Source organism: Physcomitrium patens, chromosome 12 (genome assembly GCF_059467195.1).
Source record: "Physcomitrium patens ecotype Gransden chromosome 12, ASM5946719v1, whole genome shotgun sequence".
NCBI classification, from domain to species: Eukaryota; Viridiplantae; Streptophyta; class Bryopsida; order Funariales; family Funariaceae; genus Physcomitrium; species Physcomitrium patens.
The window spans coordinates 9,860,193-9,932,281 of record NC_143421.1 but is presented as its reverse complement, the minus strand read 5'-3'; the positions used below and the strand labels follow the sequence as shown (position 1 = coordinate 9,932,281).

The 72,089-nt window shown below is 32.0% G+C and overlaps 4 protein-coding genes across 9 annotated transcripts; 1 reads left to right on the top strand and 3 right to left on the bottom strand.

Annotated features, from left to right (window-relative positions):
* Positions 1-24,765: 24,765 nt before the first annotated feature.
* LOC112289908 (glucose-6-phosphate/phosphate translocator 1, chloroplastic) lies at positions 24,766-28,604 on the bottom strand. 3 transcript variants are annotated; one of them, XM_090254855.1, is made up of 7 exons: positions 28,458-28,604; positions 27,951-28,111; positions 26,890-27,630; positions 25,976-26,201; positions 25,616-25,841; positions 25,204-25,417; positions 24,766-25,021 (listed from the first exon to the last, which is right to left on the bottom strand). In XM_090254855.1, the coding sequence occupies exons 3-7, from the start codon at positions 27,475-27,477 to the stop codon at positions 25,010-25,012; spliced, it is 1,266 nt and encodes a 421-aa protein (XP_090110981.1). In that variant the 5' UTR covers positions 27,478-27,630; positions 27,951-28,111; positions 28,458-28,604; the 3' UTR covers positions 24,766-25,009. The 3 variants fall into 3 exon arrangements, with proteins under 3 accessions (XP_090110981.1, XP_090110982.1, XP_024391398.1); XM_090254856.1 differs by lacking the exon at positions 27,951-28,111 and having other exon boundaries at positions 28,131-28,604; XM_024535630.3 differs by lacking the exon at positions 27,951-28,111.
* A 17,070-nt stretch (positions 28,605-45,674) lies between these two features.
* Positions 45,675-52,068, top strand: LOC112290006 (uncharacterized). Of its 2 annotated transcripts, none has more exons than XM_024535857.3 (13): positions 45,675-46,201; positions 46,906-46,995; positions 47,361-47,459; positions 47,626-47,719; positions 47,996-48,081; positions 48,301-48,420; positions 48,609-48,914; positions 49,341-49,637; positions 49,796-49,861; positions 50,123-50,325; positions 50,552-50,606; positions 50,779-50,970; positions 51,172-52,068. In XM_024535857.3, the coding sequence occupies exons 1-13, from the start codon at positions 46,010-46,012 to the stop codon at positions 51,433-51,435; spliced, it is 2,064 nt and encodes a 687-aa protein (XP_024391625.1). In that variant the 5' UTR covers positions 45,675-46,009; the 3' UTR covers positions 51,436-52,068. The 2 variants fall into 2 exon arrangements, with proteins under 2 accessions (XP_024391625.1, XP_024391624.1); XM_024535856.3 differs by having other exon boundaries at positions 45,715-46,201; positions 47,617-47,719.
* A 5,462-nt stretch (positions 52,069-57,530) lies between these two features.
* LOC112289963 (cullin-4) lies at positions 57,531-65,387 on the bottom strand. The gene is made up of 16 exons (XM_024535753.3): positions 64,155-65,387; positions 63,117-63,232; positions 62,499-62,845; positions 62,077-62,257; positions 61,820-61,942; positions 61,185-61,472; positions 60,589-60,714; positions 60,245-60,346; positions 59,979-60,032; positions 59,706-59,812; positions 59,353-59,545; positions 59,062-59,199; positions 58,742-58,822; positions 58,550-58,630; positions 58,298-58,378; positions 57,531-58,156 (listed from the first exon to the last, which is right to left on the bottom strand). The coding sequence occupies exons 1-16, from the start codon at positions 64,483-64,485 to the stop codon at positions 58,043-58,045; spliced, it is 2,463 nt and encodes an 820-aa protein (XP_024391521.1). The 5' UTR covers positions 64,486-65,387; the 3' UTR covers positions 57,531-58,042.
* A 1,028-nt stretch (positions 65,388-66,415) lies between these two features.
* LOC112289962 (linoleate 13S-lipoxygenase 3-1, chloroplastic) lies at positions 66,416-71,592 on the bottom strand. Of its 3 annotated transcripts, none has more exons than XM_073537571.2 (9): positions 71,481-71,592; positions 70,417-70,856; positions 70,006-70,283; positions 69,607-69,847; positions 68,920-69,437; positions 68,618-68,725; positions 68,130-68,434; positions 67,574-67,840; positions 66,416-67,396 (listed from the first exon to the last, which is right to left on the bottom strand). In XM_073537571.2, the coding sequence occupies exons 2-9, from the start codon at positions 70,841-70,843 to the stop codon at positions 66,640-66,642; spliced, it is 2,901 nt and encodes a 966-aa protein (XP_073393672.1). In that variant the 5' UTR covers positions 70,844-70,856; positions 71,481-71,592; the 3' UTR covers positions 66,416-66,639. The 3 variants fall into 3 exon arrangements, with proteins under 3 accessions (XP_073393672.1, XP_024391518.1, XP_024391519.1); XM_024535750.3 differs by having other exon boundaries at positions 71,265-71,528; XM_024535751.3 differs by having other exon boundaries at positions 71,330-71,509.
* Positions 71,593-72,089: the final 497 nt, after the last annotated feature.

Below are 72,089 nucleotides of genomic sequence, written 5' to 3'. Positions count from 1 at the left end.
ATCTACAATAAGTACCATGCAATTAGAATCTTGTACAATACCTAGTAAAGGTCTTATTTTCTTCTCAAAATTCTCACTTTGTTTTATAATAGATGTTAATTTAGGACCTAAATATCACCAAGTCTCTACTTTGCTAGATTCAGAAGTTTCAACATGTGTTTTAGATGAAGAATTTATTAAAAGATATAGCATATTTTTTATAAAAAAATAAATCTATTTACATAAATATATTTATTATATATTATTTTTATTATCTTTTGGAGATGTTATTTATAAAATCTTTTCTATATAAATAGTAATTAATCGTTATAATAACTTTATAATATTTAATATAATTATATCTCTTTTAAATCAAATCATTTTAGATTTATTGAGGCTAATAAAGTATAATCTTCAAATAATTTGGATTTCTTATAGTCTTAACTTTTTTCAAAGTGTAACTAAAAGTTTTTTTTAATCATGTAGAAAGTTATAAGTCTAGTACAACCAAACCTTTATTTATAAATAGACAAGCTTTCTTGCATATTACAAAAAAAAATCATCTTATATTATTTATATCATATTTATTTTAATGGTAGAAATACTTTAAGTTGTATTTTAAGCCAATAGCAAAATTATCAAGATATTTTTGAAAAATAAAAATATGAATATTCTACTAGAGCATCATTTCTATGATTGCTCAATCAATCTTCAAGAAGGAATTCAATTGCTATTTAGACATATCTACAATTTATCACAAAAAAAATTTGGCTAAATTCAAGGAATAAATTAATAAAAATTTAGCCAAAATTTTTATATATCATTCAAAATTTCTAGCAAAATCCTTTTCTTATTTGTGAAGAAAAAAGATAGATTATTATTGATGTGTGTGGATTATTAAAGACTCAATAAGATCACTATGAAGAATAGGTATCCTCTAATTTTAATATCAATGGTTCTTAATTAATTGAATCAAGCTAAAATCTATTTTAAAATAAATCTATAAAGAACATAAAACCTATTATGCATTAAAGAAGGAGATGAATAAATTATAGCATTTTAAACCAAGATAAATATAATGTCATACTTTTTTGCCTCACTAATATCCTAGTTGTTTTTCAATATCTTATAAATGATGTCTTTCAAGAGTTTTTAGATAATTTTTTTATCTATTATTTAAACATCATAATTTATTCTAAGAACACAAAAAAAACATAAACTTTATTTTTGTCATGTATTACAAAAATTTAGAGATGCAAGTCTATATGCCAAAAAAAAAAGTGTGTATTTTATACTACTTAAGTTGACTTCTTAAGATACATCATTTTAAATGATGACCTTATGATGGATTCCAAGAAAGTTCAGACTATCATGAATTGAAAAGTTCCAAAAATATAAGAGATGTGAAATATTTTTTGAAATTTTCTAATTATTATTAGATCTTTATTAAGAATTTTTTTTAAGTTGTAGTTCACTTACACATTTAACCTATAAAAAAAACTTAAGTAGAGTAAAGAAATTGGAGCCTTGTTTGAAGCTTAAAAGATAATTTTTATTTTTGCATCAATTTTAAACTGCATTGATTTTTTCAAGGAATTTTGTATAGAAATAAAAACATTGGACTTTATTTTGTATATAATATTTTTATAAATGAGAGTAGATGACAAATTCCATCTTATTGATTTTCATTCAAGAATTTTTTAAAGAATAGAAATTAACTACAAAATCCATAATGAAGATTTTTTTATAATTATAGATTTATTTCAAGAATGATGCCATTATTTAGAAGATGCTTAAAATCTAGTGATTATTTATACATATTATAAAGGTCTTAAATATTTCATATTAGTACGTATTCTAAATTGTCACCAAGCTTATTGAAACATATATTTATTAAGATTCAAATTTAAGATCATGTTTAGCTAATATATATATATATATATATTTTCTATTTTTTTAGATATTCTTATCTTATACTAAAAAATGAAGATATAGCTTTTATTTAATAATAAACTATTTTTTTTGAAGCCCTATCAATTTTATCTTTGAGTAATAAAATCAATATTGATTATTGATTCAATCTTTTTTAAGTAAGTCCAATCAATTATGTCATTTGATCTTCTTATTCATGATATTAAGAACAATCATTATTAATCTTATGATAATTTTAATTTTAAATTCAATAATAATCTATCATATTTTAAGAGACATTTATATGTTCCGAAAATTAAAGTATAATTACATATTTTTTAACCTCATCACAACTTTCCAACAATAAGATATTTTGAATATAATAAGACTTTAGAGGTAATATCTAAAGATTTTTGGTAGTTTCAAATGTCAAAAGATTTTTTTATTTTTATTTTATTTATAATTATATAATACTTATTTAAGATTAAAAACTCCTTGTCATTGACTTTATCGACTTTTTAGCCATTACTTACATCAATACAACCATGGTCTTTTGTTTCTATGGATTTTATTATATATTTACTAATTTCAAGTTCATACAATCATATATTTGTGATAGTAGCTCATTTTACTAAGATGGCATATTTTGTATCATATATAAAATTAATCATAAATAAATAAAAAATCAAATTTTTTCTTAATAATATTTATTGCTATAATAGATTGTCAAGAGATATTATATCTAATAGAAGGACATAATTTGTATTAAGGTTTTAGAGAACCTTTTTCAATATATTGAAGATGGATATAAAACTAGCTTTTTTTTCTATTCTCAAATTGATTGACAAACATAATAGATGAATCAAGTTTTAGAATAATATTTGAAGTATATCATCAATTACCATTAAGATAATTAGAATTTTTTTCTACTATTGGAATTTATTTTTAATAATATGATATATTTTTTATTTTTATTTTTATTTTTAATTAATTTTAGTTATTATTTTTAACTTGATATTTTTAATTTTTTAAAAGTTAATAATCTTGTGAAAAAATATTTAGAATTTTTTTTATTAGAGCTACATGTAATAATAAAGGCACAATTAAAAGAAGGTCAAGTATGAAAAAAGATCAATGCAAAAACAATCTCAATTCTAAATTGGTAATAAGGTATAGCTACTTTGTTGCAATATTAAGACTATTTTTTTTTGTGACAAGTTGCATTACAATGGACTTGGGCTATATATCATCAATAAATAAATTAATCCAATTCATATTGTCAACACCTATCAAAATCTATAAGAATCCATTTCAATTTTTATGTGTCTCTTTTTGAATCATATAAGATATTAAATATTTCAAAAATAATACAAATGCCATAGCCTTCTATAAAAGTAGATAATAATCAAGAATTTGAGGTAAAAAAAGTCTTAGATTTAAGGCAGTACCAAAATAGGTTGAAATATCTTGTTTATTAGAATTAAAATAATATTAATGAATGTTTATGAGAGCCAACAAAGAATCTTATAAATGCATTAAAAGAGATCAAATCTTTTTATCAATAACATCTATCAAAACCAAGATAAAGAGTCAAAGAATTTTTTACTATAAAAAAAAGGATGTTCAATGAAGATTGTATTTATCTTCTATCTTTTATTGTAATATATTTATATTTGTAGCACTAACAAGATAGAGATTCAACAACTAGAAAATTCAATTCAAGAGCTATCATTTGTTGAGTTACCTAATAAGACATCACAATTGTCACAACCTTTGCAACAATATAATAGAAATAAAGATCCTAAAGAACTTTATATTCTTTTTTAGATAGATGGCAAGATACAATGTATTTGATATTACAACCTTAATAGAGACTCTTAATATTTGGTGATTATATTGAAAGTAGAAATGATTTCTAATGGAATTAAAAATATTTTATTTAAAAAACATTACAAAGACTTCAATGATGATCAAATATCATGGTGGTCTTCCAATCCTTGTATGAAATATTATTAATGGCCGAGAGGACCTATCAACTACCTTCAAAGAAAACAAATATTAGAATATGTAACAAATACAATTTGTTGCATCTTAAACTTCATCAATGTATGATCACGACTTCTTATAGAAATCATTTCTAGAAGAAACAGAGAGAAGATAGGAAAAAATACCAAAGACATACATATTTATTTTAATAATTATCTAAATAATATGAATAAATAAAAATAAAAAGAAATAAATAATATAGATAATATTTGTTAGAAAAGCTTCTTAAATTTTTTTAGATGTGATTTCACCTTTATATATGTCTATAAGTGATTAGTAGGTTGAAAACTTATCTAACAAATTAGCCACATGTCACACATGTTGATAGTTTATAGTAGAAACTAACCATGTGGCATACATCTGAAAAACTTTTCTTATAAGTTAGACATGTATTATGTGAGTTAGACATGTGTTATGTCATTTGGATATGTATTAGATATTCTAAAGGACATTGCCACATAGCTCTTAATTAGATTATATATATATATATATATATATATAGGCAAGAGTGAGGACTTTATCACTCTTGTCAATTCTTTTCTTGCTTCTAGTCCAATTTCAAGAATCTATAGTATACTTTTTTTTTGGCAATATTCATTTCATATATATATATATATATGTAATTTTTAATTTTTTTTAAAAAAAATATCTCAACTATTTATTTATATTTATTAAATTCTTGTTTTTGATACAATGTAATATATACTTTTGTTATTTAAATAAAATTCCATAAGTCTAGTACATCTAAATCTTTGTTAGTAGATGCATGAACATTCATACATTTTTGAAAGAAAGGGTCATCTCTTATTATTTATCCTACATATATTTTCAATAATAAAAGGTCTTCAATCAGCATTTTAAGCTAATATGATGATTATAAAGAAATTTTTGAAAAAAAAATACATATATTCTTTCAAAGTATTGTTTTAATAATTATTTAATTGATCTTAAAAAAAATAATTACACTTTAGATTAATCTATAGCTTTTTGTTAAATAAATAGTATGCATTTTAGAAATATATTGATGTGTACTTCATCAAGAATTTTATACACCATTTAAAAAATTTAATAGGAGCTCTTATTTTATTTGTAAAAAAAAAAATATTGATCATAGTAGATATGTATAGACCTTCAAAGGCTCAACAAGATCATTATTAAGAATATATATCTTCTACCTTTAATATTTAGATTTTTTAATTAATTAAATTAAACAAAGATCTATACAGAAAATAGAGCTATAAAAAGCATATAATTTGATACATATTAAAAAAAGAAATGAATAAAAGACTATATTGTGAATTTTTTAAGATTTATCAATTACTATTGAATCTTTATGAAGAATTTTTTTCAAATTATAATTTCACTTATATGTTTGACTTATAAAGACAAATTTAAGTATAATAAAGAAATTGAAGAATCATTTAAGATTTTTTTTGTTTTTTTTATAATAATTCCAATCTTATATTGTATTTGTTTTTTTAAGGCATTTTATTTAGAATCAAATGCATCCAACTTGCTTTGGGAGCAATATTGTTACAAATGAAAGTAGATAACAAACTCCAATTTATAATTTTTTATTTAAAAAAACCTTTAGAAGCAAAGATCAACCATAAGATTTATAAAAAAAAAACCTCTTGCAATTGTAGATTCATTTTGAGAATAGTGCCATTATCTAGAAGGCGCTATAAGTTTAATAATTAATTTTATAAATCACAAGAACCTCAAGTATTTTATGCCAATACGTATTATAGTTTTTTTTACTAAGGTTAATATTATACTATAACAAAAATATATAGTGAAAGATAAATATAAAAATATAGTCATAAAACATAAATAAAAGATAGGAAGGTAATCAAAATATTTAGTATTAATACTATATTTTATAAAAAAATTCTTTTTATTAATTTTTATGACCATAAATAAGAAAAAAAAAGTAATTAAAAAAATAATATAATAATTTAAAGATAGAAATTGAAAATAGTTGCAATAAAAATTATCTTTAAAATACTAACAAATGATACTTAAAGAGGACCAAATATAAACTTGTATCAAAATAAGACCCTAAAACAAAAAAGTATGTATCTATAGAGATTCCAAAGTCTTTTGCTAATTAGAAAGTAAGATTAAGGAAGAAACTTTAAAAAATTTGTATAAACATTAGATTCAAGTAATTTGGATTAATTTTGAACTTCTGAGAGTTTTTTAAAATCATAGATATTTTTTGTGATTTTAGATTTTGAGAAATTAAAAATAATTATATATTTGTAAAAATTATAATTATTGTAGGAGATGGACAGATAAAATTTTATAAGTTTAAAAATGTACTTATCTTGAATATGTTTTTCAAATTTAATATCAAATAAATAGTGAGATTGAAGTATATTAAAATTTGATAAGATTATGATTTAAGATATTTGATTCTTAGGATCTCTAAGAATTTTATAATTTTAAAAAGTATGTTGTTTGAATTGAAGCAATATTTTATGAATATAAAATAGATTTATTTTTTTTAAAATTATAAATTTAGAGATCATGCAAATAATTAAAAGAATTATTTCTACTAAAAGATCAACATCAAGATTAGAAAGAAAAGAAAAGAAAATGATAATTGACACCAAAACAAATTATGAATTTTTTCTTTTGATTAATAAGTTAAATTTTTTTCAAACTTTGTTTGCTTGAAATATATAAATTATTTTAATTAAAATCAAAAATTATATTAATAGCTATTAAGGTTTTTTAAATGCTATACAATTTAATTAGAATTTTTTATGAATTTATTTAGTGTTTCAATAGGATTTGATAAAGATTTAATAAAATTTTAATTAAGATTTAGTTAAGTTTTACTTAGGTTTTACTGATGGTTTTTTTTTTAATATTTATTTAGAATTCTTTATAATTTCTTCATAATTCTTTATGATTTAAAAATATTTTTTAAAAATTAATTAAGCTTTAATTAAGATTGTTATGATTTCATTGAGATTTATTTAGAATTCTATTAGAATTTTTAGGTTCTTTTTTTGTTATAATTATGAGCTTATCTTCCTCAGCTAAGTGTTTAATACATTTACAAGCAAGATAATATATTATTCAATATTTTTATAACAAATCTTCATTAAGATTTAAATTTGAGATTACTTATTAGCCAATAAAACAACAAAGCTTATTAGATGCCATTTTTAGATGTTTTTATTTTATACCAAAAAAATACATATTTTAAGAAACAACAAATAATTCTTTTGAAGCTAGAGAAATTTCATCTTTGAATAATGAAATTAGCATTTATCGTTGATTCAACTTTTTTTAATGAAGTGCAATCAATTATATCTTTGGATCTTCTTTTTTTATAATATTCAAAATAATATATTTAAATTCCATGATACTTCTAAGTTTGAATTCAAAACAATCTATATTATTTTGATGTATATTTATATGTTCTAAAGATGAAGCACAAGTACATGCTCTTTAAGCTTGTAATAATTTTTTAATTGCATGATATTTTAGATCCAAAAAAACCATAGAATTAATATCAAGAGATTTTGAATAGTTTCAAATAAGTAAAGATAGATAAGACTTTCTACAATTATATAATATTTTTACAAGATCAAAAATTCCATATCATCAACTTTACAGACTTCTTTAGCCATTACTTATAACAAAAAAATTATAGTCTTATGTTTCTATAGATTTTATCATATTTCTTATTAAAAATCTTCCAATCTAAAGTTCTTATGATTCTATAATTGAGATTAAAGATTATTTCATTAAATTAGCTTATTTTATATCATATACAAAAATTATGACAAATTATCAAGGATTAAAGAACTAAAAGATCAATATTAAAGATCTATGATAAAATCAAGGATTAAAGAACTAATAGATCAATATTAAAGATCTATAATAAAGTCAAGGATTAAAGAACTAATAGATCAATATTAAAGAACTAAAAGATTAATAAATTCTTGTTTCACTCAAAAAAACTAAAAACTCATTTTAAGATGGTATAATATTAAACTAGAGTGGCTATTGCTTAAAAAAAAAAGACAAGAAAATCGTGAAATAAGACTAAGAACTAAAAAAACATTGAAAATAATAAAGAAGACTTCACTCTTACATCTATATGTACTATCTAACTAGGAGCTATATAGCAATATTCTATAGAACTTCTAACATATATTTAATTTGTTAGAGAAGTGTTTTAACTTATAAGGCAAGTTTTTTATATGAATACGACATTATTAGCTTGTATAATAAGCTATCTATACATGAAATATATGGCTAATTTTTTAGCCAAGTTTTTAACCTACCAATTAAGTATAAAAATGCATAAAGTCAAATATGCATCTAAGTAGTTTATAAGAAGCTTTGCCATAAGATATTATCAAATCTATCTACTTTTATCTTTTACCTAGTACTTTGTATCTAGATAAATATGTATATCCATGACATTATCTCCTCTATTCTTGCTTCTAAAAACAAATTCTATGAAGAGCAATTATCATATGTTGAGAAAGTTCAAGATGTGACAAATTATGTTTGTCACATACTCTAATCTTTGTTCTCTTTAAAAGTGGTTGATAAGTCCTCTCAGCTATTAATAATATTCTATACAAGAAAAAAAAACACTCTATTATTTAATTTTTTTTAAAGCTTTTTATAACTCTCATCAAATAAAACACTTGAAACATTGTCAAGAGTCATTCCTACCTTCAATAAAATTACCAAATATTCAAAGTCTCTTTCAAAATCATGATATTGAATGCATTGTATCTTATCATCTATTTGAAGAAGAGCATATTATTCTTGAGGATCTTCATCTTTATTACATTATCTTGAAGACTATAACAATTGTAATGTATTGTCCAATAAATTAGCAAATAATAATTCTTAAATTAAGTTTTCTGGTTATTAATTTTTCATCTCTTTATTGCCATAAATACATAGAAATTATAAACAATAATAAAAGATAGAATGTGAACTTTCTTGAATCTTTTTTGTTTTATAATAAAGATTTGATATTCTTCATCTTGATTTCAATATATATGTTCAATAAAAAGTATCAAATTTTTTTGCTACATTTACAAGATTCTTTGCTAGCTCTTATGTGTATTCACTAATATCACATTCATGCCAATGAATAAGATATTTCAATCTATTTTGGTATTACTTTGAGTCTAAGATTTCTTCTATTTTTAAGTTTTAATTATTATCTACTTCTATAAGAAGCAATGGTATTAGTCGTCTTTTCAAGATATTCATTATTTTATATGATTCAAAAAGAGATATGTAGAATATAAGATGGAACTTTATAAACTCCAGTGTTGTATTACGTATCGTCTTATTTCGAAATACATTGGGTATTTGGCTCTAGTAGGTGAGGTTGTATTTTACAAATATCCAAGAATCTTAATATATTTCACTCTTATAAGAAGAATGCAATTTGAATTTCAATTCAAAGTACTTAAATCTAATACAAAATATTCAAAAATACTCTTCTTAATAATTTCAACCATAAATAAACTCAATTTACCTTATTACTTTTATAATTAGGTAATTTTGATTTTTTTGTAAGCCCTAATCCTAATCAGTAAGCTTTAGCAAACTATAGTTCATAATTTAACCAACTACTTAGAAAAAAACTTTGCACACAAATGCCACTATAAATCTCCTATGAATTTAAAAAAATTCACTTCAATTCAACTCATAAATCATAAAAAAACGCCCAAAAACCATATTAATGTTATTTAGCCACAAACTTAAAAGTTGATGCAAATGTTCCGGTAGTGATTTCTCCTTTTTCATTTTTAACTTTAATTCAAAATTAGTATATAGCTTGATCTTTAAGTCTTTTAATATTATGCCAAATTTTACTTTAATATAACTATTAGAACTTTAGATATCAAAGAAATCCTATGCAACCTCAAACTACCAACTTTTGATACATTCTTGTATCAAAACCTAGATATCTCTCAACCACACTATTGGATTTTTATAAAATTTTATGCACACTTAGCAAATCCAATCAACCAAGTATTTTCAAATTTTAAACTATAAATATAACACCGGTCTCATGAATTAGTCGAGAGTATTAGCCCTAGTTGTATTGCATAAATTCCAAGTCACCAAAATAAACCCTGAATTTGAATAAAAATTTTAAAGTCAAATAAAAACCTACAAAAACAAGTCTTGTGTCTTTGAAATAAGTTCTAAGCTAGTTCTTCAATCATAATTGTTGATCTTCAAATGCCTCCCTATTTTGCTCTAAGTAGTCATTTTAATAGTTGGAGGTCTGATTTCGACCCTATCTTATAAAAGGTCGATCCTTTGGTACCAATCTAATCTATTGTAGGAGTTTTCTTAGCCTAATCCTATCCTCAATTATATTCTAGTATCAACCATGCTAATTATTTATCTCTTCTAACCTGATTTTATCAATTTATGGTCTTTCTAAGGCAATAAAAGGATCTCTACAACCTAGAAAGTAAAATCACTAACCAATCTTTAAGCTACTAACTATTAAGACAAGAAAATAAACCAAGAGGCTTTTATAAAAGCCATGTTTAAATATCTTAAATTATTATTGAATCAAGATAATTAAATATTAATTAGAAATTTATTTTTGATTATATTTTTACCATATAGTCATATCATATACATGACATCCAGCCCTCTAAACCTACACTATTGTATTACGTGTTTTGCTTAGGAATGCACTGGGCTTGTACTTGTAGAAGGTGAAATTGTATTTCACAAGTAGCCAAGAAACCCTAATAGGTTTCACCCATACGAGAAGAATATAATCTGAATTTCAATTCAAAAGTGCTAAAAACTTTCTTCTTAGTAGTCTTAACCATACATAAATCCCAATTACCTTGTTACTTTCATATTTAAGTAATTTAGATTTTTCTTGTAAGCCCCAATCCTAATTAGTGAGCTTTAACAAGCTGTAACTTCCAATCCGACCGTCCACTTGATGTAGAATTTTGCATGCAATTGTCAATGTAAGTCTTCTATATGCTCAAGAATTTTTAGACCAATCCAACTTAAATTTGTGAGAAAACCTCCAAAAACTGCACTAATGTTTTTTTGGCTGCCAACTTGAAAAGTGAAGCAAAAATCCCAACAGTGATTTCTACCTTTTCAACCATTAACTTTGTCTAAAAATTAATATGCAACTTGATCTTCAAGTCCTTCAATAACATGCCAATTTTCACCTTAATCCAACTAATAGATCTTCAGATATCATAGAAATTCTACCCAACCTCAAACTGCCACCTTCCAAAACCCTCTTGTGCTAAAAACTAGATATCTCTAAACCACGATGTTAGATTATCACAAAATTTTGTATGCATTTAGCACACCCAATAATACAAATAGTTTCAAATTTTTAACTATAGATGTTACACCAATTGCACAAACTAGCCAAAATTATTAGCCCTAATTATATTATATAAAACCCAAATCACTGATACAAATCCTGATTTTGAATAACAATTTCTAAGTCCTCAAAAATCCTCCAAAAAAAACCCTTATGCCTTTGAAAAGAACTTCTAGCTAGCTCTTAAATTCTATCCTCCGATCTTCAAATGGATCCCTAACTTGCCCTCTGTGGTCGTTTTAGTGACTAGAGGTCTGATTTCGATCCTATCTCACAAATGGTCAATCCTTGGGTATCAATCTAACTTATCCTAAGGATTTTTTAGCCCAATTCTACCCTTAACTTGATCCTAGTATCAACCATACCAACCATTTATCTCTTCTATCTTAATTTTATCAATTTATGGTCTTTCTAAGGTAGTAGAAGAGTCTCTACAACCTAAAAGGTAAAATTACTAACTAACTTTTAACCTTCTAACTATTAAGATAAGAAAATAACCTAAGATACTTTTATAAAAGCCATGTTTAGATACCTCAAATTATAATTGAACTAAGATAATTAACTATTAATTAGAATTTCAATTTTGATTATAATTTCACTATATTTTTTTATTTTATTTTATTATAATTTCACTAATATTTTGATTAACAATTTCACGACAATACATCCTTTGGTATGTATCAAATGAACCATATGTCATAATTGGCATCACACCATCTCTTCATTATTTGCATCAAATCTTTCATTACTATTTTCACTATCTATTTCAAAATAATTATGTTCTTTGAAAATATTAATATCTTTAGCATGATCTTCTACATTGATTCCTCTATCTCGTCTTTTAAAAATCTTTACTCGCTTCTCAGCAATATATATCTTCAATCTTATATCATCTAACTCTTTTAATGAATATGTAGTATTATTATAAATATTACTACTATATATGGTTTAAATTAATGTTTTGAAAACTTTCACAAAGTACTATGTTGGTTATCTAGACTAATTTCATAAACGAGTATCCAATCACGTTTTTCAATTATTCTAGGCCTCAATCGATGTTGCTTATCTAATTAAGTCTTATTTTCTAACCTTACTTTTTATAACCTTTTTAATACTAGTTCTACATATTCTAATCTTTGTTCAAGTTGCCAAATTCTAATAGCTAATAATTCATCCTTTGTCAACCCATCTTCTTATGGTAGCATATTCAAAGTTGGTACATATTCTTCAATTGGTATAATTGATTTTTGACTTGAAATAAGTTCTACCGGCATATATTCCATCACTAAATTATATATTGTTTGATGAATCCATAATGCATAAGGCAGTAGCCGAGGCCACTCTTTCATTCTTCTATTGCAAGCTTTAATCAAGGCTTTTATAATTGATAGATTTTTATATTCACTCTTTGCATTCCCCTTTGGATTATAAACAATAGTCAATAATAATTTAATTACATGTCTCTTAAAGAATTCACAAGCTTCATGTACATCCAATTCTCTACTATCTATAATTATCTTTTTGATATATTTTTAGCAAGAAATAACATCTTCAAGTAAAAACCTACAAATTCTTTTTGTGGACTTTATTTTTAATGCTCTCTTTTTTCTTGGTTTGATAAAACTTCACACGCCAAAATTAAAAATATCATTTGTCATAGTCCCATTGGCATAATAATAAAATCCATAATCCATTTAAAATGAATAGCTAAAAGATATATCAAATATGAATCATCTTGATATCATATATTTGAATATATTTGACAAGTTATACAAGATTCTACAAATGAAGCTACATTTTGATATATATTCTTTCACCACTATCGTTCCTTCAATTTAACAAAAGTAGTCCAAATTCCTCTATGTCCCTCCCATAGACTATCATGAAATTCCTTGAATAGTCTTTATTGATCTTCTTTGGTACCTACTACTTATTGTGGTATTTCAATATTTGATTTTGGCCTCTTCTATAGAAATCCTCTTAATAATACAAACCTATATGTTTTTTTTCCTGATCTGTTTAAATTTTTCAACTGACAATTAATACACTTGGTTAATGTGTTCGAATAATATCCAATATCTAATAACTCTTTTTCATAATTTTCTTCATGAAATGGCTTATCTTCCTTATTCAATTGTACAATCAAATAAAATTTTGCATCCACATTATCAATATCCTTAATCATCTCATCTTTTCTATCATATATTGCTCGAGATAATATATCTGCTACCGGATTGTCTTTCTTTGCAATATGCCTAAATTCTAGATTTAATACTTTGATATAAATAATCTATCTCAACATTGTAATATCTAGTATTGTACAATTAATAATCATTCTAAGTAATATATATATATATATATATATATATATATATATATATATATTTCAATTACTATCATTGTCCCAATCAAATAATCTTTTTCAACTTTTATAGTTGAATCAACTTCTTATAATTTTCTTGTCACATATGAATATGCATGTTAGCAAGTACTTAAAATCTTAATTCTAAATCATACTGCAATTCTATATCCATTTGAATCATCTTGACCTACAATCTATCCAATGGCAATCAAATTAATATCCATTGTATAAATCACTCGTCTATTATACTTATAATTAATGTTTTTCAACATTAGAGGTGATGTCAATAATTTCTTCAATCTTTGCACTGCTTTAATATGCTTTTCTTTCTATTTAAACTAATAGTCTTTATGTAATAATTCATACAATGGATCCAATATAAGAACATAGTAAAAAATCCAAATATGATAAAATACTCATGCACCTAAAATCCTATAAACTTCTATTAAAAAATAGCAATCCTCTTTTATTCTCTCAATTGCATCAATCTGTATTGGATCTGGTTTTCTTCCATAAAATCTACATAAATATCTAACAATTACAACCTCTTGTATTTCAAATATAGATTTTATACCTGATAATGTAAGATGAACTTCATCAAGCTAAGTCAATATTTTTTTACAGTCTTGTATATGATCAGCAACATACTTGCAACATCCATTCTTATCTAAAGTTTCATCCTCGTCTTCTTCTTTACACTCCTTAATAAAAACATCATCTAAAAAAGGCATAGTCTTCTGAAGAATAAAATCCCTCAATACCTTGTTCATTTCATTCATCAAATGCACAACTAAGTTAGTTGTGTTTTGTAAAAGATTATACATTCCAACTAAGTCAAGTAGTGTTCTCATCATTGTCATATCTCCACTCCTTTTGCAAGTTGAAATTGGTTATAGTCCAAATACAAATCACCCATTTAATAAATTGCCCTTCTTACAAATGCTTCACAAAATTCATCAATTATTGGTCCAATTCTTGTATTCCTGATAATTACCACATTCATTGGCTTCATATTTTGAATAAATTATAGTGATCCATTTTTCTAAAGTACTGTAAACCATTGATTAGAATATGGTGAAAAAAAAGGCTCCAAAATCTTCATCTTCATCTTTTCTTTTAATAATTCTACTAAGCTTGGTAAATGTGCTCTTGATATTAGAATTGGCCTTAAATTCCAAGGCACATGTGGTACAATGAAAATAACCATAGATATTGTAATATTTAGATCTACACATCAAATTTTGTAAGATTCAAAGGTAAATGATCTACCTCATTTTGCTAATATCTCTTTGAAGTATTTTTTATTTATTTTTTTTATTTTTTTATTTTTTTTGTAATTAAAAACCATTAGAATCAATCTCCAATTCTTCAAAAGTCTCTTTAGTAAATTTATGCCCAATATTCCTTAGATCCCTTAAGTTCTTTTCCTTTGATGCTTCTTTCATCTATTTTTTAGAATCTTATTATAAAAGTCTAGCAATGAATTTCATCTTCTTATCTATTATCTGATATTTTGTCTCAACCATAATTTATAGTACTTGAAAAGTTTTAATCATATCATAAACTTCTCTTGAATGAATTTTTATAACTTAATCATTGTTATCTAATCCAATAGATGCAATCAATTCTAAATAATCTTGGAGTCTATTTTTTTCAAAAATACGAGTAATCTTTTTATTATCTTTTAATATTCTTGATCTACATAATTATTTTTTAATAGCATACAATCTCTTTCTTCCTTTTCTTTTTAAGTCTTCAATCTTCTTATACATAATATTTTTATTCTAAAAAATGATAATAAATCCTATACCAAAGGTACCTACATTTTACAAGAATACTTCTCATTCTGTACCTCTATAATCTCGCTTTATAGTGGTACTTTCATATAATCCTTGAATTCTTTAATAATCCTTGATAATGGATTTCTCTAAATTTATTTCAATTTTTCTCATGATTTGGAGGCACAGTCAAAAATTGTATTGCCCTCCTTCCATCCTCATTACAAATTTGTGTATAAGTTGAACCATTATCAAGTACCTTTGTTTCCATCTGAGTTGCAATAATATATAGTTGCTCCAAAATAAGAAGATAAGATATTGTATCATAAAGAAAGAAATTTTGCTCCATTGCAATGTCACCAATTCAAATTTTCACATCTAGATAAGCACGATATAACTCACCTTGTGTATTATTAGCTTCTCATATTATCCATCCATGCTCTATATCAATTAGCTATATTTGTTTCATGTAAAGATCCTTAAACATAAGATTTAGTTCTGAACCATGGTCAATTAAAGTAACAACTCATTCATATCTCCAACCTTCACTAATATCTCTGTAGTTGCTTTAGTCCAATATTTCTAAGTATAATGACTTAAAACCTCTTTATTCTTATTACTTTGATCATCAAAATATATTCTTTGATTATGGCTCCTCCTCATATTTACTAATTCTTTGCAACAATTACCAAATTCATCTTCTTCATCCTCATATATGCATGCATCAACATGACTCAATCCAACTTCTTCTATTAATTTCCTCTTTTGTTTAATATTATCAATAATGATATCATGGAATTTTTTCTTGGCAATTTTCAAAATCTCTTTCAATGTAAATTCAACCTTAGCATTGAGCATACATTCCGCATGCACTCTATTTAAATTTGTTGTCGCTTCAATATCACATAGTAGTTTGTAAGTTATTAATTTATCTTTATCTTTCATCTCTTTTACTTTTTCTTCTAATATTATTGAAGTATCCTTTCTATGCAATTCTTATGAAGGTGCTTTACAAGCCTTATCTCCTCAAGTTTGTCTCTTAAAAGAATTTTCTTTTGTTGTATCATCAAAATTTATTCTCCTCTTTTCTTCTATTAAAGCTTCATATTGGCTTTTAGCAATATATGCATGTATTGACAAAGCTTTTACAGGATCCTCTCAACCTGTAGCACCACAAATTGTTGCAGCAATTCTCAATAAAGCTTCTTATAGCATCTTCTCTTTTTTGCATTGTAGAAATGGCAGAAGACCAAAGTCTACTTGATTGAATACTTTCAACAAAAAAAAAAAAAAAAAAAAAAAAATCTATCATTATCTACCTTAGTTCCATAACTTGCACTTTCCATTGCAACAATCCTATATGTTATCAAATACTTCTTAATCAATGCTTTCATATCTCTTTTACCAAAGTTGATTTTGAGAAGTTTACCAGTATTCTTTAATGTAACTTTTCCATCTTTTCAATAAACAATGTCTTATTACACCATCTCATTGAATTCACCTTAATCTTTTTGAGAATAAGAATCATCATCACACCAAATATATCTTTGTACATATCCTTATTTAAAAATAGCCTTTAAATTTATTGTAGAAGTCTTTTCTTCAAGCTTTGCAAGTTTGATTTAAAGATCCCACATCCTACGTATAATCTCCTCAAGTTCTATATCTTTTTTTTTTGGTGTAGCCAATGGAAGTTGGACAATAGGCACAATCAATTGTGTAGTAGGTATTGGAGTCTTTGGTACTTGTACCAAAATATAAATACTATCCTTTTTTCTTTCTCTTTCAGCAAGCAATCCAATAGCATCTTCAATAGTCCTTTACTTTGTTGTCAACCCTTCATCCTCTTCCTTGTCTTTAAGAAGAACCTCTAACTTCCTTTGTAATTCTCCATCAGCAATTCAAAGAAATAATTCAACCTTATTTGATTCTAATGTTATTTTTTTTATTTTTGATAATAAAAAAAATCGCCTTTCAAATTCTCTTAATGATTTTATTGCTTGCAAATTCTTGTTAGGTCATTCAATCCATTCCAAGAATGATTTCTTGGTAATTTGATCAATATCTTTCAAAAAAAATTCATCTTTTAATGTGTGTGAAAATACCTTCTATAAACTTCTAAGTTTCCCTATAATAGATCTTATATACTCTCTTATCTTTGATTCCATAGCAAACTCAAATAATTGAATCATCTCCTTCTCAAAAACACAATTTAATTCTATTTCTTCCACATAATATCTTAAATATTTAAAAATTATCCTTCCTATCAAATTGGTCAACTTTTTAACTACTGCTTGCAATGCTTTACTTACTAAAGCCTCTTTGTAATCATTGCCTTCTTGCTATTGCATAAATAATATAAATAGTTGAAAAAAAATTATAATTTTTGCATCAAAATACATGTTTTGTATACTAGTAGAGAATCCTCTTGAAGTTCCACTTAAAGATCCACTTAAAGCTCCATCCAAAGCTCCATCAAAAATTCCAAATTCAACCTTGCTTTTTTGTACCATCAGTTCCAAACAACCACAAATATAATCCAATTCCTTCTACTTCAAACTTTTACATTAGGTTTACTACTTATGTCATATTATATTTTGTCTTGATTGAAAATACATTGGGCATTTGGTTCTAGAAGGTGAGGTTGTATTTTACAAATATCCAAGAATCTTAATATATTTCACTCTTATAAGAAGAATGCAATTTGAATTTCAATTCAAAGTACTTAAATCTGATACAAAATATTCAAAAACACTCTTTTTAATAATCTCAACCATATATAAACTCCAATTACCTTATTACTTTCATAATTAAGTAATTTTAATTTTTTTATAAGCCGTAATCCTAATCAGCAAGCTTTAGCAAACTATAGTTCATAATTTAATCAACTACTTAGAAAAAAACTTTGCACACAAATTCCACTATAAATCTCCTATGAATTTAAATAAATTCACTTCAATCTAACTCATATATCATAAAAAAACGCCCAAAAACCATATTAATGTTATTTAGCCGCAAACTTAAAAGTTGATGAAAGTATTCTAGCAGTGATTTTTCCTTTTTCATTTTTAACTTTAATTCAAAATTAGTATATAGCTTGATCTTTAAGTCTTCTAATATTATGCCAAATTTTATTTTAATATAACTATTAGAACTTTAGATATCACAGAAATCCTATCCAACCTCAAACTACCAACTTTTGATATATTCTTGTATCAAAACCTAGATATCTTTCAACCATACTATTGGATTTTTATAAAATTTTATGCACACTTAGCAAATCTAATTAACCAAGTATTGTCAAATTTTAAACTATAGATATAACACCAGTCTCATGAATTAGTCGAGAGTATTAGCCCTAGTTGTATTGCATAAATTCCAAGTCACCAATACAAACCTTGAATTTGAACAAAAATTTTAAAGTCAAATAAAAACCTACAAAAACAAGCCTTATGTCTTTGAAATAAGTTCTAAGCTAGTTCTTCAATCCTAATTTTTGATCTTCAAATGCCCTTCTATTTAGGATTTATTTAGGATTTTATTAGAATTTAGGATTTACCTAAGATTTGATTAGGATTTAGGATTTATTTAGGATTTGATTAGAATATAGGATTTATCTAAGATTTTTTTAGTATTTTTCTTAATATTTCATTGGAATTTTATTAGAATTCATTAAAGTTGGTCCAAGATTTAGGATTTTATTAGGATTTTATTAAGATCTGATTTAGAGTTTAATTAAGTTTTATTAAGTTTTTAATTAGAATTTTAATTAGTATTTGACATAAAGTCTGATTAAGATTTATTAAGATTTTAATTAAGATTAAATTAAGATCTATTTATGATTTATTTAGTATTTATTTTAAATTTCTATGTTTAATATTTTTTTAGAATTTTTATTATTCTTTAAAAATTTCTATATTTAATAATTTTAATGATTATTGTTATTTCTTTAAAGGTCTATTTTTATATTTTTTAAATATTTCTTTGTTATTTTTTTTTAAGATTATTTGAGGACTTCTTTGTGATTTTTTTGTAACTTTTTTTTAATTTATTTTAGATTATTTAAATTTTTATTAAGATTATTAAGGATTATTTAAATTTTATTTAAGATTCTATGAGACTTGGTAGGATTTTTATTACATTTTTACTTACCTTCCAAAACTAGGTACTTGGTATATTTTTAAGCAAGAACACACATAATAAGACATTGCACCACTTCAATCATAAAATTGTGGTGAAGAGGTAAAAGAAGAACTCAAATAACATAGTCCAAAATTTTGAGTTCTTTTTAAATAATAGATTATGCATTTTAAATTCGTTCAATGAATTGAACTAGACTTAGCCATAAATTGTTCCATATAATGTACAACAAAGGCTAAATCACACCTAGTATAAGTTGCAAGATATTATAGACTCCTAATGATATGTGTATATGGAATTGATGCCATGAATTTAACATCCCTTCCTATGATGTTGGAACCTTAAGAAAAGTGAATATTGGCATCAAGAGGAGTAGAAATGGTATGTCAATTATTCATAGAAAAATAATTTAATATACTCAATACATATTTGTACGATTGCCATGATTATAAAAGTTTGAATATCTAAGATATATTCAATTTCATTGTTGTTTGTAATAAAAAAAAACAAAAAAAAAAGAATGTTTTAATTGAAACGAGATAAGGTAAATCATTTGACATTACAACTAGATCATTAATATAAAGTCAAAGGTAGATAACAGATATAGATAGGTATTTATAACAAACATTGATATCCAAAATTCATTTTAAAAATCCATTAGTAACTAGAAAGTCATCAAATAGATCATACTATAAAAAAGAGCTTATTTTGATCCATATAAGGATTTAAATAAATAACATATTATATTTTTATGACCAAGTACTACATAGCCTTTAAGTTGAGTGATGTAAATTTTTTCTTTAAGAACAACATTTAAGCAATATGATACTTTTCCAATAATATTTATTGTCATTGTAGATTATTAAATAGATAATGATTATTATATCAAATAGAGGGACTTAATTTGTATTAAGGTTTTGAAAAGTTTTTTTTAGATATTAAAGATGGAAATTGAACTATCTTTGATTAGTTTATCTTTAAATTAATGGACAAATAAAATAGTTAAATCAAGATTTGGTGTAATATTTGAGATATACTATCAATTACTATCAAGATGATTGAATAACTCTTTTGCTATTAGCAAAGTTTGTTTATAATAACATAGTATATTCTTCTACATAACAAACACTTTTTTTTCTTAATTATAATCATCATCTATAACTTCATACTTTTAACTTCTCAAAAGTTGATAATCCTATAGTGCAAGATTTGTTAGATAGTTTATTAGAGGTACAACAATGAAGACATAATTAAAGAAAAACAAAGAATGATAAAAGATCAATATAGACACTTATTACAAGGAATAACTTTAGTTTTACATTGACAATAAAGTATGGTTACTTTGTTGTAATATCAAGACTTGTTTTTATTATGATAAGTTAAATTACCATAAATTTGGACCATTTTTATCTGTAAACAAATCATCGAGTTGCTTATTGATTACATTGACCAAAATTTATGAAGATCCATCTTGTATTTTATATGTTTATTTTTTAAGCCATACAAGATTGTAGATATACTAAAAACAAGACAAATGCTATCTTCTTTTATAGAAGTGGAATATAATTAAGTATTTGAGATTAAAGAAGTCTTACATTTCAAGCAATATCTACTAGATTAAAATATATTATAGATTGAAATAAACATGATATTATTAAATACACATAAAAGTCAATAAAAAATCTTGCAAATACAACAAAAAAAAGGTTGAAATTTTTTTTTATCAATAACATCTATCAAAATCAAGATTATAAGTCAAAAAATTTCTTGCTACATAAAAAATAATATTCAATAAATATTACATTTTACATTTTATTTTTTTTATATAATTTTTGTGTATTTATGGTATATAATTAATTAAAAATTAACAATTAGAAAATTCACCTTAAAAACTATTATTGTTGAGCTACCGAACAAGACATTGAGATTTTCACGACCTTCAAAATAATACAATAGAAATAAAAATCCTTAAAAAAATATTTTCTTTCTCAAATAGATGGTGAAATACATGTTTGATATCATAATCTTAGAAGGGAATCTTAATATTTCATCATATTATTGAAGGTAGGAACCATCTTTAATGGTGTTTCAAATATTTATTTGAAAGAAGTTATAAAGGTCCTAACAATGATTGAATAATAAGGTAGTCTTTTCATCCTAATATGACATACTATCAATGGTTGAAAGAACCTATCAACTACCTATAAAGAGAACAAAAATTTAAACATGTAGCAAATATAATTTATTACATCTTTGACTTTTTCAACATGTGATCATTACTTTTTATAGGACTTTTTTCTAAAAGAGAGAGAAAAAAGAAGGAAAGAGGGAGAAGATGAGAAGGAGAGTAATGGCATATATATACATATTTATCTATATTGAAGGAGTTAGATAGAAATAAATATAAGTGAATTTGATAATATCTTGTGGACAAGCTTTTTAGAGCTTCATAAATGCAGATTTGATTTAATGTGTATTTGTAGATGATTAATAGATTGAAAACTTAGCCAACAAGTTTATTATATATCACATATATTGGTGACTTATGATACAAGTTAGCCATATGGCATACATGTACAAAACTTGTTTTGTAAGTTAAACATATGCCTTGCAAGTTTGACATGTATTTGAGGTCCTATAGAATGTTGACATATAGCTCTTAGTTAGATAGTATATATGGAAGGTAGAGTGAAGTATGCTTTATTCTTATTAATGTATTTTTTTATTTTTAGTCTTATTTTAAGAATTTCCAATATTTTTTCTTTTGTCAATAGCCATTCTAGTCTTAATATTATACCATCTTTGAGTAATAATCTACTCTCTTCTAGTGACATAAGAATGTATTGATCTTTTGGTTTTTTGTGATTTATATCCTTGACAACTAAATATATTAAATGTGATTTCTAATTGTAGAATTTTAACATATTTTTTTATTTTAGATTTAAATTATAGATAGGAAAGAAAATTATCAATTTCTAATAAATTATTATGAATCAATTTGAAATATTAGAGTTTTAATTTTATTATAATTTATGCAAATAATCATGTTTCATTATTAAATAAATAAATATATATATAATGTTTAATATTAAATTGATATAAATAATATATATAATTTAATATATTATATATATATTTTTATTATATATATAATATATATTAAATTAATTTATTATAATTAATAAATTGATATAAATAATATTTTTAATTTTTAATTTTTAATTAAATATGAATTTTTAAAATAAAATAAAAAATAAAAACTTAATTAAGATTGATTTTAGTGAGATAGAATAACTCAAAAAATACTTTAAAGCACCTATAATTATATTATATTATTTTTAATATATTATAGCCAAGAATCTAATCAAATTTCAAATTACCACAACTTAAGTCTAAAATCCTCAGAACACATATATTTTTACCTAGATCTTTATTTAGATTATCATAATATATATAATTTTATAGAAGTAAGGATGTAAGAAAACATATTCATGACTTTGTATATTTTTAATATATAGATAGATAGATAGATAGATAGATAGATAGATAGATAGATAGATAGATATAGAAATATGTATTGAATAAGCTACAAATTTATATATATCTACTATTCTATTTTATTTTGGTATAAAAGTAATTCAATGCTTACCATCTAATTTCTTAAATCTTATTACTTTACTTTTAGTATTTTATAGATATTAAATTAATATCAATACAAATCTTCATTACTTTTAGTATTTTATAGATATTAAATTAATATCAATACAAATCTTCATTGATAAATAAAGATATTAAAAATTCTTTTATACTAAAAAAATATTCTTTAAAAACATTTGGTGGTATAAAAAGTAATGTGGGAATTCAATAGAAATGCCTTATTAAAAATCTAATTTAAAGATATGTGAAAAAATTAATCTTTAGGACTATGTTTGAAAACTCTAATCATTTTTGACATATGGTAATTTATTTGGTGCTATAAAATAATCTACAAACAATTACAATAAATCATTTAAAATATGCAAAAAGCACCTTATAGTCTTTTTATAAAAGGTAAAGAAAATACATTTAATAGAAATAATAACAGTATATTTTATTTTAATATTTTTATTTTTATTTTTATTGCAATTAATTGCTAAATAAGATATAAGTGCTTCTAATGACGTGACTTTTAATTAAGGATGATTACTTGGAAATTACTTATATCAATAGAGTCATAAAAAAAAAAAAAAAAAAAAAAAAAAAAAATGTAGTAATAGATCCATTTTTAAAAGTAAAAAAATGTAGTAATAGATCCATTAGCTACCCCACACTCAAATCAACTCTCTTTGATATGACATTCATTCCATGTCACTTAAAGAATAAAAAAAAAATCAAAATCAAAATCAAACAGCATCCAGTCATCTGCTAACCAGATTGTTGACATGTGCGACTGAATTGAATAGTAGCGAAGCTAGAGTGTATCTGGTCTGGTTAAGATATAGATGAGTACTGGCTATATATGGACTGACATACTCATGTTAAAATAATGAGAATGTTTAGTCAGTGCTAATTAACGGATTCTTTGTTAGCGACGAAGTGTTTTGAGTATACCTCTTCACATAGAACGAAAAACCTTGAACCAAAAGGCTTTTTGCAAAAGTTGTGAAACTTCCCCCATCACTAAGAGCACCTGAAAGCAGCTAGCTAATGATATTCCTCTCAATTCTCATCTACGACAGCTGGATTGATAGAGCAATACTCGATGTGATCATGATCAGTGAAGAGCACCTCGCACAAGAATATGCTTCTCTCGTAGGATACTTGCCGTGTATGAGCTTAGAGCTAAGCTGGAATGTTAGGTCTATCCTGCCTTGGAACCGAGGGTGGAGAATGTAGTACTCTGAAACGGGTCAGAAAACCGATGTCAATCAAAGAAATAAACAACCAAACAGCGGTTCCTTCACAGAAATGCTCAAGGTTGTAGGTAATGCCACACCAAATCCACAAAGACGTCGGTATGCAGAACCTATTACTAAGCCTTGCAGAACTGTGGGCAGGGAGGTTGCTGGGCGCGGTCCACACAAAACAGTGCTTCCGTGTCAAATGTGAATGGACTGGCTGCGACCAGCCTCTGTAGACAGCAGATTCGTTGTTATTCTAACATTGAAATCCTCGAACCGCTTATCCAACAGTGGTGTTACAAGACTGGGTTGTTTGCCCTGCGAATTATTCATCAATGTGCAGATTTGTGGAACACGTGAATAACCTCATAACCACATCCTTGTGCAGCCACACTCGATCCCAGCTTGCACAACTTCTTAAATAAAGTTATCGCAAGCAGATTCTCATGTCCGACATCTCTCCTACACTTCTGACACAAGCCTAATCAATCACAGTACAGGTTTGCGCAATCCGGGCCTCGCAGAGCTCCAACACTTATTGCTTGGCCTGCACAAAATCATGGAACACATTGCTTAGAAAACCGCCTGCAACGCTTATCTGTTCGTAGACACGTCACACAACAATAACCTACCTTCTCACTTTCAAACAATGACATCCTCACATACGTCAGATTTCTAGCAACCATTCCACTCATTTCTCCCAAACACCAAATGTCGCTAAGAAAGTACCTGCGAGTACAAAAATGTTCCGAGGATGGCAATGGCAGCACCAACGGCGTTCACTGGTCGCACTTGTGTGTGGAAAATGATGATGGACGACACAATCACCGTCACACGCTTCATGGTGTTGCCAATGCTGAAGGTCAGTGGCGAAATCTCGTTCAGCGACATGTATGACACCTGGTTGTACAAGTGGTAGAATACACTCTGCGCCACCACCCACCTACACACAACCATCACCAAACGGATTGGTTAAAACCTGACCCTCATGCTCCACTCTCATTATCCTCAACGCATTCTCTACTCGACCGAAAACTTCACCACCTGGGGAAAGCTCATGCACAAGCTCACATACTAAAAACCGCACCAACAATACAGTTTACGTTCTAGTAGTAACAGGAAAACTAATAGATGCAGCTACCAGAAAATCTGTGGCCCAACAGTCGCATTCGCAACATCCCATCCCGCCATCCAAGCCTTCGGGCCTTCCACGGCAACTGCGAAAGGCGTCAACAGCACAAGCGACATCATGCTCAGGCATGCGTAGTAGTTCATCCCACCAACACTCTTGCCCGTTGTCATTCCCTTTTTCGAGAAGATGTTGCGGAACACAAACGCAATATTCGAAACCATGGCCCCCACAAATCCTGCCACACCAACCCCGTCAGACGATTCACACTTTACCACTTACTTCATGAAAATCATATAAGACATTCATACCAATTCCATCCACCAAAAACAACTGGTCTCTTTGACCGACGCAAGTCAAACTGAACAGCACCTGTCATGTTGAAGTTCAGTTCTGTAGCAGCAGCCAAACCACAACCGCCAACAATGGGCAGCAAAGACAAGTATACAGGCAACGGAAAGTTCTCCCCCAGGAACAATCTCTGGATCACCACGCTGAACGCGGGTTCTGCGCTCTTGATGATGTGCGTGAAGGATACTGCGACCTTGGACATACTCACAGTCGCTGCCACGTGTCCAATCGTGTGCGCCAATGCCACCTTCCATTGTGCATTTCATAAAAACGTTAGAATACATCCCAGTGTACAAAGATAAGCAGTGCTGCCAGTGTTACCAACACCAATCCCACATTGCAAATACAGGCAGGTACTCCTGTTCACCCTGGCCAACAGCCCTCCGAAGCCGCAACCGGTAAAAGCTAAGGATGGAAAAGCACCGTATAGCTTAGAAGGAAGAAATGCTGCTTATCCACGTCCCTCTTTCGAGCCACTCGTACTCAGACCGCAGGAGAAACTGAACCCTCTGCATGTAATTGTCCTATGATTACTCCAGAACCAACGTACAATGCATGATCCTAATCGCACCGAAATATCGCGGATACTTTGGGATCCTTGTTGACAGGTGGGGAACGCAGCATGGATCTCAGTCTAGAAATGATTCCAAGGTACTGAGATTCCGGGCATCTATAAAAAATCCCATACTGCATCATATTCAGCAGTGCTCACGGAGAAACAGCCATCCCCATAGCAACAGGGTTTGCAGGATTAAGATTTACGCGAACTCCTGATGATAACAACAACACTAGACTCCGGTGCCAATGAGGGTCGCTACTACGTTTTCACATTTCTATTTGTACTTCAACGATGAAAACCGTCATTCCAAGTCAAACAATTTCACCCACTGACCCGTGCGCAGTATTCAGGACATAATCCGAGGGCAGTGGCGTACCGGAAAAAGTCCCTTCCAGAACTCCGCGTCTACGTCTGGTGCCGGCACGATCCGCAGGGCCCATGAAATCAGCATGATCGCTGAACCCGCGGCAAGGGACAGCGTGGATGTCAACCACGGGAACGGATACGCGTTCAGCACCTTCTTGTTGTAGATGTTGAACACCACATTCAATGCCCACCAAGTCGCGAAGTAGATACCAATTTTCACTCTCCCCATTGCGGGCTTCGGAACCTCCACATCGCCAGCCTTGACTGATCCTTCCGGGTATGCATCAGAGGCACTGGCATCCGCAGCTTGTGCACAGATTTTGTGAACTGGGGCCCTCCTCACGGCTGGACCAATTTTCACACAGGAGCTCAACCCAAGCAACTCACCAGCCAGGAACGGATTGAAGCTCAGCTTGTTGCAGGTCAGCGTTATCTTCAGCGAGGTGCTGTTTGACACAGCATGCAGCCTGGAAGCCTGGGAGCGTGGGAGTCCATATTGGGCTCGAGCGATCGTTGGGCTGGAGGGGTTGCTCTGACAAGACACGTGCTCGATGGCAGAGGAAGTCACGCCTGGAAGAGTACGCATCATCATCATCATGGTGTCTGAGCCACCCAGCTGCGAGCAATGTCTCACAGCGGATGGGTTCGAAGTGAAACCTCTACAAGTCGAAACAAAGGCGTATTGTCAGGATGATGGACGATGCTGTAGGTCACGCCAATTCCTCTGTTCGTTTTCGACGCTACACAGGATCTGCAGATACATCGCAGAAACACAGCAGCTTAGAGGTACTTTTACAATCTCTAGTAAGCAAGTCACGAACTCGGCGTGCATTGAAAATGCTAAAGATTCTGTCATAAAACACCTGATCAAGCCTGCTCTTAACTTTCGCACACACGAAGCAAACTCATTTAGAACCTCAACCTGTCACTAGTATACAAACGTACAAAATTTGCAGTGCACAGGAATCGATGCATCACTAATTGATGACTTTGGCCAACATTTGCTCCTCTGTACTGCTTTTGATGCCCTCGTGCAAGAGCAACGATCGATTTTAACAACTTTCAACCTACTGTTTCCAAGGTCGAATCGTCGTGATCACCACAGATAGAAACTTGGGTTCTAGACACCACAGCTTTGACCTCCCTCTCTTCACATGGATCCACCAAGGTTGCGTACCACACCCAAGAACAAGCGCAGAGATCGCAATACTACGACGAGCACGCCGGAAATTCTAACCAAGACAAACGTACCAACATGTGGGATCAATTTTGCATCCCTCCCGTTACCAACGCAACATCCATGCCCTCCAGATCGACACCCCCATCATTTCCACCTCATTCAAATCCCTCCCATCCGCTTCAGCACCTCACGATGAAAGTGACAGTCAACTACGCATTGCGGCACAAGCACCACTCTACCATCTCCGCTTCACAACTCACATTCTCTTTAAAGACCCACCCCCTCTCTCTCCGAATCCAATAACACTGAACCAGCCCAGGCCATTGTCTCACAAGGGGGAAGAAGAAAAAAATAAAAATAAACTAATTGCAACAACGGCAGGAATACGCGACGCTCACCTCGCAAAGCACCAAGCCACCGAAGACTATCTCTCCCTCGATGCAAGCTCCAAGTTACTCCACTACAACCCTCGCGATCTCGTCCTCCTCGCTCAGGAAGTGCGACAATGAGGAAATCGATGAGAAGCGGACGCCGAAGGGACAACAACAACAAAACAATGGGTCAGAATCGTGCAACAGAGGGATTGTTGGGATTTCGCGGGCGGACGGGCGGGTGTGTTCTGGGAAAGGGCAACCCGGTCCCTTCGGCCGCCCGTCCGCGGCTGCCCGTGCCGACCGCAGGGTCGCGCAGTAGCAGCCGTCGATCGAACGGCGATGAGGACGGATAGGAGCGAAAAAAAAACGGGAACACGACGACGACGACGACGACGATAGCCGCAGTCGCGTCAGTCGAAGCGTCGAGCAGATGCCGAAATTCTTTCCTGCCCGGAGAGAGACCACGGTGTGAAACTCATGACCTCGTTGGTTTTCTGTCGCCTGCCCGTGGTCACGACAGCGTCCACGTGTGCGCACCATGTTATATATATAAATATATGTAAATTATTGTGGCCTTTCTTTTGCATTGCATTGCTCCATTTCCCTTGATAAATTAGTCCGCTGGGCTAATATAAGCAATGCCGAATGTGGAGATGTGCACAGCCCCGGCTCCAGTTGTCTCCTCCTCCTCTTCCTCCTCTTCTCTGTCGTTTCCGGTTCCCATCCTTCTGTCTCTCTCTCGCGCACTTTTGCAATTACAACACAGTGTGGGCCACACCACCACTACCACCGTTGCCTCCACTACGGTCCTTCGGTTGGCTTCGGTTGCAAAGGAAATCATCCCCAATCGCTCATTTCAGTGCTTGTGGAGAGTAGTAGTTAGGGCAAGAACCTCGAACCCTCTGGAACAACGTATGATTCCTTCTCACCACACGGCCATCCCTCTTGGCAGGGTCATGACTTGAATATTGCCCGTGAAAAGTGTGAGTTGGATGAATAAATTGATTTACGGATGAAATGAATGGGTGGATGGATGGACTGTAGCATTTTTAGGCATCTAACAATCTTTTGCTACATCTCCACACATACATGAGAGTGAGTCTGCATTTCAACGACAATCCTCAAGAATTGTGCCTATTTTAAAAAGGGGTTCTCCGTGATAGTATCTACAAGCATAAAGTATCAAAGCATAGCATGTTTTTTTTATATCCTAAGTTGACATGGTTTATCGATGGATGAGAAGAACTACTTGTTAAATGGTGAACTGTTTGTTTTTAGGGCCCACTTGGAAATACCATCGTGAAGAATACAACTATTTTGTTAATATCATATGGTGATATCAAGCGCCACAACTGGAAAAAGAAAAAAGGAAAAAAGGGGAACAAGTGTGGATTCTTACTTCTTATTGTAATTGTGGACTACAATCTACATTTAATCTTGAATTATTGGAGACTAGATTGCTGACTACTGGTTCAAAATTTTGCAAAGGAAGATTCATTTGGGGAAGATGGAGGAGAACTTTCCTTACATGAACAATGTTTATGATATAATTTCAACACTGGCTAATTTAAACACTAGTCAAATAAAATATCTCTTTCCATGCTCTAACATAGAAGCTGTTCTTGTCAATATTATTCTAATAAAAAGAACATAGTTTCGGACTTTTCAACTACCTCTGTGATTTAACCTCATGTATTACTTAAGCTTAAATATTGATACAGTAGATTTTTTATATTATTATTATTATTATTATTATTATTTTCAATCTGATTATTTCCTACATACATGTAAAAGTGGTAATATAATATAGTATGAGAGATTTACATCAAGTTGGTAATACAAATGTTAGTCTTTGAGGAGGGCACTTTTGTTCATCTTATTATTTTTATTATTTTTGCTACATAAAAAAACAAAGACTGCAGCATTATAATTACAATGAAAATACCTCTAAAAAAGAATAAAAAGTAGTGTGAAATGCCTCCATATTAGGAGTTAAATGGAAATAAAAACCATTGTCACATGTAGAATGAAGTCAATATTATAATTTTATCACATGAAGAACATTCACCACTTTAACAATATATAAATAAATATAAATATATATATATATATATATATATTAAAAAAATAAAACATTCATTTTATGTATAATTTGAATAATATATAAATAAATATATATATATATATATATATATTAAAAAAATAAAAAATTCATTTTATGTATAATTTGAAGTGCTTTGTAACCACCATTCATTATTATTTAGAGATATTTTACATAAAATTACTGATACATCATTCATCTTTCTACAGATTCAAATTTTGAATGCAAATTGATTAAATATTTATTTGAAAATAATACAGCCATTTATACTTACAGCTTAAAACTTATAATACTTACAATGATTTTAGAAAAATTAAAAAATATTTTTTTTAAGTTTTGAAATATTTCTTTTGTCATTAATTTGGCAAATTTTAAGAATTCATACTAATAAAGCCCTATGTACGGATATATTACATGACATAGTTAACTTATAAATTTATTCTGAATAAAGTTGTAGGTTTGTAGAAGATATAAAAAATGTTATTTTTCACATTAATAATGTTGAGAACATTAAATGTAGCTAGCACTCTCCATAATACTTACTGTAGTTGCAGTAATTATTGTAGCTATAGTGTTTAGAATGTAGTAGGAAGAAACTATTTATCTTTTCTCATTTTTTTTTGTATAAAAGTGAGATAAACACATCAATATTTAATTTTTTTAGAAGTTCTCTCTTTCCTTCTATATATTCTCTTGTGTGTGTATATAAATATATATATATATATATATATATAGTGTGTATATTTTATATATGAATGTATATGTACATTTTGTATATATTTTGTGTATGTATGCACACTACTTCTAGTTACTCTTATGTCTCTCTAAAACATTCTCAACATGTTAATAATACAACCATTCTTGTGCACTACTCTTGGTTCTTAAAAACTTATGTATACCTTGCAATTTGCCTTTTCCTCATCTTTTTTTTTCTACATTGCATTGCCTTGCTTATCTATTGCTTATTCTATTGTTCCTATTGCTATTGCTCCTCCTTGCCTTCACAATCCTACTCCTAAATTACCACTAAATATCATACCGTGCTATCTATAGTTATAGTCACTATTACTATTGTTGTCTGCTGTCATGATATAATATGACTATATAGTGAAATTATAATCAAAATTGAAATTCTAATTAATATCTAATTATCTTAGTTCAATTATAATTTGAAGTATCTAAACATGGCTTTAATAAAAGCCTCTTAGGTTACTTTCTTACCTTAATAGTTAGTAGGTTGAAGGTTAGTTAGTAATTTTACCTTCTAGGTTATAGAGACTGGGTCGAAATCAGACCTTTGGCCACTAAAACAACAATCTAAGACAAAATAGGAATTCATTCGAAGATCAGAGGTTAGGTTTTGAGAGCTAGCTTGAAGTTCTTTCTAGAAGCATAAGAATGGTTTTTAGAAGATTTTTGAGAACTTAGAAATTATTCTTCAAAGTTGGGATTTGTATTGGTGATTTGGATTTTATATAATATAATTAGGGCTAGCAATTTTTGCTAGTTCGTGCAATTGGTGTAACATCTACAATTAAAATTTTGATTTATTTGAATTATTAGATTTTTTAAGTATATACAATTCTTTTTAATAATCTAACTACGTGGTTTAGAGATATTCAATTTTTAGCACAAGAAAGTTTTAGAAGTTTGCAGTTTGAGGTTGGATAGGGTTTCTGTGATATCTGGAGATCTACTAGTTGGATCAAGGTGAAATTTGGCATGGTCTTGAAGGACTTGAAGATCAAGCTGCACACCAATTTTGAGTCAAAGTTAACAACTGGAAAGGGAGAAATCTCTGCTAGGATTTTTGCTTCACTTTTCAAGTTAGTAGCCGAGTGACATCACTGCAATTTTTGGAGGTTTTTTCACAATTTGTAAGTTAGATTGGGCTAAAAATTCTTGTGCATGTAGAAGACTTATATTGACAATTGCATGTAAAATTTTACATCAAGTAGATGGTCAAATTGGATGTTACAGCTTGTTAAAGCTCATTGATTAGGATTGGAACTTATAAGAAAAATCTAAATGGCTTAAATATGAAAGTAACAAGGTAATTGAGATTTTTGTATAGTTAAGACTACTAAGAAGAGTGTTTTTAGCACTTTTGAATTGAAATTCAGATTATATTCTTCTTGTATGGATGAAACCTATTAGGGTTTCTTGAATACTTGTGAAATACATCCTCACCTTCCACATCTAGGTGCTCGGTGCATTCTTGAGCAAGATAGCATATAATACGACAGCGTCATCCACCATTTGTTGTTTGTTGTTTGTAGTCGCCATCAGTGTTGCCATTCACTATCCATTATTTGTTAATGTTGCTGTAATCTATCTCAAATCCTTATTTTTGTGAAAAAAAAAAATTCAAAATTTTAATATTTTTGATTTCAAATTCAACTTTAATATTTTATTTGACTTTTATATTTCAAGGTATATTTTATTCAACCTTTTTTATTTTATCTTATATTTTCTTTACAAATTTATTTTTAATGAGTGCTTCAACATCCTTAATTGGCTCTACTTTTCCAACTATCAATATTGCCTCTCAACATTTTCAAGTTCTTCTATTTCTACTATTGGTTGTTGATGGAAATAATTATCTACTATGGGCAAAAATGTCAAAAGTAAATTTATTTATAAAACAACTTTTAGAAGCAATTATGTTTGAAGAATCTCCTAATGTAAGTACTTCTATTTTTCTTGCTATCCATTGGAAAGCACTTCTTATCTTTCATCATCACCTTGTACCTATATTGTAATATGAATATTTAGAAATAAAAGATCCAATCAAGCTTCGGAAGAATCTTAAATCTAGATTTAATCATCAAATTTATTTTTTATTTTTTTTATTTTTTTATTTTTTTTGAATATGAATCATAATTAAATAAATTTATGTCTTTTAGATTTTAAAAATTTAAATGATTTCAACAATGAAATATATCATATTGTCTCACAACTATGGTTGTATAGACAAAACATCTTTGAAGAAGAAATGATTAAAAAAACTCTATCTATATTTCTTCTTGCATTTGCTGTACAAAAATATTGGAACATGAAATTTCTAAATCATCCTCATTTCATGTCGTATCTACTTCTTAGGAAAAAATAAAATGAGCTACTTTTGTATAATGCCAAAGCTCATCTTGTTGGAACCATGGTTCTAAAATCTCATGCACTTAATATCTCAAAGTCTAAGAAAAAATTATACAAACATAGGAAAGGTGTTTATAAGTACCAAGGTAGTCTTGGTCGTGACTATTTCTACCCACATGGAAAGAATAAATATTCTACTACTAATTAAAGTGGAAAAAAAATCAAAGATATATTCTTTCTATAAATTTGGCATAATTGGACATTTAGCACATGCGTGCCATACTTCAAAATACATTGTTAAAATGTTCCAAGAAAATAAGAAAATTTAAGCTAAGGTTCATGAAGTTCATACTATGGATGTATCTATGGACTCAATTAGTATTATATGAATGACAAAACTTCTAATAATGAGTCAAATAATGTGCTCATTGTTTTTGCAATAACACATATTATCCTATAAGATAGACAGTTTTTTATTCAAAAATCTTCAACTTGGCAAATTCAAAATTTGATGATTATGATTGGAGCAAATGCGTTTTGTTTCTAAGAAAGAATAACAATGATAAAATTGCATGTGGACTCCATCATAAAATATAAACATGCAATATTTATACCCTCAATACCTTGGACCTTGATCAATTACCAAGATGTACATGCAATATTTATACCCTCAATACCTTGGACCTTGATCAACTACCAAGATGTACATGCAAATGGTTATCACCTTTCAATTGCCATTCTAGATAGGCGGAAGATTTTGGCTCTTACACAAAATCATATAATTGTTAAAAAAGCCTTTGTTGCAATATTTGTGGTCCTATTAATCTAATATCTAGATTATTTTATTATTTTTTGATCATTGTTGATGCATCAAGCAAACAATCACATATTTCATTATTATTAGTTAAAAATATAGTCTTTACAAATCTTATATCTATACTTATTTTTTTTCAAGTACATTTTCTTGATTATTCTATCAAAACATTGTGTATGAATAATGCAAAAGAATTTGCATCAAAGTCTTTTGAAGACTATTGTATTGCAACAAGGATTGAGTTGACATATTGTATTCCATGTAAATATGCTCAAAATGGACTTATAGAGTTATTTATAAGGTATATACAACTCATTAGTGAACTACTCCTTCTTCAAGCAAATTTACTTGCATCTATGTGGGATCATATAGTTTTACATGCTGCAACATTAATATGCTTCTATCTTTCTTTCTTTGAAATTATTATACCACAAGAGCTCATTTTAGGTCATGTTTCTAATGTATTTTATTTATGAGTGTTTGGTTGCCGTGCTTGGTTTTCAATATCAAAACTTCAACAACATACCATTAGAGTTCATCAATGAGAGGGCATATATGTTGGTTTTGATTCATCAAGCATTATTTGTATTTTTGATCCATCAAGTGGCACATTATTACGGGCTCGCTTTTAAAATTGTTATTTTAAAAAATATATATTTTCATCTCTTCAAAAAAAAATATTTAATTAATCAAGAAATATAATATTTGTATTTAAAGCATCAAAAATATTTATAATGAATCTTGATCCTAGAAGATCTTTGATTAAAACTAAAGTTGCTAAGATTTTATAGCTAAAATGGATTGCAGATAAAATATCTAATGGCTTCAATAATGTGCTTTGGATCACAAGAATTTCCAATAATGAGGCTTAGAATGTATCTATTTAGATTACAATACTACTAACTAATATATCTCAGATTTTTACATCAAAAACTAAAAAGACTTGTGGACTAGATAAGCAATTATATAAGAAGAAGGCCATAACATGCGCTAATTCAAATATTATTTTGTAAAAATTCCTACTAAACCTACGAGACTACCAAGTAATGATAATATATCCATATTAATTATATCTTCACTTCATGTAATAGAAAATCTTAATATTATTAGAAATAAAACAAAATTGAGTACAAAATTATCTTTTTTATATTGTACTATAAATAATATTTGGGATAGACCATCTATTACAACAGATGAATCATTTGTAGAAATGATTGCAAAAGCTTTTTTTTACAAGGAACAAGGTCTTGAACCTCAAACCATTGAAGAAGCAATGCATTACTCTCATTGGTTAAAATAGAAAAATGTCATTGAGGAGGAATATGCTTCTTTGCATAAGAAAAAAAGTCTTTAGTTCAATTGTGGACACTCTTACATCTTACCTTTTATAGTATAAGATGGTTTTAATATCATGATATTAAAATATACAAGGCCTTGTATGATCTAAAATAATCATAATATATGTGGTATCAACATCTTCAAGATTATTTAATTACAAATAAGTTTGTAAGTGATCCATTAATCCCTTGTTTATTTATCAAACAAAATAGAACTGATTTTGTGATCATTGTTGTATATGTTAATAATCTTAATCTAATAGATACTAGATCTGCATGTGTTGCAGCTATTAATCTATTTATCCTTGAATTTAAGATAAAAATGTTAAGAAAAACAAATTTTTGCATTAGTCTTCAAATTAAGCATTTCACAGATGGTAGCATTTTTTTCTATCAACTAATATATATTAGGCGATTTTTGCAAAGATTCAATATGATTGATGCTTATCTATTGTCAATACCAATGGTTGGACATGGTTGTGATAATAACAATCCATACCCTCTATGCAAGGAAGATGAAGAAGTATTAAGAGATCACTATTCATACTTTACAATGGTAGGAATGCTTTTATATTTAGGTTCATCTATAAGACCAGTTATTACATTTGCAATTAGTGTTTTTATAAGACACAAAGCACATCCAATACTACTATATTAAAATGGCATCAAATAATTATTATATTATATAAAAAGTACTAAAGACTTAAAAATATATTATATACAATCTACAAATCCAAAATTAGTTGCATATTATAATGCAAGATATAAATTTGATATTATAACAACTAAATCTCAAATAGATTATGTATTTTTAAGACATAGAATTGCAATATTACAAAAATCAATGAAACAAATTATAACTACAACTTCATTCAACCATGAAAGAATTATTGTTCTACATGAAGCATTTTAGGAATGTATTTGATTTTGATCAATTGACAAATTCTTTTAGAAAATTTGTAGACTTTCATATGATGATTTTCTAATTATTTTGTATAAAGATAATAGTACTTCTTTTATATAGATACAAGTTGGTTTCATTAAAGGCAAAAAGACAAAGTATATTGATCCAAAATATTTTAGTTATATCCATGACTTGGTTATTAATCAAGTACTTAAGATCAAAAAAATTGAATCTACAAATAATCTTACTCATCTTCTCATCAAAATTCTCTCTTTGTACAACCATTGCCAACTTACTTATGGCATTGGCCTATAGTAACTTCTTCTTAGACAAGAAAGTTAATAAATTCTTTAAATAATTAAAAAAAAAATGATGTTATATTCTTTTTTCTTCATCTATGGTTTTTTTCCTTGAACACAATAAGGTTTTCTCAGATAAGATTTTAATGAGGCGACAGTTATTGATCTTGCAAGTTTATACAAAAATATAGATTATAATTCTATGTAAATTTTATATTATATAAATATTATGATGAGGAAAGAAAAGTCTTGAGAGCATTAAATTTAGCTAGAAATCTCTATAATATTCATTTTAATTGCAAATAATATTATAGATATAGTGTTTAGAATATAGTGGACAGAAATTATTTATCTTCTTTTCTTTTCTTTATATACAAGTAAGACAATCACATCAATATATAATTTTTTTAGAAGTTCTATCTCCTACTATATACTCTCTTATATATGTGTGTATATTTTGTATGTATGTATACATTACTTTTAGTCTATCTTATATCTTTCTAAAATATTTTCAACAAATAAGAATTCTATTATGCATTCTAAGATTGAATAAGTGAAATTATGAATTTATTTTATAATAGTGATAATGGCTTTGATAATACATATATTTGTACATAAAGCTCAATGCTATACTTTGGTTGTTGATGGTATTTTGAGCCAAGCTTGAATTTTAGCAATTATTTATTATTGAATTACTTAAGATTGATTTGAAGCCAATTAATAATTTTTTCTATTTATTTATTGAAAATAAACAAAGAATGGATTAAACGAAGAGATTTATATTATATCTTCTAAAGATTTTAGATTTTATTTTCATATTTTTATTACAAAATTTTAACCAAGAAAGTTCAAAGGTGGTAGATACAATTTATGGTATTATACATATTTATTATTGATATTGATAACTGATAAATTAGAAGCATATTTTAATATGATATTAGATTATAAAATATCTTAATTATACGATAATATTATTTTTAAAAATTAAAAATATTAAAAATATTATATTCAAAATTTTAATAGTTCCTATTTAATCACAAAAAATCTTTGGCTTTTTTTTATTTTAGAAGTTAAATTTTTGAACATTAATTTCTATATTTTAATATTTTTATAAAAAATTCTTGAAGATTAAATTAAATTAGATATTTAAATAATTATAGTTTATATTATTTATAATAAATAATAATATATATTTCTATTTTTAAATTTTATAATAAATAATTTATCTAAATCTTTTTATGATAGAAATTTTTTAAAAATTTATAAATATAATTATAACATATAATATAGATTAGAAGATTGAATGGTTCTTATTTTTAAAAGTTATAAGTAAAAAAATAAATAAAACTTGATTAATTTTTATTTTTAAATTTATTAAAAATAATATATATATAAGTATCTAGATTAAATATAATAATTTTATTATATTATTATGAATAAAAAATTTAAATATAAAACTTACATCAATAATTCAAATTCAAGTCACAATACTTAGAAATTATAGAATCACAACCAAAAAATTAAAAAATAGTAACAACATCTATATATTAAGATCGCTCAAGGAGACAAGTGGTGGCTCTTATTCATTGCATGTATCCCTCTTGATTTTCATCAAAAAACTTAACATTATTTGAACTTTAAAAAAAAAAAAAAATCTTGACCAAAATTTGAGCAGAGTTCATAAAGTATTTTCAAGGAGTTCACAAGACTCAATTTTTTTCTACAATTTTGTGACTAAATGCACTCAAGTAGAATTCACAAAAAATATATATATATATATATATATATATATTCTCTCTAGTTCTATGATTGAATGCAATTGAAGGTGAAGTTCAATAATTTAGAAAAAAAAACAAGCAATCAAATACTAGCAAAGCAAGGTACAAGCTGTAAGAGGTAATAGAATTTTCCAAGTGTACATGTAACCTTGATCTTTGATTGTATCAATGGAAGAAAAATGGCAATAAGGCATGGCTTAATACATAAGTTGTTATATGCTGCATTGTTTCTAAATTAATGGTGTTGAAAATTGGTTGAGTATGTTAGATAATTACTTATTTTTTATATTACATTTGAATGCATGGTAAAGAAAATATGCTAATAAGTAATGTTTGGAGTGAGGTGGATGTTGAATATGAGTGTGGAGATTGTTTGTTGCAACTATTAACCATATATTCTCCCATATGATTAGGCTAAAAATACTATCTTGAGTCATACAAAATCTCATTTTAGAACTATTTTGATTCAAATCAAACTTTGATACAAACATAGAGGATTGAATTATCTATCACTAATTCATTTCATCACACTTTAAATGATACTTTAATAGCTTGAAACCATAGTCTACTTAGAAGTAATGGATATGAATTTTTGCTAGAATGCATGTAAATAACATAAAAAATGAGGAAATAGTCTTCTCTATCTATTATCATCCTATAGCCACTAATCTTATCTAAAGAGGTATCTTGACTTTGATTAGCCATATTACTTACATAAGAAGAAGGGCCAATTATACTAAGGCCCATTTCTCTATTATTTTTATGAGCATTATAACTAACCAACCACCTCTATCTATGATCATATAGGAAATGATCTTATCAACTATTAAAACTTCTAGTTTAATTGCCTTGACTTCTTGTACTCTTTGAATTATTCTTACATGGACTTAGATTTTTTTTTTAGATCTTTGATATCTTTTAATAGATATGTCTGTTTTAAAAATTCTTCTCATTTTTGGAGATACTTCTAATAATTGAGCAATAATTATATCTGACTTGATTTTTTTCAAGTCTTCCTATAAATCATAAGACTCCTTTTGATCATCTCTTTTTAAAAATATTGCAATATTATATTTTGGTTTTGGAATTCTAGGACCTTCCTACTCTTTTATGGAAAGAAATTCTTCTACAAAGATTTTTTCTTTTATTCTCTTTATTTTTACAATGGTAGTGGATTTTAAATCATAGAGTACTTTTTTATTTGATTAATTATACTCTTATTTATACTTTTAGAAAAGTCAAGAATATGAAAAATCTAATCTATTCAATGGTTATATTTTTTAATTACAATAAACCTAAAATGATTGGATTAGAAGGAGATCTAATGATATTAAATATCATATAGCTATTATGACCATTGATTATTACTTCTACAAGAAGGATTTCATGAGTAACATCTCCAAAAGACAATGGATGACCATTTATGACTTCTATGTGAATAGGATTTTTCCTTACTAAAAATATGTTAAGTCTTTTAGCAAATTCTTTATCTAAGAAACAAGATGAGACTTCTGAATTTAATAAGATAGAGGCTTTGTAATCTATAGGTCCTAAAATAATATTTAATATTAATCAAGGAGAAGGTTTCGAGGAAAAAATAGGACTTTCATTAGGTATTGTATAAGGTTCCAGCCACACAATTCTTATTATAGTTAAACAAACTTATTTTTTGATATATTATCTTCTTTGATATTTGTACTTTTAATTTTATAATTATGTTTTCTTTTTGGATAATATTAAGAAGTGTCCTTAGGTTCTCTACAATACAATGTCAAAGACAAGAACTCGATCAAAAAAGTAATTCAGACAAGTGAGCCTTCACTCAAAGAAAGATAACAAAATATAAATTAATAAGTATGTATATTGAAAGAGAAACTGGAATGGCTATTGCCAAAAGATAAGAAAACTAGAGACCCTTGAAACTAGACTGGAAGCAAGAAAGGATTTGTGAAGAGTGAAAAAAGCTTCACTCTTGTCTCTATATATACTATCTAACTAGGGGCTACGTGGCAACGTTCTATAGGACCTCCAATAAGTATTGACTTTGTAGGACACATGCCTTGACTTATAAGGTAAGTTTTTCTACGTGTGGGCTACATTGTAGTTTCGTCTTCAAGCTAACAACATGTGTGACACATGGCCAACTTATTGACTACATTTCTAATCCAAAAAGTCAATTAAAGACACCTATAAAGTCAAAGCAACGTCTATAAAGCTTCTAGAAAGCTTCTATATCAAATATTATAAAGTTAACTTACTTTTATTTACTTTTACTTACTTCTATCTATTTATATATACAATTACTAGTTTACATGAGTATGTCCATGATATATAAGGATAAACCTTTCAAATAATGATGAATCTTTTTTTTCTCAATAAGAAATTTAAAACCTACCGCATTAATTTACATATCTTCTACTTTTGAATCTATGTATTGAGAAAACGTCGGTATTATCATTAAATTATAGTATTATTGAGGTGTACTTCTGTAACTCTCAAATCGATATTCAAAAAATCAATTATCATACCTTATAACAAAGTCAATTGCTTGACCCAATGTTTGAGAATTAGGTAAGTTGAGTATCAATTTTTTACTTCATATTATAATTTATATAAAAATTGACTAATATGTGTAATATTATCCTACTTGATATCAATTGTAAGTTATTAAAATTGTGAAGCATATAACAATACTGATTGATTTTCTTATTGCAAAATATAGATCTTATTGGTTCTAACATAAATTGCATCATGTTCTTTATACATAGATCAAAATTCTACCAAAAAAATCTCATGATTATCTAATATTAGATCTCATCATTCAAAAAAAGATAAAAATCATGATAATACTAAATTTGAGAGGAGTATATTAATGAATCTAACTTGTAATCCTAAATTTGATAGCTTTGGGATTGAAGTTCAATTACAAATTATACTTAATTGATAAATCTTCAAAATTTGGATCTTGTGCCATCAAACTTTTCAAGTAGGACAATTTTTCGTTCTCTAGTACCAAAAAGATATTCTACCATAGGAAAATGGATATGATTGGATGCAGATATTGAAGCAACTCCAATCATATCTATATCTTCATTTTTTGCTATTCTTGTTCTTCCTTGTGGTGGTAATTTGAATTAATGCATTACAAGCATTAACTCCTTCAATTACTCTTACATTTGTGCCATTGTATTGTTCATTTCAAGAAGCTCTGCCATGATAATACTTAAAAAATAAATGTCTAATATCTCTCAAGATAAACAAAAGAAGGAACTTGAGAACAAAGAAGATACTAAGAACGGTATAAGTTTAAAAGAAGGTAATCTGCAACTTCTAATATGCTTATGTCTTATGATGAGAAAGGCATAATCTACTCTTAATCAAGAAAAGATAAAGCTCTAATATTATAAGTATAGTCTTGTCAATCTGTGAAAGATATGAACTAGAAGAAGATGCATAAATTTGAAAAATCTATATTAAAAGAAAATAAAAAAATAGCAATTAAGTAATATGTATATTAAAAGGAAATTGAAATACCTATTGTCAAAAGACAGAAATTAGAAACTCTTAAATCTAAACTAAAAGCAAGAAAGAAATTAATAAGAGTGAAGAAAACTTCACTCTTGCCTCTATATATACTATCTAAGTAGGAGCTACATGGCGGTATTCTATAGGACTTCTAATATGTATTGACTTTGTAGGATACATGCCTTAGCTTACAAAGTAATTTTTCTATGTGTGGGCCACATAGTTATCTTGTTCTTCAAGCTACCAATATGTGTGGCACATGTCCAACTTGTTGACTACGTTTTTAGCCTAAAAAATAAATTATAGACACCTATAAAGTCAAAAGAGCATTTATGAAGCTTTTAAGAAGCTTTTATAAAAGATATTATGGAATCAACTTAATTTTATGTACTTTTATCTAATCATATAATTAATTATTGATTTATATGTATATGTCCATGACAAAGATTGAAGTTTAAGTAAGAAGTATATTATAGCATGTATTTTTTATTATTAGTATAATTAATCAAGTAAAAAATTACAAGTTTAGTACAATAAAACTTGTATCTGTAGATGTAAGAGCTTTCTTGCATGCTACAAAAAAAAATCACCTTATAAAGAATAATAAGTCTTTGCTATAAATAAAACAAGGTCCAAAAAAGATTGCATTCTACCTTCTATCTTCGATTGTAGTTTCTATGTATTTATGACAGTAAAGAAATAGAGAACCAATAACCAGTAGATTTGGCTCAAGAGCCTTTGTTTGCTAACTTATTGAATGAGACATTGTAATTGTTACAACCTTCAAGACAACACAATCAAGATAAAAATCCTCAAAAATGATATGTACTTCCTTGAATAGATGGCGAGATACACTGTATTACGTATCACGACCTTGAAAGGAACTCTCAATGTTTGGTGATTTTACTAGAAGTAGAAACAACTCTTGATGATGTTTCAAATATTTTATCTAAAGGAAGTTATGAAGGTGTCAATAACAATCAAGTAATTGGGTGGTCTTTTTGCCCTCGTATAGAATACTATTGATAATTAAAAGGCCCTATCAACCATCTTCAAAGAGAACAAAGTTTAGAGTATGTGGCAAATACAATTTGCCGCATCTTGGATTTTTTCAACATATGATGACTGTTCCTTGTGGAACTTGTCCCTAGAAAGGGGGATAATGTCATGAACATATACATGTAAACCAATAATTAATTACCTGTATGATTAGATAAAAGTATATAAAAGTAAGTTAATTCCATAATATCTTTTATAAAAGCTTTCTAAAAGCTTCATAAATGCTCTTTTGACTTTATAGATATTTATAATTGACTTTCTATGCTAAAAACGTGGTCAATAAGTTAGACATGTGCCACATATATTGGTAGCTTGAAGAACAAGCTAACTATATGGCCCACACATAGAAAACTTGCCTTGTAAGCTAAAGCATGTTTTTTGCAAAGTCAATACATATTAGAAGTCCTATAGAACATCGCCATATAGCTCTTAGTTAGATAGTATATATAGAGGCAAGAATGAAGTCTTCTTCATTCTTATCAATTCCTTTCTTGCTTCTAGTTTAGATTTAAGAGTCTCTAATTTCCTTGTCTTTTGGCAATAGCTATTCTAGTTTCTTTTTAATATACATATTACTTTATTACTATTTTATTACTTTTCTTTTAAAACAGATTTTCCAAGTTTATGCATCTTCATCCAATTGATGTCCTTGACAATTTTAGATTTTATAATTATTTCTAAAATCTCAAGTTTATTAAACAAAAAAAAAACCAAGATAAACAAAGAAGATAATTGTACTGCCTTCTTCGTCTTTTTTGTCTTTCCATTCTTATCAAAAGAATTACCCTTGACAATGTCTTTCTTTATCATTAATTTATATTTGAATTAGAGATTCTTTTCTCAATATATGGTAGCATTGTCTAATAAAGTTCACAAACTACTATTCATACTTAACTTTATAAGTCATAGTATATATATATATATATATATATATATATATTTTGATTTTTTTTTGAATAACATGTTCAATATCAATTAAAGAAATTATTCTCATTAAAAAATAAATTTAAATAATTTTAATAAATTAGAAGTATCTTAAGTAACAAGAAATAAAATACCTATTGAGCAAATTAGAGTTATCTTGAATAATTTTATTCAAAGATAAAAAGTTTATTATTGTCATATTTTAAAATTCTATAGCTATTTTCTTAGTTTTTATACAATATGTATGTTTTGCAATTATACATATAGAGATCATTGTTTATGATTTTTTTTCCATATGTGATTTATGATTATGTGGATTCAATTTGATCTGAACATAGTGATTTTTTATAATAAAAAATAAAATGATAAAAATAAAATTACTTAAACCCATGACTAATGTAACATCAGTAAAGAAATGTTTTATAGTTGAAATGTGCTTGATTTCTATTTGTGCATTAGAAATACTTTTATTAATTTTTGGGTGAAAAATAATAAAAGAAAATGGAACATATGACTAATGAAGTTTAGCCAATTGACATAGATTGACTTCATATTAATAGGCACAACACCTAAAAAATAATATGATGTTTGTTTATCATATGCATAAGCAATTGCATGTTTTGTATTTCATACACTGTTATTCATTCATTCATAAATAATGATTGTATTAATTTACACAAGTGGTTTCATGTATAGATATGCAGTTTTAAAATCGTAAATTGTAAATCTTGTGTATAATAAAAGTAATGCAATTAATAACAGTAAGAATAAACAACACAGACTATTGTGTAGTTTTCCATTACGAAATTTCATATAACACAGCAAAATAAATCGAAAACAATTTGTATAAATTGTGATAGAGAATCCAAACGTGTGTTTAAAAAAAATTAAGCCATCAACCGCAATAAATTGACAAAGCCATCAACCGCAATAAATGTGGTTCAAATAAAGTTAATTAAAAAAATCATTAGAAGTAAATACGTTACCACAATTATTATTTTACAGAATTTGCAATAAACCTGTGGCAAGTTTTAATGAGCAAGACCAACAAGAACACACAAAAAGTGATAAAACACGGCGTTTGTCATAAACCCGGGTTGATAACCAGTTCATACCCTGCAACGATCTGTCAAGGATGACGACCGGTTCCTCCTGCGCCAATGACGCAAAGAGTGATCCCATACCCTTACTGGTATGCGGAATAGGTACGTTAATATACCCTTCATTAATCCGGGTATATTAGCATAAGTAGAGAGAAATAAGATACCCTTACTCGTATGCGATAGAGGTACGTGAAGATACCCGCATTAATCCGGGCATAGGGGCACAAGCAAAGAGTGTCTGTCGACGGAGGAGTCGGTCAGTGAGTTAAGGAAGGAAGGCAATGCAATACCGAGTCGTGTCTTTCTGTCTTGCCCGGCCAGACTCAACTTCACTTGCCCTGCAAGCGCTGCTCTGCTGTGCTCTATGCTCTGTATCTCGGGGTTTCGTCAATGTACACTAACAGGGCCAGGAGGGACACACCATTGCGGGAAGAAGCTTTCCAATTCCAGGGCGAGTGCACGTCGAGGCGTGCGGCAGTTCAATCCCTCCCCGGTAGATCTAGATTCAAGGTTCTGAGGCCCGCTGGAAGTGAGATTAGTCGCAATTTGAGGCGGAGTAGGAGAGTTCGTCGTGGCGAGGGTTTGGAATTGGCCTTTTAGGGTTCAAGGAGGAGGACTGTTAGAAGGAGCGGCATAATGTGGAGCAGGTTTGAGAAATTGAAGGACAATATCACCCAGATTGCCTCTGATGTGTTGGATAGTCAAGATGAGCTAGATGGAGAGGGGGCCCCGGAGGATGGTTCATTCGAGGGTTACTACAATGAAGACCTTAAGTCTGCGCATACTCGCGACAGCGATGACGAGGGCGGAAATTTTCCCCCGACCGAGGTATCTCGCTCTTCGTGGAAACTCGTTTTTGTGCGATCTTTGGTCTAGGAGGTCCAATTTTGTGAAGAAGTTTTTGGCTTTCAGTGTGTGAGGACACGACAGGTGCAATCTGAGCGGAGTGGATTTTTGATTCTCTGGTTTAGAGGTTGAAAGGCTGTGACGCGGTGAAGACACGGGTTTCAGATCTGGGAAAATGGAATTCTGTTTAGCTCAAGTCTTAAGTGATTGAAGACCTAAAATTACATTGCTCAGTTCAAGTTATCTATCAATCTCTGCATGACATTTGAGTATCCCGCTGCATAACTCGAACGCACAACGATCGTTTTCTTAATTAATAGTCAGTTCCTTTATTAGCCATGTAATGGAACCTGTGACTACGGTATATTTTAAGTTGCATATTTGCGCAGATTCATTGCTTGCGATTTCTAGATAATCTAGCTCACAAAATATCTCTTCTCTGTCTCCTGGTCATTCACAAGCAATCGCCGTGGCATTCTTGTGTGATTGAAATACTCAGCTCTTCTTAGCCCGAAGAATACCTATTAGAATAGGATATTGAAGGAACAAAAAAGAAGGAAACAGAGAAGCTTGAAAGGTTTATATAACGCACATGCTCACTCTTGACGATTTCCCATCCTGTTTACTCTATTCAATACTCCATGAAACCGCCTACGAAAGTTTCGCTCACCCTTACTCTAATGCAGCTCGACTATTATAATGACAAAGGGGACAAACTTCAGATTGATCCGGAAGCTGCGATGAAGAAGTACAATGCTCTTCTTGAAGAGAAAGAGGTATGCTGTTACCATTTATTGTCCTTAACAATAAATAGCACATAGATTATATGATTTTCAGATGTACGAAAGGAATCTTTCACAGTTCCTCATCTATTGTTGTGCCAAGTTGTTCGAACCGATTGCACGTGTTACTCTAGAGAGCATAGCATTCTTTAGCTCTTTAACTGTGTTTCAATTATTTTTACATTTCAATGCAGAGAGTCCACACAGTTTTCAGTACTTCATATCGTAATTTTCGACGCTGTGGATTACTTTGAGCTAGAAGAGAAAAAGCAGTTGACAGCTAATTTAAGTTGGGGTTTTTGAATATTGTTTAGATTTTGCAGTTTCATCTCCTTAAAGTTTTACTTTTATTTTGTTAGATGGAGGTTTCAATCCTGCGCGAAGAAAACAAATTGTTGAAGGAACAATTTTTAATCAACAGCACGAAACGAGATGCTTTATTTAATGATCAGAATAAGGTAATTGCTCTGCCGTTGTTTTTAATATTCGTCACGGGCTTCATATTATACTATTAGCTTATAAAATTGGCCCGAGTGGCAGAATGAATTGGCATGTTAGTTAGTACGACCTGGGGATACAAAGGATGGGAACGATGAGGTAGTAAAACCAAGCAAGGATGTGCAGGAGAGGATGAATGGACATTTCGGTGATCTAAAAGAGCATCTTCAGAGAGACGAAGCATCGGTTGAAAAAGAAGACAGGGAGCCGGAAATTGAAAGTACATCCATTCTTAGACTTTAGAATTGTATTGAATGACATAGTGGCAGTATCTTTATTTGGCGCTTTTATCCTTCAATTCTTTGAATTTGTTTCTGTGTTCTGATTTGCTTGCCTTTCATTTGTGGACACTGTAAGAACTTTATTGTCTGCCATTGTGCGTTCCTTTACAATCTTCCTTACTGGTTCCCTTTTATTGCTGACATTTTTCTTGCTTCTGTGTCCACTATCTACGATTTCATGTTCTTAGCTTTTCGATTTGACTTGTTTTCTGCAGAGGTCTTGGATGATAATAGCATCGTTGCTAACAGATTTGAGTCTCCACAGACAATAAAGCTTGAACTCAGCTCCTCAGATAGCGAAGTAAGTTTGGCTTTGACGTTGGTAAAACTTTCTTATCATTGCCTTACAGGATTAAATAATTATGTGTTTGTTCAGCTTGAAATGTTTTGGTAAGTGTAATTCCATAGTACGTCATCGACTCTCACCTTCTTGGAAGTAAACCGCTGTTTCCATCACGTTATGTAATATTTTATTAAGGAGTTATTATTATTTTTATTCATTTGCTGGGCGCAATTGCAGGTAGTTAATGGACTAGAGGAATCAGTGCCGCTACTTTCTGAGGTGGAATCCAAAGACGATAAATTTCAAGATACTTCTTCTGTCGAAGAGTTAAACACACCAAAAGCAGAAGACGAACAGGTATACAAGCACAGTTTATGCATCAGAGTTATTCTTGAAATTCCATACACATTCAGAAAAACATTTATGAGTATGAAACACCCCAAAATCAACATCAGTTCCTCAGTCAGGATCAATTAGAATCATTTTGAGTTTAAGTATCATCATCATGATATATGTGTATCTGTTCTCATCTGATTTTGGTGCAGGTAGTATCCTTATCTGAGAAGCTAAGAGCTTCAGAGGAGGTTTGCTGCTCGCTGCAAAAAAGACTAGAGGATGTGTCAATTGAACGAGATGCACTTTCGAATAAACTGGAGGATGTCTCAATTGAACGAGATGAACTTTCGAAAAAACTGGAGGAAATTTCGCTGGAACCAGAGATACTTCCGAAGAAATTGGAAGACGCGCTGCTGGAACGAGACACACTTGTTAAAAAAGTTGAAGAGTTATCCATTGAGCGAGACAAAGCAATACAGAACTTGGGAAGATTAAGGCAAAATCTTCTGGACATGGTACACACCTTCTGCCTGACAGTATACAACTAGTTATCTTTAGAATTGGTTTACTTTGGTTTGGATTGTGACTTTACCTTAGTTTGTAGATCGTGTATCAAGAAGTCTTTGTAATGCAGTAGGCATATGCTCCATGATTCACCTAAAATGAAATCTGAATGTTTTAGTATCCAAGTTGTTTACGCCGTGCCTCACTTCTCAAATGGTATCAATTATGCTAGTATTTAATCCAGAACCTACATATTTTGTCATCAAGTCCCGTTATGAAATTAAGGTTTGCCTACAAGCATTTCTCTTTGATAGAATCATAACACACCTGTTGATGAGGTGTGTAGCATCTGATTTCTGGGCTATTTGAAGTATGAGTAGACAATCATGCATTATAGGTCAACCGCTATTTGTAACGCATTTGATATTATCTGACAGGAATCAACAACCTCAGAGAAGATGGACAATGACAGTTTTCTTATTGGCGACCTTGAACTGCGGTTGAAGACTGCCGAGGATTGTGTTGGCCAGTTGCAGCAAGCCCTAGCCAAATCCCAAGATGAGTTGGAACAGGCGTATAGAAAAAATGTTTTGAGGACAATGGACACCAATGAAGAGATGGAACTTCTAAAACAACGACTACAAACTTGCTCTGAGGCTCTAGAGGCTAAAGATATGGAACTCGCAAACCTTCAAAGCGCTCTCGGACAATACTATGCAGAAAGTGACGCTCAAGTATATGTTCCTTTCAATTCCTTTAATAACTCATTCTCAGCATTTGAAGCAGTTACCATTGAAGTGATAGGTTTTGCAATTCAGTCGATTTGCACTTCTTGCCTCGTCTATTTCTGATAGTTTGTGCTATCTCTTTAACGTCCGTGTCAATGATTCAGGAGCGTCTGGAATCAGAACTTCGTGCAGTCAAGGAATTGAATGCCAGACTAACCAGAGATCTTAAGGTAGGGTGTGATTTTGGGCTAACCCCAAGATTGAGTTCTGTGGTTGCTCTAGCTATTAATGAAAAAGAAATGATGATTCATTATATGAGGTTGTTCTATTTATCTCAGAAATACTGCAGAGTCCGGCGCTAGAATATATGCTCTGAAGGCTATACGTAGGTCCTAAGAATGTTATGCATGATTTACGTAGGTTCATGTTTAGAATGGCTGGTCGCATTCACATTACTAGTGCTCACATAGCTGTGTTGATTTGGAGAGCAGATCGCGGAAGGGACTATTGACTTGAAAGTTCAGGAACTGGAAGCAGTAACAAAGAAATTAGGAAATGCAGATTCCGTCAATGAGGAGTTGAAGCATAACATGCATACGCTGGAGCAACAAGTGTTAAAGCTCCGTGCTGCACTAGAGCAATCTATTACAAGCCTCAATCGCATGTCGTCTGACTCAGACTTCTATGTTGATAGGTTCTGTCCCTGACCTTTTGTAATTGTTCATGTAGGATAGGTTCAATAATTCATGTGAACAGTTTTTTTCTTGTTCCTTTTCCATTTTTCATCTCAAGCGCCTCAACAATATGAAAAGTTTCCTCTTTTCTCCATGGCTTACTTCACAGATTTTGCCCAATCGTAGCGAACTGTATATCATTCTTTTGTGTATGATGTTGAGCATGTTACTGTTGTGTTTGTGCAGGCGGATTGTTATTAAGCTGTTAGTTACTTATTTTGAAAGACATCACAGCAGAGAGGTTCAACCTTCGTACTTTGCAATTGAGATTTCTGTGCTTTTTATCCTGTAGTTCGCTTGAGACAGTCATTATTGAAAGATGCTGTGTCTTAAGGTAACTCATCATCTGCTTCAGCTTTCATTTAAACGTCAAAATAGATATAGATTCTAATGTTAGAGCTGTTGTTCTTTAGGTTCTGGATCTTATGGTGCGCATGCTGGGGTTCTCGGAAGAGGACAAGAGACGTGTCGGCGTAGCGCAACAAAGCGCTAGAGGTGGTGGAATGGTTCGAAGTGTTTTTGGTATGCCGGGTCGCATTGTTGGGGGCATTCTTGGTGGTTCAGAATCAGACCCTTATGCTCGACCTACCCCTGGTGATAATCAGGTGTGACATTTTCGCTTTGCGAAAAACTCTAGTGGAAGTTAAACAATTATCAGCCTTAACTATTTTGCAAGATCGACATTACTCCAAATATCAGCGTTAACTTCCCTTTGGTATTGGAGAGGTTTGCGAAATATCCAAGTGGATGCTTAAGTTAGAAAGATTTTTCGAATCAAAATTGACAAAATATTTTTGCGTGATCAGTCTTTTGCAGATTTATGGATTGATTTTTTGCTCAAGGAATCACAAGAAAGGGAGAGACGGGAAAGGGGAGGAGGAGGTATTAATCCTGCCCCTGGGTCGCCGATGGCGAATGTAACACGATCCATGCCGTCATCCCCTTCTGGTGGTCAATGTCATAGACCAAGCCATAGTTTCTCCAATTTTCCCTCACCTTTTCTACCTCCAAGACCCAATAGGGTATCATCTTCATCCGACTTGCAAACCATCCCTACTGGAGACCCGTGACGAAGGTTTGTCAGAATATAATTTTTATTACAGATTTTTCCCTAATTGCGATGAACTCTGGGGTTCGTCATACGGGTAACTTAAGACTAGCAGCTATTACATTCACACATTCTTTTGGTACCGACTTTTGGTTCGTGTAGTCAAAGAAGTAAAGCCACAATCTCTGTTTCTTCTTAGAGCAGTAAAGGGTAATCTCTCTGGTTGCAAGACTTAAAATTCTTGAGGTTAGTGTCTTATCAGAATTCCGGATTGCCATTACGGCCTCGATATCTGATGCTGGCGAGGTTCAGAAATTCAGATCGACTTTAGCCCTATTGTGCAGCTTTCTTTAAATGGCGTTCCAAGAGCAGCAGTTGCCTCCCAAAGTGAAAAAGATGTGAAAAATTTCCTTTTCGGTATCTTCGAAAGCCTTCAGTGTTCTATGAACTCCTAGTATCTCCTTTTTTCTACAGGTGAATCCTAGGGATTAGGTTATGTTGAGGTTAAATAAACCAACCAGTATCAAGTGCGTGAGTTTTGTAGTTTTATATACGCTGACATCCCAAGATTGTGCAGTGAAAGGGTCAAATTTTTGCGCTTCAAATGTATTTTGGAATTAGTTGTCATGAATAGGATGGTGTGAAGTAAGCTCAACCAAGTGTACAATGGCCTTGGCCTGGTAAACACAGTCTTCATCTGTATAACAGGTGTACTTAAACAGTAATAACCCAATGAATTCTTAAGTGTTGGATTATTACTATTTTAAATACTTAAGTACTTTTAAAATTATCTGTGTACTTAAAATAAATAGTTTTATTTAAGATAATTATATGTTTTAAATAATTTATTGACAATATTGCAATGTTTAATAATCATGTTCAATGAAATTTATACTAATTGTGTAGGTCATCTTATCATTTGTAAAACATGTCTAATGAATTATTTTATTTTTAAAATTTTAATTATATAAAAAAGAATCTGGAAAAAAAATAAATAAATCAATAAATCAATCTATATATATATATATATATATATATATCCAGTATTGAAATGGAGAGCTTAGGTAGAGGGGCGAAGTGTAGAGTTTAAGTGTTAAGGTTGGCAATTTGTAGTTGTGTGTAAGATTTGAAGGTATGGTCATTGTTGTGTTGATGTGTTGTAACATGGGTATTATATAAAAGAGAAAAATAAGATCTATATTATAGAAGAACTCTATTAAAGACATTAAAAATTTACTTTAAAATCTGTAGATAAAAACAGAGAGATAGTGAAGATTTTAGTCTGTATTGCCTTCTATATTATAAAGGATTCGACTTACTTTGTAGGATCATAAAGAAGGCAAAATAAGGTAGATTAGAAAATTAAATTCCTATGAGCATTTTAAGGTGAAACTAAAAAAATATTTTAAAGGCAAAAATTACCTATAAAAACCCTGAAACAATATTTTGAGAGAATGAATTGTGAACCAAGGTTGAAACTAAATCCCAATGTACAAATCCAATGCCTACATTTCATAGATGGTTTTTTTGTTAGATTAGAAAGTGAGATTTGAGAACAAATTAGAGAATGTTTCTGCAAGTGTTGATTTTGAGGGTTTAGATTTTGTAATTACATTGTGTAATAACCAAAGTTATCTTAAAATAACTTCGGTTTTTGAAAAATATTATAGAATTTACATTTTATAGGATTTTGTAAGTAAATCTATAGATGAAATTTTATTAATTTGTGAAAATAGCTGTGATGGATTTGTATTACAAATTTAAGTTCAATTAGACATTTAGATTAAGATTTATTAGAATTCAAGTTGATTAAGCTATCCAAAATTGGAGATTTATAAGACAATAAGGATTTCTAAGATTTGGAAGAATTTGCTAGTTGAATCAAAGTGAAAATCAGTAGAGGTTTAACATTTGTAAAGACCAAAACATTTGGGAGAAAATTTATGGTTTAAGAGAGAGATATTGGAAATAAGAGCTTAGCATGAAGGTTGGAGAAAGGATGCAATTCAATTCCCATGTAGAATTTTAACTTTTCTCTCAATTTGTTAACTACAATTCTTTTCAAATTTCTTATGCATGTTTTTAATTAAGAGTCTAAAGTTTGTAAAAATTCTTATATAAAATCAATGATTAATTAGGAAATTAAAAATATTTTAATGTGATATTAATCTTGCAAAATATTAAATAAGATTTAATTAAAATTTAATTAGAATTATTTTATGGTTGAATAGAACTAAATTAAGTTTTAAGTAGGAATTTTAGGATTTGAGTAGGTTTTTAGGATTTGGATAGGATTCTATTAAAGATTGATAGATTTACTTAAGGATATTTATAAGAATTATTTAGAATTTAATTGAAGGTCATTTTATATTTAAATAAAGTTGGTAGTGGCTTAAATAGTATTAGTAGAGCCCATATCTATAAGTTTATAACAAACTAAATTGTCTTAGAGATGACTAAGGCTATAAATGATTTTAAAAGTTATCTAAAGAAGGCCATTTAAGAAAAATGTTGGTAGTGGCTTAAAAAGTTTTAATAGAGGCCTCATCCATGAGCTTGAAACATACTCAATTATCTTAGAAATAAGTGTAGGACATATAAATAACCTTAAAAATTATTCAAGTAAGGTCATTTAGGAATATTGATTGATTGATTAATTAAAAAATTGATAAAAAAATAATTGACTTAAAGATTTTAGAAGAGCCACAATTTCTAAGACAAGAATTTCTAAACACTTCATACATTCTTTCTGATTACAAAAAGAACTCAAGGTAAGTTGAAAACTCTTCTATAACTAAATATTTGGTGTATTTTTAGACTAAATTTTACATAACATAATAGTGCCACATAGCTATTTTTATGATCTTAAAATCATGATCAATTACTAAGCAATATAAGAATATTTTTTATTTTTTATTTTTTTCAAGTTTTATTTAAGATTACAATTTGAGATTATTGAAGTTTTATTATTTATTTTGAGATGATATTTTATGCCTAAAAAGTGTAAGATAGAATTGATAATTCTAGATTAAATTGTTTGTACAAGAAACTCCCACATTTAAAACAAGACTAATCTTTTTTATATGTCTTGTAAAAGAAAGTAAAGTGCTTGCATTCTAAGACATCTATTAGATTCAAGGTACACCTTACTTAACAAAATAATTCCTTAATGAATTATTCCTTAAAGGGTTGACAAGGAGCTATGCATGGCTATTGATTTGAACTAATCCTTATGAAGTCTTCATAAACAACAATAGTGTATAGAAAGTAATAGCCAAGTAGTCTTAGTCTACTATTATTGCTTACTTTGTGGACAAAAGATCAAAAGACTTTAATTTAAAACTTTGAAAGAAAATCTTTGAGGAGAATATAGATAATTATTGTTTTTAGAAAGGATCTAAAGTAAGATTATGTATATTTAAAAGCTACTTCTAAAGAAGACACCTATCAAATTTTGATTTTATCACCATTTAGATCTAAACTTAGTTTTTGTACATTTTAAGCTTAGAATTTGTATTTTGATTCTAGAACAATCTAAAAGCCAAGCGGTTTTTCATTCATAGGCTTCTTTAAATTCACCACTTAGATTGTGTTGAAAGAAATTTCAAAAAAAAATCCTTCTTCTTGTCTCATAAATTATAAAAAGATTAGAAAAAAAAATTAGATTGTGGCCTTAAAAATGAACATGCTATGGATTTGAGAGTTGATTGGAACCTTATAACATAATTTAAAAATATTATTACTAATATTATAAAGTCCATTTTAATTAACTATTTAAACCTTCTTATACAATGATGTTTTGTATAGCAAGTGATTATAGAATCAAAGAGTCCAAGACATTGGCAAAAACAAAGTTACAACAAAAATCTACCTTTGCAAGGAATAATTATGGATTTGTACCAAAACACAACATTCCATGATAATTAAAACTAAGAATAAAAAAAAAATATTATAATTACATATAGGTCTAATTTATCAATTCTAAATATGCAAGTAGCTATCTTAATAGAAGGAAATGGTTTTATCCTTATTTGACTCAAATATTGTAAAAATAAACAAAATCCTAGTAGAGCTATAGAACAAGATAAAGTAAAAACTAATAGGTTTTAATACACTCCATTCACATAATATCATTGAACTAATGTTACATCTTTTATATGCATTACTTTAATAGATGAAGTATTAGAATACCAACATCAACATATTTTATCAACTTAGGTACGAGAACATCACATAAGATTTGTTTATTTTTTTTGTTTTGTTTGTTTGTTTTTTTGTTTGTTTGTTTGTTTGTTTGTTTGTTTTTTTTTTTTGAGTTTTTATTCATAATAATTACAAATACCCTCAAACATGGAGCATATGCCTTGATAGTTCTCATGTTGTAACAAGCAGCTCAATTAATAGAGATAGTACCAATCTACAAGATTTTACCTATACTATTGGACTTATAAGAAAGTAAGGCTAGAGCTCATCTAATCTTAATTTTACATGACATTCTTTTGGTATTAATTTCTATTATAGAGATCATGGAAAATTTTGAAATATGAAATTTATGGACTTTGAAATTCTATGTGCAAGATGATGGCAATACCTTCACATCACACAAAGAAATATCTGCAAAGGTGGTGTAGCATTTAAGGATATAACTTTCCAAAGATTTCATTGGAATACCATGAAAGGAGAACTTTAAGATAACTCAAATTCTCTAAAATCCGCTCTTTTGATTATATGACCATCATTAGAGAAGATCTTATGCATAATTAATTCATGATAATTAAAGCTTAAGCCATCAACGTCCATTGAATTAAAAGATGTGAATTCAAGAGCCTTTACTTGTTTATTCTTCACTTTGTTTGTTATTTTGAACTATATAATTTTTGCTATATTATGTTTGTTTTTAAAAGTAGCCAACAATAATTATAGAGAATTGTAGTTGGATGTTTGTTGCACATTTTCTAGTGACCACAATCTTTCTAAATCTACATTGTTTCTAATTTCTAGCATTAAAGACACCATGGGAGGTGGATCATGTGATATCATAATTGAAAATACTTCAATCTTATTCTTTAATGTTGCCACATAGTTAGCTTATTCCACAAACTACCAACACATGTGATACATGGTTAACTTATTGACCAAGCTTTTAACCTACCAATCAACTACAAATATGTGTAAAGTCAAAATCACCTCTATGCACCTTTTAGAAAGCTTTTCTAGAAGATATTATGAGTTAATCTACTTCTATCTAAGCATATAAGTAATTACTGGAGTAAATATATATATCCATGACACCCACCTAGGTCCAATGCTTAGATTGACGTAAATATGGTGCCAATGCTTATTGAATCTATCCACACTAAAAGCATCCCTTTTCTCATACATAGAAAACCTCATTTTCTTGTGCGACAAGAATCACCATATAAGTTGGTGCATATGACAATGCAAAAAGCCTTCAAAATTGATAAAAAGATCCAAAAATCTTGAATCCAATTCATCTAGAGAAGAAAAAGATATTTTATCTCATGGTCATAATAAGGTTGTAGATCTAAGGAATTGCATCAATAGACAAGCAAGTTAACTATTTAAACCAATTCTTTGATTTTCAACAAACTGATTTAAAATCATCTGAGCAATGATAAGAAGGGTTTACTTTACAACTTGCTCAGCTCTAGATTCTTCTGGTCTACAAAGGAGTGAGAGGAAGCTTTACATTACAAGATTGAGAACGTTTATGGATTTAAAAATCATCTCTTGTAATATGAGAAGATAAAATGATCCTTCAAATTTTTGAAGCTGCAAAGTTATATTAATCCAAAATGAGTATTTAATATAAAGAAAAGGCTTCGGATACATTTTGAAATCGGTTGCTGTCAACCAAAGAATAGAAATGGAATTAATGGCATGCTCAATAAATAATTGTGATAGTGTGTTATCTACAAAAAGAGTCAAACATCTGTTGAGGATGGAAATACTACAGGTTGCCCAAGAGCATACCTGGCTTGGCAGTGCGTGTCAGTGCTACACTGGTTTTGAGCAGAGGGGCTACTTGACTTATAGAACAACATGGACCATCCCAAAAGAGATTCCGAAGAAAACACTTCGCCCGGCAACAAACGATGAAAATGAAAACTTAATGCTTAAAAGTGTGTGTTAAAATACATGAGGACGCAGTTCTATAACGATCTCCCAGACATGATTGAAAGAAGGCCATGTGCTCAAAACCTGGATTGGAGCTGAAAATAGGCTTCACAGTTGCTAAGAAGCTGCATTGCTGAGGATCATAAAATTGAGGATCAGCGCATAGTAGCTAAGGGACTGCTAGGCTGCTCCTCGATGTGAAAAAGGTTTCTACTTGATGGGAACCAGCAAAGCTCCCACATGCCAGGCAGACGATCCCTGAAAGAAACAAGCGACCACAAACTAGATTCTCCTAGTGTATATAAACAAACTGGGTCATTGAAGTGAAGCCACCAACATAAACATGTCGAAAGTGTTCACTTCCAAATGAGATATGATAGTGTGCTAGAAAAATTGTTTACAGAAACAGGAGGAAGAATGTCAACATAGCAAACTCTGCCTCCCAAAATAGCCAGAAGATTCAACAGCTTATCATATCAGTTCTAGAATATCTAAGCAAGGTAGTTGTAGATCTGAGGATTGGCTTTGTCCCTTTCAAGGTACTCCCGGTCAATCAAGCTCTCGATTCTTTTCTTCAAGTCAGCTGGTTTAATTGGAAATTTCAGCTGCAATTTAACATCACATGCGTTTAACAACAAAAAAAACACTTGAAATACAGAATTTCAATAACAGCACTACACATCATCGATGACTTGCAGAAGTGAATCCGAAATTCTGGATAATAATTCGAGGTATGAAATATTCACCTGCTGAAATAGTTCAGTTATTAACAATGTGTGACTTAACACCTTGCGTGTTTTCATGATCCGTACGATTGCAGCATCGATCTACACAAAACAACCAAATTGCAACAGAATCAACGAAGTTACATAAATATACAAACTTGAATTCTAGATAAATCGTGGGAAAAAAGTAAAAAAAGACTGATGTCTGGTGAGTGCTTGTAAATCAGATTGCGAGGAAATCTACAATCAAGTCAAAGTTAATAACTTCCAAACCTGATATTGGCGGTCCTGAAAGACTCGCTCTGTTGTAGTCGTATTCTCCTCAACAGTTTCCTTTAATTGTATTGCATTGACCTGATATAGGCATTCTATGAGTATAAATATCCGTAGCTGTTCTTAGGCTATTTGGCAGACGTGCAGAACTTAAAAAAATTATTAAAATGCGAGAAAACCAGAAAACATTACCTTGATTCGGAAGAGAGGAGCAACAAAGTCCTCATTGAAAACAAATGTGTCTTCATCTTCCACTTCTCTGCCCTTTGGTATCTGTATTCACAAAAACGAAACATTCAATAACATTTCATCTAGGGTACAGCTTCAACTTCTAAATCACTAATCAACTTCACCTTCAAACACATGATAAATCTAACAACACCACATATTACCCAGGTCAATATCATTACAAATGTTATACAACTATCAATATTTATATAAATATATGTTGCTATCAATTGAGGGTATCTGCAATATATATTTTTAGATAAAACATTAAATATACACTGTACCTTGTTCAAAACACGAATTTTACCACACGCCAATGATTGAAGGGTTCTGCGAAGCTCCTTGTCCTCAATGGCAGAAGTATCTTTAATGTCGTGAAAAGTCAAAGACTGGGCATCGTTGAAGAGCATCAGCACTAGAGTCTGTGGAGGGAGAGCGGGGGGAATAAAAAGTACGACGTCAGATGAGGCCTCTTAAACAAATCATACGTAAACAATGCAACAGACATAATTAAACATTTAGTAGGCGCTCCTGAAAAGCTAAAGTCGACGTTGGAAAAAAATGATTCACTTTACCTGGAAAAGAGAAACAGACAGCTCCTTCTTTCCTTTTGGGAAGTTGGCCTTCAGCACACAATGACCCAAAGAGTTTTGCCACATCAGACGTCGCCCACTGTGCTTACTTAGATAAAACTCCTTGAATATGTCCTGATACACATTGAGCTCGCGTGGAAGCCTAACCTCCATGGGTGGATATGTAGGCCAATAGCTACAACACCAAAAAATAATAAGATAGAATGCAGATTGCAAGTGTTAATCACTACACAATACTTCACATATAAAGCTTGACAAGAAGGCATCCAGAAGTATGGCACAAACCATTAAAAGAATCAACAAGAGAGCTTCGAGTGACTAAAAAGGTTTATTACCCAGTAGTGAGGACGTGAACGTTCATCTCAATTCCGGAGGGGAGCTTTAGCCGTGCCTGAGCAGACTGCCTAAATGACTCGTTGATTTCTCGAGAAAGCTCGATGTCCTGCAAAAGTAAAAGACAACAACAATTAAAATCCATCACCCTAAGCGCAAGAAAACTGAGTGTTGAGAAGCCAGTGTAAACCAACCACCAAAAGCTGAAGGTAACAAAAGAAGCAAAGGCATCGAGCAGAACAGAATTTGCACCTATCAGGAGAGAAGACTCATACCTTGAACATTCCTTCCAGTTTGTTTGTGAACTGACTCCCACATTCCGTCTTGAGCTGACAAAAGAGTACAACATTCAAATAGAAACACATCCATGAGACCGAATAATTCACCAGTGGTCTTAAGCTAACATCATGTAGGATGAAATTAATGAGTGGCAGAAACAAGGACAGGCATTCTAATCGCGCTGCTCCGCAAGGTATAAGAGCTCCATCACGAGCTGGACTGCAATGCTGAGGAACTCCATAGACTTCCTACACTTTCTTACCTTTGATATCATGGATTTCTCTGCATCAATGGAGGCGCTCTTTCCTAGAAGCAAGCGCTTAGCAAGATCCTTCTTGTAGAAAGCTTCAAATACATCTTTACCCTGGATTTAACCATTAAAAAACACATCCAAAAATACATTAAATCTGAAACAATTATCAAGTACAAATATACACACTTCAAAGACAATCCAATTCAAGAGGCACGAACTAAAAACACATACAAGATTTCCCATTCTAAAGCAGGATATATGCCACCCTTCAAAAGAGCAAGATTGTTCGTGTGCGTGTGTGTATGTTTTGAGAAATACAAATTCCCACGCAGATCAGGAAGCTCTAAGCATACCTGAATGAATCTAAAAAGCACCAGCACTTTATCAAGAATGCCCTCCAGCTCCTCTTCTGAGGTTCCCTTATTGCCAGAACGCAGCTTTCCATCAATGAATTTAGCAATAAGCTCAGCAGGCCGATTCTGAACACCATCACTTACCCATAATCAGCCAATGCATCCCAACCAGACATTAAGCCTCACAAATTCAAAACAAGTTACACTTTCAATCAAACATAAACTCATCTACACTAAATTCGTTATTTTCATCAAAATATTAATTAAAATGCGCAGTATATCAAAACTGCAACACGATAAAACAAAAAAAAAATAAATTAAAAAATAAATTATACGTGGATACTTTTTGGAAAAAATCTTGAACAAGGATTACCAATTAGCGAAATTATATTTTGAGAACCCGCGTCACACACACACACACACACACACACACACACACTCTCTCTCTCTCTCTCTCTCTCTCTCTCTCTCTCTCTCTCTCGCTCACACGCACCACCACCACCACAACCACCAACAACAACAACAATAACAACAACAACAAACGTGGTATTAACCTCTAGACTTCAACTCAGAGTTCAATTGAAGATTATATTCACCTGACGCAGATTGATCAGATGCTCGAACGCATCCTTCAAAGTGTTGGAAAAAGTTTCATTCCTAAAGAAGCTCTCTTCCCAGATAGCATCAAGTCGGGCCTTCAGATCTAAAAGCCAAGACACCATATCCTTATCCTTTTCTTCATCCATCACAGTGCTATTTCCCGTCGCCTTGATATAAGTGCTCAGGGCCATCTTCAAGGACTCCAAGGTATTCACCCGTGCAAACAACATGTACATCCGTTGAAGATCTGCCAAACGATTCGCATCCATCAACATGCTGAACCCCTATCATCACCCGCATGGCAGAGACAGTTAATATTCTTTCCACAAATGCATAAACTTTAACCGCAACTGATTAGAGAGAAACAAAAAGGAAAGAAACAAGAATATCTCAGTATACATTATCTAAATGTCAAGATAGCAAGGCCTGAGAGCTACAAAAACTGAAATCATACACATGCATTCTTTGATTAAAAAATGCCCAATCCTTATGATAGTATTAGTGTGCTCTAAGACGCAACATGATTTCTGATTTTCTATATCAGATTGACTAACCATATATACATGAAGAAAGGTCCATCTATTTCCTTGATCATTTTGAAGGGGAGGAGCTGAAGATCATGCTGCATTACCTTCTCCAGAATTGCAGTTGTATGACGACTAAGAAGTTGTTTCTCAGCAGTAGCCACCAGTGATTTCCGAGTACTTCCATCCAGATAGAGCAGGCACCGCTCATTCTCTTCATGAAGTCGATTCTGCGCAAACATAACGTCTCAAAAAGCATATTCCTGTCCGCAGTTCGTGGACCTAAAAATTGAACTCAAATTTCAGCTGGGACCTTTAAAAAAACCACCAAACTACTTCCTAGATCGAAAAACAGTGTACTCACCTCAACATGTTTAAGATAATCAGGCACATCTGTTTGCTGCATAAAGCGTATCCCCTCAGCTGCATAGAAATCGGCAGTACAATCTAAGAACCGCCTCTCAAAGCTCTCTGAATATATACAAAGAGCACTAAACATTCGTAGCAAGTGTTTCAGTAAACTCCGATCCACAGTCTCTCCCATCCTGCATGCAAACATAAACCCCAGGATAAGGTCATGTTCCAATCATCTCCGTGAAAACCACAAACAAATATTACATCATAAGCACAGCAAGAAATAATGATCCTTCCCAAAATCGTCTGATACTTAACAATGTGGTTACTAAAAAACCGCTCCTTGAAAGCTGTGCACTGAAGCTACTTGCCACATCTAACTTATAACCTTCAACACAGAAAAACATATCCAAGCTTACCACTAGATCTCACCTCTCCTTCTCGATAAGCGTGAGAAGACCAGAGACAGTCTTGGACTCAACTTCAGGGCAAGCTGAAAGATGGCGGCGGAAAAGTTGCAAACCCATATCCCACAACGATCGAACACCTGAATTCGGGATAACATAGGTTCGATCCAGATAGAGCGCAATGCTTCGGATAAGAAGCATTTGGTCGCAATGATCTTGCCAGCAACTTTCAACATGAGACAGGAACACCACAGAATCAGGACTGCGTCCTACAAGGTCTCGCAGCTTGACTGAAATGTGACTTTCACACTCCTGCTGCAGTCTCCTGTACAAATTCCCTGCCATCTTGTGAAGGCAGAGGTCCTCTACAGCCTGTAACGAAACCACAGCTGGCAAGTGTCAAAGATCAACGTTACTCAAACAGCTGAATAATGCATGTGAAGCTTCCAATCCTGACTCAGAAGTCAAATTTTCAAGTCAAAAGTCATTGTCAAACTAATGTTAACATACCCACGAAATGAGAACAATGAGCAACTAGACGACGCGATATGGACTTGCGAATCCAAGCCGCCATCCTTCATTTCACATAATTTATAAATAAATACCATATATTAGACTTAGAAGTCACAAAGAATTTGCATACCCGATATAGCTCCTCTAAACTGCAATTCACGGGCTGCTTTAAGTGAATTGCAGTTACGGCTTCTCTGAGCTTGGCCCATGTCACTTCTTCGAAGTCTTTAGGCAGCTTTGGTTTCTCTGTATTAAAAAAAACCCAGGCACATCAGGAACTTCAAGTATTCGAACGCACAACCTGTTTCGTATTCGCTAAGCTGCAGATAACGCACATTAGCGTTTCGTCCTGACCGACAGTAACACTGAAACCGATGAAGATTCTCAAAGTTAAACAAATAAGTACTCCACGGGCTGGATGCAAAAGATCCAATGCGAGGTGTCATCCAGCGCTTGATGTGAAAAATCGAAGAACTACTGAGAAACTGCCCAAAAGAACGGTACCAACCAACGACTCTGTTAACCAAATATCCCACTTACCATGTCACAACGATTCAGACATTACGAAGGTTCCATAAAGCTGATATATGATACTGTTCTGATCAAAACTCAAGACTGCTCCAACGAAATTTCTAAAATAATTCTCGATTGCAATTCCATAGGCTTCAAGAACTCACAGGAAAATATAAGATAAAATAATATATATATATATATATATATATATTATTTTTTTTTATGACAAGAATTTCCAAGATCTGGAGGGATCTACCCATTGACATAACATAGAAATCAGAGGTGCATTTTCACGAGAGAAATAAGTTGATTTCAACCACAATAACCACCGGAAAATCATGACAGCCTGTCGCTCGAAAAATCCTTAACCAACCTCACCAGCAAACGGAACAGTCGAAAACCCTAAAAACGTTGCTCTTTGATTAACAGAGCCATGACTGACCTCAGAACCTCACGGCACAAAGATACAGCGCAAATGATACTTTCAATTGCAAGTGCACAGCTAAATCTAATCAGCATTTCCAACTAATAATTACGAACAATTCAAATCTCACGACCATATCCAAAACCTATACAACTTAGAATGTGCACAACAGTTATTAAAGGAAAGATGCGCGTGCTTCAATCCTCATCGACATCCCACGAGAGAAACTACCTTTGAAAGGCTTGATTACCAACTTCCTCGCAGGCTGCGGTGGAGTGGCCTTCTTCCGTGATAAGTTCGCTGTAGTCCCGATTCCAGGACTACTACTCACAGTCATCGCCGATGCCGGCCCAGCAGATGCAAGATGGTCCTCAACGCCATTCATTAACATCATATCAGAATTGGTGACCTCTACAGCCATCCCCAGTTTTCCATTTTTCTCAAACCCATCCGGTATTGATGTCTGCTGCTGGTTCTTTGGCTTCTTGGTAGCTGATATCATATTCAGCGAGATGCCACCGCTTCCTCCGCTACTGCTGCTTAATCTCTTTTTCTGCGACATCAAATTCTACACTACTACCCCACCAACCTGACTGAAACCTAAGGGCCCCGCCCAACGCTCACCACGTCAACTCTTCCTCGCATCGCTGACCTACCCCTCCTTAGTCTCCTTCAATCCGCCAGCTCACAATCACTCTCCCACTCACATCCACCAGAATTGCCGAAAACAACCAAAATCACAAACCACCGAATCTCGAAATTCGGAAATCCTAATCAACTCAATCTTAAAAAAAAGAAAAAAAAGAAAAAAAAGAAATCTAAAAATCTAAAAAGAAAGAGAAAGAAAAGAGCAACACCACCACCACCTCTTCCTCTCACTCTCCCTCCTATCCCTCGAATTTCACCCTCCTCACAAAAAATCGAAAGCAAGCCCGCAACTGCAACCACAGCGACACCTCACAGAACCCGAAAATCCGAACGCAAATGCCAGCAGCAGCAGCAGCAGCAGCAGCTACGGCGGAGACACGAAAGGGCTGTAAACAAAAGCCATGCAGGAGGAGGAGGGAACAGGGCAACAGGGAGGGAGGGAGGGAGGGAGGGAGGGAGGAGCTGCTGCAGTAAAGTAAGTGTGGCCAGATTCGTGAGGGAGAGGAAAGAGTGAGACAGACAGAGAGAATGACGGAGAGAGGGAGCGGAAGAGGGGCAGAGAGAGAGATGGCTGGAGTGGGGAGGGAGTAAGGAAGGAAGGAAGCAGACGGGGATGGATGGGATGGTGGGGTACTACTAGTAGAAGTAACATTGCTGACTCTGAGATAGCCAGAGAGAGCCAGAGAGAGCCAGAGAGATGTTGATTAGTTACATAACTTACTTACTATTTCTTTCTCCCTTCTTCTTCCCTTCCCCTCCCTTCGTCTCCTTCTCTCTGTGTGATCGACGGACATGGCCCCGAATACTCCTCCCTCCTCCCTTCTTCCTCCTGTTTCGACTCGTCCTTATGCTTCTTCTTCTTCTTCTTCTTCTTCTCCTCCTCCCTCCCTCCTCGTAGGCGGGGCTGGGCGGGGCTCCCCTTTCACAATCCCCATTCTCCTCCCTCCCTCCTCCTCCCTCCTCCTCCCTCCTCTGCCCCGCTCCGTCTCTCTCTCCCTCTCAACCCCTTCAAACCCCCTTTTCTCCCAATTCTGTCCTGTTCCCCCACGGCAACCCCCCTTGGAACGACTGCTGACGTGTCTCTTAATTCACATTCCATCTCTACCCTTCATCCATCTCCATTCCGACTTCATCCCTCCTTCCCTTCCCTCCCTGCTCTTGAGGGTGCAGTTTTAGTTCCTTTCTATTATTATTGTTTTCAAGAATCAATATCAGTTAGAATTGCAATATATTCATCATTTTATTTTTTATATATTATCATGAAATTATACATATATTTTTACATTTTTATGTATTTTTGGTAATTATCATTTTTTTGTAATCTAGTTTTTAAATCATTACAGATCATACTCATGAATACAAAAGTCACAGATGTTGGCTTATTTTTTTTCCGTGTCACCATTTTCAAATTGGACTCACCACAAACCATGAATTCGCAACTATATTAAAACAATGTTATTTCTAGTTGTGCGTACGTTCAACTGTATAAATCTCCATTGTGAGAGCCTGCGTAGGTCAATATTTACCTTTTCATTGTTCGTCGCTCACTTGAAATTCACCCAGTCTTGTTTAAGGACATTTCGAAACACTCCAACAAAAGAATCAGTCTAATATCTTGTGATTACTAATTCGCTAGTCAACTAGTTTTTTCCAACCAATACATACGAGGATTAATTATAATGAGTATACAACACACATGAAACAATCACTGTAGGTACCCACGAGCTACTTCGTTGAGCGAATGGTTGCGTAATCACACACAAATGGTTAAAGACAACTAGAATCGGCAGCTGTAAATGCAACTTAAGACGTTCATTCGCAAACCAACTCCAAAGAGTCATGGGTGATCTCAACAGAAAATCAACAGCTAATCCTTCATGTACAAGGGCTGCAGTGCCAGGATACATAATTGATGAATATATTACTATCCCACCCTGGAAAAATCTACTGTCAATATATATATGAAAAAATATATATAAATGGTTACAACGCTTAACAATAGATGGAACATAGTCTACTTTGCATTCACCTCTTCGAGGTGTCTGCACAGTTTAGCAGGTTGAGCAAGCTAGATTGAAATGCTGTTGGGAATTCCTCGCATGGTGATCCCGGGCCCAGATTTCTGCAACAAAAGCTCGTAGGGGAGAGTGCCAGCACCTGCCCGGTGTTTGTTCGTCAGATCCTTGTTCCGCTCAATAATGATCTTGTCCACTTCGGCCAATCGGCTTGTGAAGGCCTGGAAAGCCTCCACTGCCCTTTGGTCATTCGTCCAATTCGTGTGCATGCCGTTGTAACCGAGGTACTCCTCGTCCGGGGAATGCGTCGACAGCGACTCCACCACCATCATTAACACGGTGGATTGCTCTTGGTTGGGCAAGGTTTGTAGCATGAACTTGTGAGGATCCTTTAATAAGTCCTTGAATTCGGGTCCGTCTACTTCCGGAACGAATTTCCTGGCCAGGCACGGCTGGTTTGGAGGAAAGCCGGCGAAGTCATACTGGCCGAAATTTACAGCTGCGTGATGTCCTGAGGCGATCCAAATCATGGTGGTTAGTATCTTAACCAAAGTCTCAGGGCTGTCGAGCGTTGGCCACCATTCCTCATCCGCCTTGTCCACATGACCCTTGGTACGAATCTCCGTCCACCACCCCTGGAGCTCGGCATCATCAAGGATGGTCTGGCTGTCGGGGTAGTACAGGGAAATGTAGTTGCGGATCCATTCCTCTGTGCTGGACCACACCAGAAGCCCGTCAGCAGCAAAGGGATAGTCCTCTATCCGAAGACGCAGGCCATGAGGAGCAGTCTCGTCCCGTTCAGCCATCCCTCTGCAACAGAAATAGGTGGACAGAGAGTCAGCATCGCAAACCCACAATCATTCTGCACTGCACCGAAAACCTTAGTTCGTATGTGAAATTCCTGGGATCAGTTACTATTCACTTTTGTTCACGTCTTGTCGCAACAAATTTTGGGACATGTCACTGGACATGACTTAGTGTGCACACCTTCGGATGAGATCTTCAGGCAAGGCCTCCTGATCAAACCGCCACAAAGCGTTGTACACAACAGCGCTCATTTCCAGGGCGTATTTTCCCGGGGTAAATGTCTGCTCAATGATTCCTCCTGCAGCAATTAGATTTTGCCTTGCTGCTGCGTTGATCTCCATGGTGTAACGAAGGTGAGGGTGGAGGAGCTTGGCAATCGGATGCAGGGCGCTTAGCTGCCTATATGTCGCAATGATATAGGGCTCTGTGCACGCATGTGTGCGCAACCTGTGCAGCACATGTCCCCATCACTCCGTCATTCTATTACTATAATCTAGAACCCCAAACTGCTAGTAGAGTCCAATTCATAGAATCTCAAACATCCCATACTCTCAAGTTTTGAGACTTCAAAGTTAAAATTGAAGTGAACTGTACAGGAGCAGAAAAACCCTTCGAAGAGTAAGTTTGGGATGATAACACCTATTGGGTTAATTACGAGCTTCTACATATTTTCTTCAAATTTTCTCATGCTTAGTGTCGAAAGACCACCCCCAAACAATAAGAAATGGCAACTTACCAATGGCTAACGAGCTGATGGTAGCCTGAGTCGGCTGTGAGGAAGTGCAGTTTGGCAAGCTGCCAGAGCCAGAAGGTGGTAGCCTCTTTACCCGGCACGAAAACACGTTGGCTACCGGGACCTCCTTCGATACAAGGCGGCAAACTAAGCTCTATTGCAACAGGTCTTAAAGCACCGTCGCTGTGCAAGAAGAACAACGCTCGCGTCGCATACATCTTCCGAGCCTCCAATTCGTTAATTCTCTTCACATAAGGCATGAAAATGTCGTGATAGTCTATGATAAACAGTTTCTTTGCGTCCATAGCCTGGTACAATACGAATTCTGGTTATGGTGGCAATTGCATTCCTATCCAAGAGTTTTGAACAACAGTAAAGAACAGAGAGTCCAACTTCAAAAAGAGAGTTCAAGAATCAGTTCCGTAATCCACACACTTCATGATCTGACGAGTCTATTCCCTCTGCTTCCTTCGGACACAATGTATGTTTACCTCAGCCACTGTCATGCCTCCCAACTGCCCCTCGATGAGCTCAGATGTGATAGCTGATACTTGCGGGCCGTAATTCTCCTCAGAAAGTGTGCTTCGAGGTGGAAATTTCTGCAACACAGATCATGAGCATACTGGTAACTACATGCTGCTCTCCGAACAAAACGTCCACTCAAGCGATCGTAACCACCTAACAGTTCATCCTTGACACGGGCCGTGCGTCAGAAACTAAGCGTTTCATTCAATACAAACCAGCTGCAGGAAGGTTTCTGCAGGTCTCCTTAAGTGGTCAAGCACCAGCTTACCTCGAGACAGTTGATAACACAGGGATTGATTCCGGCCAGAGTTTGACGAGCGAATTCGTCATCGCGCATCCACGCAAACCTATCTTTCGAAAGAATTTTAGGTTGAGGATATTTCAAGAGACTCTTCGGTGTCGTGGTTGTCCGAATGACTTCCCGTATAGAATCTGGAATTGGAAGACTATTCAGCAGTCGATTTCTCTCTCTCGTCATCTCCGGAGGCTCCTCTTCGTTGGCTCTTAAATCCCTCAGAAAGTCGGGGATGTTGAACTCTTTCGCGGCTTTCTCACGTATTTCGTTTCCTAAATCCAGTCCTTCTAGAAACAACGCCTCAATATCCTTGAAAGTATCAAACTCTCCCGGCGTCTCGTCAAAGAAATCTTTGATCGATGGCACTAGTTTATGCACAAGACCACGCAACGAGTTCGCAGTAAAATTGGATTGCTTCAAAGGCTCGAATCTCTCATCACGAGGGATGTATACCGCTTCTCCCTTTTCGATCTTTTCCTCTTTCGTCGGGTCTGCAACACCAGTGTTGCCACGAAGTCAGACAACATCCCCTCTCTCTCTCTCTCTCTCTCTCTCTCCCTCCCTCCCTTCCTCCCACCAGACAGACTCCCATCACACCGTTTTACAAAAAGTATTTGCTGTTTTTTTAAAGAGAATTCTAGTTAGCGAGCAAACAAGTACCTGCTTTGCAAGGATCACGGCCAGTGCGAACACGGCGAGGGTACTTGAATTCCCCTCCTCCAAGAATGGGCCGATTCAGAAGTTCATAATCCTTGTCAGGATTACCAAGATCATTGTACACTTGATAGTCGTAAATGCGTTCCCACTCCTTCCGCATACCCGTGCCATTGCCTCGCAGCGTCTTCAGCTCCTGTTCTCGTAAATCCTTCAGACCAGCTGGAGTTTCCCAGGGCATATAGACCTGAGCCAACGCACCAAGTCAGACATCTTGTCGACATTTGTGCTCTCTACATCCGCTATGTATTGCTTTATACAGAAGAAACCAAAACAAAATTGGAAATTCTTCTCCGTCTAGGTAGGATTCAAGAGAAGGTCTACAGCAGGACGAATAGGCGTTACCTTATTGTTGAAGAACACCCTAGGTTTAGGATCTTTGGTGGACGACGCAATGTAGGAGTGGCAGGGGAAGTAGACTGTTCCTGATGGCATTGATAGAGCGATGGATTCGATATATAACTCTGCTTGATGCATGTTGCGGACCAAAATGGCCCCTGGTTCCCCGAATTCGCTAATATTCAATCTAAACTCCGCCGTGTATTGCACCTTGTCTGCCTGCACTCTGGCCTTCTCTGTCCAGTCCTTAATGAACGTCTCCTTGCATCTCTTGCCAGCTCCCCCTGTCATCGACAACCCCTGAAGCAATAAGAATCTTCATGTAGCCTCCTCAAAAGGTCGACGCTATTAAACTCTTCTAAATTCGGAGACAATGCTTGAAGCAAGCACTTCCAAGAGGGCCAGATTGGTAAGTACCTGCATCGGCGTCTTCACTGACGAGCTGGAAAAAAACTTTGCTCCCTGTCAAATCAGAGAATACGTCCACAGCTTCTTCAATCTGCTCATCCCTGCTCAACCGCTTCTTTTTGGTGACTGTTATCACCGCTCCGACCGTGCTAAGCCCCGTGAAGGAGGGCGGCCTCACGGAATTGGTATTACGAACGACCACCTCGGAAATGGAATTTCCATTCGTTGTGGTAGAAGTGAATGGCGTGGAGGAAGCGGTGCTAGTTTGGTCACTCACACGGCTAACAACAATGCTTGGATGACGCTGACGTTTGCCAAATTGTGGCACCGAGTCCGCCAAGGGGGTGCCCCAGGTATCCTGTTTGAGTGAGCCCAAGCTTTTATCGAAGTTGACAAGAGCTGAGAAACTTGAGCCTGACAATGAAAGTTGCGCCATGGCCGGTTAATCTCTGAAAAAAAGCAGCCACGCACCAGGTTCAATTTCAAAACGAATGCAAGATTCGATAGCCTTATCCTCTAGCATTAACAATTTCAGCCTCTGATAATTTCCTGCGACGCTACACGATACTGGCAGCTCTGTAAAAGATTGTAACCCATGAGCAGGACACACAACGAAGAACAACATAACCATCGGAGACGTTATCCATGTCTGCAAACCTCGCCACAAAAAAGCCATTGCACCAACACTAGAACCATCACTTCATCTCAACCTCGCTCTCGCGTTGAGCTCCAATCAGATGCTATCGAAATCCAAATATAGATATCGACACAGACAACACCCAAAACAACCAAGTCAACGCAGCAGTACACTCTCCAGCTAAGGCTCAGCATCAGAGAGTGTAGCCATAATCACATACCAGATTTCCTGGATCCGAAACACTGCACTCCACAGTCACTAACTAAAGGAATTCGGGTATTCTACCTTAATCTAACATTCAGAACACCAATCCCTCAGCCTCAAGAGATCAGGAGAAGAGAGAGAGAGTCCGAACGACCCAAAATATCGTGACTGAGATTCTGCCCCGCCGAGCCAAAAATACTACCGCTCACCATCCACAGAGTAAGATATGTACCCATGAATGCGGCGACAATATGAGACTGCGACATCAGGAGATCTCACTCGGAGAAGGTCCCACGGGTTCTGTGATGTTTTCCTGGTGCCGTGAAACCTCGCCACGGTTGAAGCACGTGCGAAAGAAATCTTCGTGTGTCCCGCTTCGGAGCAAATGCGTTGCCAGTGAGTTCGCGACTTTTTCCCCGCTTTCTTTCTCCTCCTGCGTTTTCCATCTCTCTTTGCCTTTTGGAGCAGAAATGGGCTAACCCCTAATTATTATTACGAAGATACAGGGTCAGCGTAGTTGATGTTTAGCGGTAGTGTTTCAGTCACGGATATAGAGTAGGGTGAATTACGTATCTTATCAGCATGGATCGAATCTTGGGGGAGTATGTTTTCGGTGCAACTACACCCTATTCCCTTGTACCCGGCAGCTTGACTCAAGGTCCTTTCTGATGTTCAACTTTAGTTTGAGGGGATCCTGTTTGTCAGAAGTAGGCCTAACTCTGAACTTTGTGTGTTCAGTTCCCATTCCGTTCCTTCTGTCATGTTATTTCAGAACGAATCTCTTTCAGCAAGTGGGTTCATCTTGGGGCCAAGCTGATGTGCGAATACTCGAGTCAATTTT

Bases quoted from the DNA above. Each gene is read 5' to 3' on its own strand.
- LOC112289963 (XM_024535753.3), bottom strand. From the start codon at position 64,485: ATGTCGCAGAAAAAGAGATTAAGCAGCAGTAGCGGAGGAAGCGGTGGC. The intron at 62,846-63,116 runs GTATGCAAATTC...GTTTCGTTACAG, and splicing joins GTTTAGAGGAGCTATATCGG to GCTGTAGAGGACCTCTGCCT. The intron at 61,473-61,819 runs GTAATGCAGCAT...GGGTGATGATAG, and splicing joins CAACTGCAATTCTGGAGAAG to GGGTTCAGCATGTTGATGGA.
- LOC112289962 (XM_073537571.2), bottom strand. From the start codon at position 70,843: ATGGCGCAACTTTCATTGTCAGGCTCAAGTTTCTCAGCTCTTGTCAAC. The intron at 69,438-69,606 runs GTACTTGTTTGC...CTGGTGTTGCAG, and splicing joins CCGTGATCCTTGCAAAGCAG to ACCCGACGAAAGAGGAAAAG. The intron at 67,397-67,573 runs GTGTGCACACTA...TTTCTGTTGCAG, and splicing joins CCTGAAGATCTCATCCGAAG to AGGGATGGCTGAACGGGACG.
- LOC112289908 (XM_090254856.1), bottom strand. From the start codon at position 27,477: ATGATGATGATGATGCGTACTCTTCCAGGCGTGACTTCCTCTGCCATC. The intron at 26,202-26,889 runs GTACGCCACTGC...GCACAATGGAAG, and splicing joins TCTGGAAGGGACTTTTTCCG to GTGGCATTGGCGCACACGAT. The intron at 25,418-25,615 runs GTAGCTGCATCT...GGTTGTGTGTAG, and splicing joins GTTGGGCCACAGATTTTCTG to GTGGGTGGTGGCGCAGAGTG.
- LOC112290006 (XM_024535856.3), top strand. From the start codon at position 46,010: ATGTGGAGCAGGTTTGAGAAATTGAAGGACAATATCACCCAGATTGCC. The intron at 49,638-49,795 runs GTATATGTTCCT...TCAATGATTCAG, and splicing joins ATGCAGAAAGTGACGCTCAA to GAGCGTCTGGAATCAGAACT. The intron at 50,607-50,778 runs GTTCAACCTTCG...GTTGTTCTTTAG, and splicing joins AAAGACATCACAGCAGAGAG to GTTCTGGATCTTATGGTGCG.